This window comes from Plecotus auritus, assembly GCF_963455305.1.
Source record: "Plecotus auritus genome assembly, chromosome: 1".
Classification (NCBI taxonomy): Eukaryota; Metazoa; Chordata; class Mammalia; order Chiroptera; family Vespertilionidae; genus Plecotus; species Plecotus auritus.
Window position 1 is genome coordinate 241174167 of NC_137770.1, and position 72089 is coordinate 241246255.

The following is a 72089-nucleotide window of genomic DNA, read 5'->3' on the forward strand; positions in this document are numbered from 1 at the left end:
CATATCTTTTAATTTTGATTCCTCCAACAAACAAACTCTTATTCAGTGCCGGCTTTATACCTTGCATTTTGCTTGGTTCTGGAGATTCAAGGGTGATCAAAATCATAATGATGCCTGCCTTTACCTAAGTCAGTTTTGGAGCATGAAAGAAATGAAATAGTAGATATAAAAGCTCTTTGTAAAGTGTACAATTCTATCAAAAATTAGACATAACTGCATACCATTTCTAATTGCGAGTATATACGGTATCACACATGGAGCTTTGAAGATAATGAAAACTCCCTGAGCGTAAACAGAAAACACATTTATATTGTGAGATTGTGAAGCCCAGAAATTGAAATTGGACAGAATGCTTAATAAACAATTGCCAAGGGCCAATCACTTGCTTATCATCTATGTGTTCCCCACTCAAATACAAATACATAAAACTTTTCTCTCTTTTACTACTATTATTCCAACTTTTAAAACAGTATAGGCATGTAGCATGCACCAAATATTTATTGAATGTTAAACTTTTAATTAATCTCTTTTTGTGTATATGTGTTATTTTTTAAGGTAAATGGCTAGAAGTGGAATTAGTGAACATAAGGTTATATACATTTAATCTTGATAGATGTATTTTGACCCCTTTTATATCTGGCTAGCATATTTCACTTCTAGGAACAGCATTCCCTTCTTCTAGGAATTATGCCTTCTCTTATCCTCTGGTGGGAGATGCCAAAGAAATGTGTACTCATCTTCTGATGAAGTGAATTGTGTCAGGAATGGGCCCAGATGCAAGGAATTCCATCTCTCTGGTCATCAATTATTGGTCTCAGCATGATCATTGATTCCAATCAGGAACAGTGAGTCCCTTCCTTAGGATTTTTGGACTTGGAGAACTTGATACTTAATCATTAATTTTCTGGTACTTGGAGCTGTAAGACATAGAACTCAGCTCCAACATTGCTGGTTGCCATGTTTTCCACCCAATGGAGCAAGCCAGTCAGCACCAAAAAAGAGAAATCTGAACCCAAATACAGAGAAGAGTAGAAGGGAGGAGTCCAAATGCAATTTGAGTGCCTGGTTCCCAGTCTTTCTGCAGTCAAACTGCATGAGCTTCAGGGAATATCCTAACCTCTTTATTATGAGAATAGTAATTATTCCCCCTCCCCACCTCATGTTAGTTGAAGGTGCTTTCCCCCATATTTGGAACTAAGAGTGATAGTAGTGAAGCCTACTGCACAGCAAGCACCTTGACTCAGTAGTCTGTCATATGTAGTAGCATAGGCAAGTACCATTTCCCATATATTTGCCTATAAGCGATTTATCAATATTTAATTTTTTGGTCAGTATGGTGTGTTAAAACAATGTAATTATCCTATTTTTAAAATCTGTGTTCCTTAAGAACTAGCTAGCCTGAAATGTTTTCAGGTCTTTATTGGCTACTTGTCATTCTTCTGCGAATTGCTCATATAAATACAGTAATTTTTCTGTGGAGTTGCATTTTTTAAATTCCTTTGCAGGGATTCATTAAATACTATGGCTATTAGTCTTTGATATATATATCTTAATATATATATATATATATACTTTTTAAAGAATTTTGTTTATGCTATATGTGACCATATAGAGGTTAATAAAGTCTATGTATTCAAATAATTATGCTTTTTATTTCTGATTTCTGATTTTTTTGCATGTTTAGGAAGACTTGTCCTACATCCAACTTATCTTAAGAAATCTAAATTTCCATTTTTCATGTGTACTAGTATACGTTTATTTTCTACATTTCATTTTACTTTGCTCCAATAGTCTTTGCCTTTCACGTATATGATTTAATACATAACATTGCAAGATGTGTTATCCTTACTTTTTAGATAATGATGAGAAAAATGAGGTTCACATCCAGGTCATACCCGTGGTCAATGCTGAGAATCATGACGCAAGCTCACTCTCTTTCAACCTTGCCATCTGGGCAACATGCAGCTGAGAAAGAAGGTCCTTTGTAATTACTGGAATTCACCTTCTTTATCCTTCCATTTATTCCCAAAGGGATCCGAGTTGGCTAATATTACAAGTTAATATGACAAAATAGATACTTATTATGTAAGGGACCTGGTGTTAGTACACGCCGTGATCTGAGTGCATTCCGTGCTTCCTATGTCCTTCATTAAGGATGGGTGGAGGATGGATGAGTGAATGAATGATGGTATCACTCAGGGGTGGGGTGGCAAGGATCACACTGATCCTGTCTGTACTGGGAGAGCCAAGGTTACGCTGGAAGCCAAGGTTTAGAGCGAGATGAGGAAAGAGCTGACTGTCAAGTGTGTGCAGCAGCCTGTCAAGACAGAGCCGGCTGTCTGGAGGTCGCAGCTAAACACTGACATTCCCAAAACCATTATCTGTGACTCACTCCCCTGAATTCCCAGAGGACTTCTAAACACTCGTTATGGCTGTTTTGTCCTTGTCTGTTCACCCAGCAGTCTGCATCCTCCCCGCCTTGGCACCGAGTCCTTGTGCTCTGTGCCCTTTGTGCCCTTATAATGCCAGGTACAGTAGAGATGCTGTCAATGCATAGGGGAGAGCCAGCCGGGGCTTCCCAGCTTTGGAATCTTATTTGTGATCTCTTTTCAAGAAGAAAACTTAGAAAGTTACCTTATTATTGATGTTTTACAAAGAAGTCTGAATGTTACAAATTTGGTGGCTAAAAAGCAATGCCAACTTTTCTAATGACATTTTTCTATTCAATCAAGTAGGTAATTCAAGTTCCAAGAATAGATGTATTTTATGTGGGACCCAGTAAGGCTATTTTTGTTCTGAATGAAAGAAAAACAGTCTCTAAATACACCTCCCTCATGCATGCACATATATACATACACATATACATACATACATACATACATACGTACATACGTATTCCTGAATTTGCCTTCATGCAAAAAGTGGTTGCTCATCATTGGAGTCCATGCTTAGCAAAAACCTAATCCAGGAAGGGTTCAAAGCATTAGTTCCCAGACACATGCCACCAGCAAGGCACTGACTTTCCGTATGGATGGGTCCCACCAGAGGGCCACTTAGCTTCAGCTGCCTCTTCCTGGCTGGTCCCCAAACAATAATAAGGTGTGTAGTAATACCCAGTGTAGTGCCCACCTCCCAGCGAATCTCTTCCAATGATGGCCCAACAAAGTGTCCAGCAGACATTACATCCTGAGTGCGTTTCACCTGCATAAATGAAATGCCACTGCGGGGAGCTCAGCGGAGGGCAGCTGCTGGACTTCTCACAACCAAACGCACCAAGGCTGTGCTTCCCCTGGGCTCCTCCTAGTCAATATCCGAGGTTGGCAGGTGCACTGGAGCCTGACACGGGCTTCCTCTAACAGGCAGGGTCTTCTTTGGACGCCCGCTGGCCTGGCTGAGACTTTCTAAGAACTGCTCTGTAGTCTGTGGCTCTTCTAAGCCCATCTTCCTTCCTTCTCTCCTCTCACAGGTATCTGACCTGTCTCATGTCCAAATGCTCTCCATGCCCAATCCTGCTCCTACAAGTTGTTCCTCCAGTGAATCTCCTGTACATCTAATCCATTCCTGGTGCCTGTCTGCAGGTCATGAAATGGGGTGAAGCGGGAAAAGAAGATTGACTTAATAGAGTAGGCACAGTTGTTTGCTGTCTATTGAATGGGGACATGCCCAGAGCAGGGATGCAGATCTGCTTTGCTTTTCCCTCAGTCAGGTTCCATTTGTTTCTCTGAGTCCTTTTTTTTTGTAACATAAGTATTTTGTACTAGTAGCACTTATTCCATGTCAGGCATAGCTCTAAGCATTTTGTACACCCTGAACAGTTTAGTCCTCACATCAGCCCTGTGGTGAATCATTACTTCCATTGTGCAAATGAGAACACAGAGGTACACAGAGATTAATGTAAAGTTGTCCAACCTCACGGAGCAATAGGTGGCAGGGCTGGGATTTACCTCATTGCACTGTGTTGTCTCTCATGTTAGGAGTTCTTTGCTGTGCTGAGGTTGCATTATCTAAAGATAAGTATTTTTAAATAAAATATGTCCTCCAAACTTTAGTCAGTTACCTTGCGTGACACCCAGCTAAAAGAATAAGATGTTTTTTCTAACGCTAAAAGAAAAACTGGCTGTACTGAATTTGCTAAGTCTTCAATGTGGTAACTTCCTAAGGGAAAAGAATGTTGAACTCTCTCTCTCTCTCTCTCTCTCTCTCTCTCTCTCTCTCTCTCTCTCTCTCATTTCTCTCTCTCATTTTCTTACATTAGAACATACCCCCTAGCCCCTCTTTCTTGCCCTGCAACTCCACTGAAAAACCTTGTCTGGATGAAACAAGTCTATGAATTTTCACTCTAAACAGCTGACTTCTCCAGACTGCTGAGAGATAATTATCAAGTAGATGCTAAGCTCTGGATAACATACTAGGTGGTGTATATGCATCTGATAATTTAAACCTCACAACCACCTGTGGAATTGCTGCCCATTTGAGAAAGAAGAAACCTGCCTTGTAGGTGTTAAATTGCCCAAAGTCAGAGCCAGTGAGTAGCTGAGTCAAATGAACACCCAGGCTATCATCTATTTTGCTCTCATCTTTTTTTTTTTTTTAATTTTAAAAAATCTTTATTGTTGAGATTATTATAGATGTCCCTCTTTTTTCCCCCCTATTGCCTCCCTTCACTGGGTTCTGTCCCGCCCCAGGCCTTCACCACCCTATTGTCTGTGGTAATGCATATATGCATATAAGATTTTTGGTTAATCTCTCTTCACTCCCCCAACCCTCCTTCTCTTTGAGAATTGTCAGTCTGTTCCATTTCCATGCCTCTGATTCTATTTTATTCACCAGTTTATTCTGTTCATTAGATTTCTTATTCGTTTATTTTGATTTTTAGATTCAATGGTTGATAGGTATGTATTTGTTGCCATTTTGTTGTTCATATTTTTGATGTTTTTCTTTTTCTTCTTCTTCCTCTTAAAGAACACCCTTCAACATTTCATATAATACTGGTTTGGTGGTGATGAACTCCTTTAGCTTTTTCTTATCTGTGAAGCTCTTTATTTACCTTCAATTCTAAATGATAGCTTTGCTGGGTAGAGTAATCTTGGTTGTAAGTCCTTGCTATTCATCACTTTGAATATTTCTTGCCACTCCCTTCTGGCCTGCATAGTTTCTGTTGAGAAATCAGCTGATAGTTGTATGGGCATTCCCTTGTTGGTAACTAACTGCTTTTTTCTTGCTGCTCTCTTTGTCTTTAGCCCTTGGCATTTTAATTATGATATGTCTTAGTGTGGTCCTCTTTGTGTTACTCTTGTTTGAGACTCTATCTGCTTCATGGACTTGTAAGTCTATTTCTTTCACCACATAGGGGAAGTTTTATGTCATTATTTCTTCAAATAGGTTTTCAATATCTTGCTCTCTCTCTTCTTCTGGCACCCCCATAATGTAAATGTTAGTACACTTGAAGTTGTTCCAAATGCTCCTTACACTATCTTCATATTTTTGGATTCTTATTTCTTTATGCTCTTCTGGTTGGGTGTTTTTTGCTTCCTCATATTTCAAATCACTGATTTGATTCTCAGAATCCTCTACTCTACTGTTAAATCCCTGTATATTATTCTTTATTTTAGTGAGTGTATGCTACATTTCTGACTGGTCCTTTTCCATGTGTTTGACATTCTCACTAAGATCCTTGAAAGTCTCACTAAGTCCCTTGGAGGTTTCTAGAATATTGTTGAGTAACCTTATAACTGTAGTTTTGAACTCTATATCCAGTAGTTTGCTTTTTTTCCACTTCTTTCATTTGTGACATGTTTCTTTGTCTCCGCATTTTGGCTGATTCCCTGTGTTTATTTCTATGTATTGGGTAGAGCTGTTATGTTTCCTTGAGTTGGTAGAGTGGCCTTGTATAGTAGGGGTCCTATAGGGCCCAGTGGCTCAGCCTCCCCAGTCACCTGAGCTGGAAACTCTAGGTGCACCCCTTTATAGGCTGTGAGCACAGGCTTGTAGTTGGGACTTGATTGCTATTGGTGTCACTGGGAGGAATTGACCTCCAGGCCAATATGCTGTGAGGATCAGCTTCGACTACAGTGGGAGAGCTGCTGTGTAGGAGACACCTCTATGGAACAGGACATGCTTTAGTGGGGCTTTGGTGCTCACTGAGTCTGCCCCTTGAGTGTGTTGCTTGTGGATGTGTAGAGTTGTAATATGGTATGGTCTGATACTGACCACTGAGTACACTGGAGGGAGGTGCAAAGTCAGCCACTGCCTGGGACCACCCAGCAGGAGCTACAGAGAGATCTGCAAATTCCTCCTTTTTGTATTAGGTTTGGAAGTGCCCAGACGAGGCCCAGCTGTGAAGCAAGGCAGGCTGGTGCTGGTGCAGGGTCTTGGGCCTTTTATTGATAGGTTTGGGCTCCCTGACCCAGCTGTAGCTTTTTTGAGACTTTCAAGGATAGGCCATTCTTATGCAAAAGCCACTGCAGGCAGGTTGGGTAGGGTTGTAAATTGGACGAGTCAGGGCCTTAGGGTATCACAGGGTGGAGCAAAAAGAAATGGCTGCCAGTCAGCCCTGTGACCAACTGGGAGGTCCCAGCACAGGAACAATGATCTCTGTGACTACCTCTGTCTGGGAGAAAGCCACCCCCAAGTTTCTGTCCTGATGCCAGATGAATGTGGCCCCAAGTGCCTCGCCCTGACGCTGGAGCTCAGAGGAAGAAGGACCTTGTAAGTTCATTTCATAGTGCTGGCCTTTTAAGAGGAGCAGCTGGGTCTCCAGCAGCCTCTCGGTCACTGAGCTCCAATTTGCACTGGTTTTTATAGCCCGTAGTTATGGGGACTTCTTTTCCCAGCTCTGGGACTCGAGGCTGTGATCCCTTGTTCCTCCAGGCCAGTGGTTCTCAACCTTTCTAATGCCGCGACCCTTTAATACAGTTCCTCATGTTGTGGTGACCCCCAACCATAAAATTATTTTCGTTGCTACTTCATAACTATAATTTTGCTACTGTTAATGAATCATAATGTAAATACCTGTAATGTAAATATCTGTGTTTTCCGATGGTCTTAGGCTCTACAGAAGCAGTTCTCAACTTGTCACAAGTTGAGAAAAAAGTCACACACGTGGTTTCTGGACCAGCCCATTCTGTGCCTCTGCACCTTCTTCTAGTCTCAGTGTGCTTTCTTCTTTACTTCTCTAGTTGCAGGACTTCCATTCAGCCAGCTTTCTGATGGTTCTGGATGATAGTTGTTCTGTTTTCTAGCTGTAACTTAATGTGGTTGTGGAGGTGCAAGTACAGGCGTTAGCCTATGCCACCATCTTGGTTACCTCCTTTGCTTTCATCTTTTTAAACTTTGTTAGCTAATTAGAATTTAATCTTTCTGAGCCCTAAAATGTAAAGAAAAAATAGTCTTTCTTTAATGGAGCATGACAATTCATATCCACTTTAATAATTTTTTAAAATATAGGTTTTTATTGATTTTTAGGGAGAGAAAGAGAGAGAAACATCGATTGCCTGATTCCTATATGCACCCCAACCAGGGATTGAACCGGCAACCTGTGTATATGCCTTGACTGAACTGCAACTGTCCAGTGCCTGGGGCTTTGCTCAACCAACTTGAGCCACACTGGCCAGGACACACTTTAACCTTTTCATGACATCATAATTACTTCAATGCTAACACTTGTGAGATTATTTATGACGTTAGATGAGCACATTTGTTATTCATTGTTTTTATACAACAAATGCTTGCAGAATACCTTCTGTGGTAGTCACAGTTCTATAACGGGCCAAGATTCCCTCCCTGTGGTGTGCATGTTTTATATAATCCCCAGGACTGTGTATATGATCGATTTAGATGGAGTTATGTTACTTGGCAAGTTGACCTGAAGATATGAAGATTATCCAGGTAGGCCTGACTCTGAATCACATGACTCCTTTGAACACAGAGAGTTTTCCAGCTGGTTATAGAATAGGAGGTCAGCCCAGCTGGAGTGGTTTAGTGATTGAGTGTCAACCTGTGAACCAGGAGGTCATGGTTTGATTCCCGGTCAGGGCATATGTCTGGGCTGTGGGCTCAATCCCCAGTGTGGGGCATGCAGGAGGCAGCCGATCTATGATTCTCATCATTGATGTTTCTATCTCTCTCTCACCCTATCCCTCTCTCTCTGAAATCAATAAAAATATATATTTATTTAAATGAAGAGGAAGTCAGATATTCAAAGCACAAGGGGGATTTGACATGCTCTGCTGGCTTGAAGATGGAGGGGACCTCTTGGTGAGGATGGTGAGTAGCCACTAGGACCTAAGGATGGTTTTTGGCTGACAGTCAGCAGGGAAATAGAGACCTCAATCTTACAGCCTCATGCCAACAAACTGAAGGAGTTCGGAAGCAGATTCTTCTCCAGAGGCTCCAGACAAGAACTCAGCCTGGCTGACACCTTGATTTCAGCTTCTGATGCCCTGGCCAGGTTGTAACACTTACCCAACCTACTCCTGAATGTCTGACCTCCAGACCTGTGAGCTAATAATGAGTATTGGTGTAACTCACCAGAATGATGGTAATTCGTTATGCAGCAATAAAAAACTAATAAGCCCTTTATGTTCCAGGCACAGTTCTTGGTGCTGGAAATATAGTAGCCTCCACAATCATAGAGTTTATATTTGAGGAAGAGGACAGGGGATGAAGAGATGCAATGAAGGGCAAGTCATACAAAAGCACACAGTGAAAGATCAGCTTGTAGTCAGTGCTGTGGAGGGAGTTATAATGGGGCTCAGACCAGAGTGATTGGGGGTTTTCTTCAGATCACTTGGTCAAGGGAAGTCTCTTTTGAGGCAGCTGCATTTGAAAATGCTTGCATGACAAGAAGGTTCTAGCCAAGTTCAGTCTGGGATAAAGCTATCCAGGCAAAGAGCTTCATGTGGAAAAGAACTTGTAATTTTTTTTTTTTTTTTTAAGAACTTGTAATTTTTATAGCATGTTTGTTCCTGTTTTAATAATTGTTTCTACTGGGTCATATTAAGTGAAGCAGAATATTAACCTGGAGTTTTGGGCTTGGAGTAAATAATAGTACTACTGAATTTTCTCTATTCTTCCATGGCAAATGAGCTTGAATAGAAATAAACTCTTTATTGCTAGTTCTGTAAAAGTTCTTTGATTTAAGTTTGGCTTTAACCTCTGGAAAGTCAAAGATCACTGGATTAAGTGACCTCAAACCCATGATTGAAACAGTTCCCTTTTGGTCTTTACTTGGTTTGAGGAGAACTCAGCTATTGAGAAGTAAAGAAAAAAATTAAACAATGGAAATTACATAGAGTAAGGCACAAGAAACAGAAGTACGTTTTCAAGATACGGAGGTTGAGTTTACATGCACGATTTGGTAGTTTGGTAGCGTATAATGAAATTGGAAACATTTATTCTAAGTGTAAACCTCAGCCAAAGTTCCTAAGTAAACTCAGTAGACCGGGATTGCTTTTTAATGAAAAAATTTAAGATACTAATGTGGATGTTTAGTTCACAATAATTAATTCTTTCTAAAATAAAATTTCACTTTATTGTTATCTTATTACTTAGCCATCACATTTTCTGCCTAATGTAGAACGCTGCCAAATTATAATATTAAAGGAAAAAGCATATCTTAAAATTGTCAAGTGTTTAGAGGCCTACTTACTCCTTCTATGGGGAAATGTGTACTCCATTATAAGGAAAGCAAGAGACCAAGGAGATTCACATTTGGACTCCTGTTATAAGGCAGAAACTATATGAGAAGTCTCTATGTGTATTCGTTTGGTTTTTGATTTAGTTATGGCATATCATTGATCAAGATGAAGGAACAGAAAAAAGTTAATCAACTGGGCCCAAATCACACAGCCAGTTACTGTTGGAGCTCATATATAAACTAGGGTGTGTGTGTGACGCTGTCAAATCTGACCTAGGAGGGAGGCATGTGTGGAGAAGGAAGCTCTCATTCCTGGGGGTTAGGACTTGGACATATGAATTTTGTTGGGGCAAACAACTTCAAATACTTTTGAGAGCAAGGCAGAACATAAATAAAACAAGATTAAAAAGTGACAGTCAGCCCTAACCGGTTTGGCTCAGTGGGTAGAGCGTCGGCCTGCGGACTGAAGGGTCCCGGGTTCGATTCCGGTCAAGGGCATGTACCTTGGTTGCGGGCACATCCCCAGTGGGAGGTGTGCAGGAGGCAGCTGATCGATGTTTCTCTCTCATCGATGTTTCTAACTCTCTATCCCTCTCCCTTCCTCTCTGTAAAAAAGCAATAAAATAAAAAAAAAGTGACAGTCAATGTCAACAAGAGGAGTCACTCACAGTTAGTCTCAGCCCACATCTCCAACCTTGTCTCTTTGGTATATACTTCTCTTTCAACTCTGTCTCACCTGCAGAAGGACTGGCTGTTTTCTAGATGTGCCTTCTTGAAAGCATCTGTTGTCACCTATCACCACAGTATTTTGTTCCTGAACATTAACAGGAGTAAGCACTTCTTGAGGAAGGCAGACCTGAGCTTGCCTTTTTAAGAAATACACATATTTTTTATTGATTTCAGAGAGTAAAGGAGAAGGAGAGAGAGCTAGAAACATCAATGATGAAAGAGAATCATCCATTGGCTGCCTCCTACATACCCCACATTGGGGATTGGATTGAGCCCACAACCCGTGCATGTGCCCTGACTGGGAATTGAACAGTGACCTCCTGGTTCATAGGTCAAGGCTCAACCACTGAGCCATGCTGGCTGGGTGTCTTTAAAAAATGCTTCCTGTACACCTTGTACATCATCTATCCATTACTGCAGCCACGACAAGGCTTTGTAGCTGGTTATGTGCCTCCTTTAGGCAGGAAGTTCCTCGAGGGCATTCACTGGCTTCTTCACCTTGCTATCATTACTGTGTAGTATAGTGCCTGGCAATTAGCAGTCACTCAGTCTATTTATAGAGTTTGTTGTTTTTCAAAGTAAGCAACTGAAAATTGAGAAACAAAGATGCATTGGGTTCTTAGGGATAGAAGAAGTTGAATCCCAGAGAATAATCTACCTTGTTCTGACCTGTGGAAAAAAGCTCAGAAAATCCAGGTTGGATTCTATAATTTGAGTGTTAGAACTAGGAGGGTTCTTAGTTTAACCTTCTCAGTTTTCAAATAAGGAAGCTGAGACCCAGAATGATGAGGTGACAGGCCCAGGTTACATAGCTTAGCAGACTCAGGGACAGGAAGAGAATCAGGTCTCCTTTCTAGATTGCTGCTTTCAGCCCCTTCTGCGACCTTGACTTCAGTCACCTAAACCTGGCCTAGTCTTTGTTTTTCCATTGCAAGAACAGAATTATTCTCACTGGATTACTAGGTAGAACCAAATAATATAAATACCTGAAAGCCCTTTGAGAAGTAAAAATGCACCATCAGAGTATGAGATTTCATCATAAGATGCTTTTCAACTCGGGGTACTATGCAGAAAAAGTCAATCACTCCCTTCAGTGACAGAAAAGTTTTTAGAATTCTGCATTTTGGCAAGTCTACAAAGAGTAAAAGTTAAGACATAACAGAGAGTATCTTTTTTTTCCATTTGCTTTAACAAGCATTGTTTCATTTTAATAATCCGCGACACAATGTCTAGCTAATAAGAAAAGTATGATATGTGCATTAGGTGGAAAGAAATACAGTTAGTCCTGTAGGCTTTTCCAGAAACACTTTGCTACCAACCCTTTTGCAAAATGGGGACCAGTGCTGCTGGGGAAGCTCCTGTGGAATTTGCCAACCTGGGAGATTTGTGAAAAGAGTTGGAGCAAATTAAGTTGTTTTGTTCAGTGCTGCTCAATGTACCTAGTTTATGAATAAGAAACTTCGTAAAAAAAAATAACTAAAAGGCTGAACATAAACTATTTGCATGCATGTTAGGCCTTGAACATGAATGAAAGTCATGCCAAACTGGTCTATTTTCTGTTCTTCCCATCACCTCATTTACTTTAAAAAATATTTATTTAGAGAATTTACTATAAAAAAAATGATTGAGTATCAGACACTGTGCTAGGTGCTGGGGATTTAGAGGAGAATTGGACTCCCTGGGTCCCTCCTATTAACAGTGATGGTCTCTCTGTGGGGAAGAGAAGAATAGATAATGAGATGTTTAAGATATGTACAAGGCCCCTACAGGAGGAAATAATGGGGCACCTCTTTTTGTAGGGAATTGGATGGAATAGAAGAGTGTACCTCTTGGCCAGTTTTTAAGCCTTTGGTGCTTAATCTCAACTTTCCATTTCTGAACTTTGAAGGTGCCTTATTTGCCCTACTCTTATCGCATGCAATAACAATGATAACAAAATAGCTACCACATAATGCGTACCTATGTGATTGGTTCTAAAGTAGCACCTTACACAAATACTCATATTTAGTTTAAGTGTTCAAGTAACTCCAGGAAGCAGAATCCAATGTGAAGCTTTCATAACTCTATCGCTGATTCCTTGTTTTTTCCATTTCTACTCATCTAAATTATTGTTCCCATTCTCTTTAGTCAGATTTTTTTCTATTATGGTGTTTTTGCATTGATAATGATAATGTTGATGATGATGATCATTTGTTTATTTGGTGCTTACTGTTTTGCTAGGTAGTGTGCTAAACTCTTCACAAAGCATTGCCTCATTTAAATGGCTCAGTAAGTTTTGAGGTAGATGCAGTTGTCCTCCATATTTGACAGTTGAGGAAATGGAAGTCTAAAGGGCTTAATTTTTCTGATAGATACATAGGTACTAAGTGAGAGACCACAGATGAAGTCTGTATCCTTCCAGATCTTGAGCTTAAACATTAAGTGCTATGCTACTTCAATGTCTCTTCTGGAGCAGGTAGAAGGTCTTCTCCATGGATAGATCATTTTATGTGTCTGCCAGAAGACAACCATGTAGCACTCTGTCTGGACTGCTCTATTTTCCTCCCTCGGCTAAATCCATTGTTCCTTTACAATGGACATTAGGGTTCTGGTTAATCGTAATGCATTGTCTACACAGACTTATCCCTCCCTCCTCCCAACCCTTGAAATTGTGGCAGAAGAGTAAAGAGACTAGTCTGCAGGGACAAGAGGACTAGTAGGAGAGATAATAATGAAGGAAGAGTTCAACTGCTTCTCTGATTATAGGAAACAGAGGTAGGTGTGGCAAATAGCTCAGCACAGTGGAGAAAGTTCTCACTTAAAGGCCTCAGTTGACTTGCCCAGGAGCCTCTGAATGGCTCTGTAGGAGGAGCATGGGGAATAGTGGAAGTTTGAGGGGCACAGGCTAAAACTGGGTGACCGGCAGACCCCCTAGGTGCCTCCATAATCCTTGAAGGTTACTTCCTTGACTTTGGAGAATTAAACTAGTGAAACTCTGGTTTCAGGGACACTAAGATCTTGGGAGAGCAGGGTAGTGTGGCATTGGGCTACAAGAGAGGAAAAAGTATACTATCTAATAAAGAGGGAATATGCTAATTGACTGTCATGCCCTCACAAAGATGGCGGCACTCACAGCCAATAAAGAGGGAATATGCTAATTGACTGCCACACCCTCAAAGTTGGCAGTTCCCACAGCCACAAGATGGTGGTGCCCAATCCCCTCAGCCCCACTGGGGTGGCAGGTGCGCAGCACAGCTGGGCCCACCCCCAGGTGGGTCGGGCCACTCCGCGCTCCTGCCTCCGGAGTCCTCCAGTCCCCTCAGCCCCCCAGCGGCCCTGGGCTGTCCCGAGGCACAGGCAAGCCTTGGATGGCAGCTGCCCAGCCGACGCCCGAGGCACAGGCAAGCCTCATACGGCAGCTGCCCAGCCACTCAGGGCTGGCCCAAGGCACAGGCAAGCCTCAAATAGTGGCTGCCCAGCTGCCCAGGGCCGCCCGAGGCTCAGGTAACCGGGGCCAGCTGAGGCTTGCGCTGCTGGCAGTGGCAGCAGCAGAGGTGTGATGGGGGCGTTGCCTTCCCCTGATCGCTGGGTCGACTCCCGTCACTGAGGGCTCCCAGACTGTAGGAGGGGGCAGGCCGGGCTGAGGGACCCCCTCTCCAGTGCATGAATTTTCATGCACTGGGCCTCTAGTAGAGGAATAAGCATAATCTAGATAACAGGAGACCCTCAGCACACTTCCCCTTTTGCCTTAGTAGACCAGCACCCAAGCATATAGCCTTTTCTAAGACCTTTCCAGCAGCAGATTGGAAGGTCATTTTGCAGAGAAATGAAGTAGGTCCAGAGAAAAAAGTTCCAAAGACAGGCATTTGGAGCTTCCCTTCAACAAGGATGGCATGCCCTTTTATTACCCCAAGTAAAACCTGGCAAATCAGTCTCTGCCCATGCTCACAGAGCTCCAGATAAAACATCTGGTGCTTTACTCTTTAAAAAAACATACAAATGTACAATCCAGGAGAACTAGTTATTTGAGGAGGTGTTCCACATGAAAGAGATGAAAATACACCGAAAACCCAACTACCCACTGAAATAAACCACCAGAAAACAACGATGAAAAGGAACTCAGTGAAAGAGAGACCATGCTGGCAGTAGAGAAAAAAAAATAAATCTGCAACTAATATTTTCAGAAAGATCAGAAAATTTGTTGCATCTATGGAATACCAATAAAATGCTTGGGAAAAGGAGCCATCAGAAAAATCAACAGCTCTTGGGGGAAAATAATGTTTTCATTCCTCCCCCTACCCCAAAGAAGTGTAAAAGCATATAAAAGTTTTGCAAAATAACTTTGTTGCCCGATTAAAGGGAAAATGATAGTCAAATGGAAGAAAAGATAAGAAGAGTAGACACTCAATCCAGGGACTTCCACATCTATACATTAGGAGATTCAGAAAGAGAAGACAGAGAAAATGGAAAGGATGAATTATCAAAGGAATAATGCAGGAATCTCTCCCCTAGGTGACTTATATAAACGTCTTGTCAAGTTCCCTGACTGATCAGCACACTGTATGCTAAAGGAGATTACACCTGGAATAAAGGTATGTGTGTGTGTGTGTGTGTGTGTGTGTGTGTGTGTGAGAGAGAGAGAGAGAGAGAGAGAGAGAGAGAGAGAGAGAGAGAGAGATTCACAATTCACAATGGCTTCAAAATACATCACCGCTGGGTGCTAAAAGAGAAGAGCAACATTTTCAAAATTCAGAGAGATAATTATATTTAACCTAGTATTCTATATTCAGCCAAAGTATTGATTGTAGGTTTAAGGTAGTATATAGATATTTTCTAACATGAAAGGCTCAAACATATTACCACTACACGTCTCTTCTTAGAAAGCTACAAAGGGGTGTAATTTATAAAATGAGGAGTTGGTAAAGAAGAAGGAAGGCATGGAATTAAAAACCAGGGCATTTAATGCCTGGTGTAGAGAAGAGTGGAGAAACAAAAGGCTCAGCAGGAAGGCTGGATAGAAAGCCTAGAGGTCAATGGGTCCAGATAGGAGCCCAGGACTGAGGGCAAAGGGAGAGAGGATGAAGGGTGAAGGGAGGAGGTAGGGAGAGCATGAGGCAGAAATGGACACAGTGATTTGTTTATTTAAAAATGAATACATTTCACTTAGCATAATAATATCTGGGTCAACAGGCCTGTATTCATTTTTTAAATAAACAAATCACTACTTTATCATTATACTTTTTCTCCCAACTACCCCAACAGACATTTCAAAATCTATCAGTAATTTTTACAAATGTTCAACCACAATTTCAAATACTGTGTCCATTTCTGCCTCATGCTCTCCCTACCTCCGCTAACACAATGATAACAGAAATCAAAGATTAAAAAAGAAAAAGACTAACCTAGAATTCTGCCACTCAAAACAAAAATCACATTTCCGTTTCTCTATAACTATCTAGTCTTTGCTCATATGCCGACACTTTTATGCCCTCTCAGTGAAGATGTAATGTTGTGTTGTAATTTATTCACTTAATATTTTATCACATGCAGTTTTTCTTGCTGGTACATGGTTTTCATAATGGTCACTTTAAGCAGCTGTGTATTTAATCACATTGTGTTTATTTAACCATATCCCAATATATGAAAATTGATTTAATTTTTCTTACTCTACAATGAACAGCTTCTTACACATTTATCCATTATTCTTTTTGATTATTTGCATAAAATAATTTCCTAGAAGAGGCTAAAATGGGCATACATTCTTACAGTTTTAGAACTTAAAACTGGGAGAGAAGTTGCTACATCAAATCTCAAATTCAAGGTAGAGATGCCTTCTAAAGAAACATGTCTCTTCCTTACTCCTTCCAATAAACCTCACTTTCTCATGTAGAAGTTTGTCCAATTTGTTTAAAAAAACTTTTTTTTTAAATCCTTACTCCTAGGAGCCCAAAGTGGCACCATTTACTCTACTTATCGGTCATAATCCTGCCCTCAGGTGCTGCCCACAACTGCTGTGTTCTCTCTTTCCACACGGCAGCCTGGCAAATATTTGAGGAAGAGGCTCATGAACAAGTGACCTTTGCACATTCTTTCAACTGAAATATTCCCTGTCCGTGACTGTGAATCTTCCTACTCATTCACCTTTGCCGTTTTCTACCCCAGTTACACAAACCTTTCTCTGCCTGCCAGTCACCTACAGATTCCCCCAGCCTCCTTCATGACTGCCTTTCCAGTTCTGAGCCTCCGCATTCTGTTGGGTCAAAGATGCCATCAATTCTAAGATGCACCGTTACTTTTATGACTCACTAATAAACAAACAAAAACCATTGCCAATTAAACGCTGACATGACATCAATTATAAGGCACACTTCATTTTAAGAAATGTTAAAATGTGACCAAAAAATGTGCGTCTTAGGATCAATGAAATTCAGCAAGGCCATTGTTTCTTTCTAGGTCAGTTTCAGACTGTCAATATGCACCAAGCTGTGTGGCTCCTGGACCTGGATATAGTATTCAGGGTAGTTGGCTTCCCCTGACAGTGGTAGCTGTTCTATCCAGGCCTGTTCACAGTTTGTACCCTAGTAAGTGGGGCAGTGAGGGGTTTTCTAGTTCTGTGTGATGTGGTTAGGTACTCTAGGTGTGTGTGTGTGTGTGTGTGTGTGTGTGTGTGTGTGTGTGTGTGTGTGGTATGTGTGTATGTGCATTCCAAAGGCATGTCCCTCTGCTCTAAATATAACAATGTAATTCGAGTCCAGTAATCACTTACAATGAGAATAATAGAAACCATAATACCAAACCACTTCATTGCAAAGTCAGAGTTCAGGAGTGGAGAAACTGTGGTAGATATTGAATCAGATTCAAAACAGATCAAGTCTGAAACCCTGTTGATTTTATGCTCACAGTTCCAATTACTCATGATATAGCCTCTGATAAAGCCACAATAACCATGTAACACACTCAGGGTGAAAGGTGGAGAAAAGATGTGTGTGCTAGCAAGTATGCGTGTTCCACTGTCCATGTATCAGAGGGCCCATGAATGGTGACAATGAAGCACAGTTTATAGGCTTGATGGCACCAGCCTCTTAATAAGTTCAAAATCATTTTCATCCCTTGAGATTTAATAATGTAAAGGGATCATTTAAAAATTAAGCCCTGACAGTGTGGCTTAGTGGTTGAGTGTTGACCCATGAACCAGGAGGTCACAGTTCCATTCCTGGTCAGGGCACATGCCCAGGTTGTGGGCTCAATCTCCAGTAAGGGATGTGTAGGAGACAGACAATCAATGATTCTCTCTCATCATTGATGTTTCTATCTCAGCATTGATATCGTGTTGGGAAAAGAATTGAATAATTTTCAGCAAATCCTTTAATTCTACATGATTTATGCTTTTACTGTTAATTCAAGTAAAATAAATTTAATATTAATAATAGCACTTATAACATGATCCATTAAAAAAATCTTATTTCTAAGTGTTCTAAAGCACAGCCCATTCTTGATATCCATGGTAGTTATGTTCTATAAAGTCATGGCAAAAACTTAATTAGCAAATACGGAACCATTGCTCTTAGGGGGAAATACAGATTAGATTCCTGTGAGCTTCTGATCACAGCATTTTCATCCACTGATCAGCACATAACCCTGTTTTATGTATGTTTCTGTTTTAAATATACCTTATTCACTATTACATGCTGTTGAATCCTTGACAGTGAACTCATGGCCATTGGCATTGCAACTCACATCCAAACATGCTTATCTAACACATGTATCCTCTCCTTAAGGCACATCACAGCCTTCCTGCACTTAGGAACACTGGACAACACGTTAGCCCTTCAACATCTGGGGGCCAATTTAAATAATGAAATCACTATAAAATGCTCAAAAATGAAGAGAATTTCACACTAAGTAAACTGCACAGAGGCCACTTAATCTGAAGCAGGAAGGCAGAGCATTTCTTTGTGTGACCTCAGTGGGGAACAGTGCAAGTCGAGTGACCCAAATATTTTTCCCCTCTGTGCATGTCAGGGATTGACTATCTAAAGCATCAAGAATATGGATGTGGAGGTTACGAGTAAATTATTATTTTTAATTTGTTTTTTGTTTAAATTTTTAAATCAAGATGTAGTTGACATATAACGTTGTATTAGTTTCAGGTGTACAGCATAAGGATTAGGTATTTGCACATATTATAAAATGCTCACCACAGTGCCATATGCAGGCAAATGTGTGAATATAGAATCCACCAATAATGTGAATTGACTATTCCTAATCAAACCTTATTTCACCCTCTTCCTTTTCTTCCTATCTAACTACCTGTCTGTCCATATGAAAGGTATCTGAAATTGTATTCAGAAAGAATTGACAATCGCTATTATTAGATGGTGAAATTCAGATTTTTACTGAAAACAAAAATATAATAGCACAAATTTTTACAAATATAGTAAACTAATCATTAAACATTTATATTAAATATAGTATTACATATTATAAAAATAAAATAATAAGGTTTTATGTGTGTGTACCACAATGGTATTTGTGCTTTTTTATTTCATACTGCAATTCAATATTTCACGAGAATGTGTGAAAATAAGCAATTATACACTACCAATTTTAGTGTAAATTAGGAAGATTTTTTTTGGGAAGAGAACTAGCAAAATGCATAAAAAGTTCAATTGTTTTAATTACCTTTTATTCAGTAGTTACGTTTGGACATTTCACCCATGGAAATAATGACAAATTTATTAACAATGCTATTATGGCTGTAAACATGTAAATCAACCCCATAGACCATCAATAAGAGCTCAGAAAAAATAAAAACAGCTTTTATAAGCCCTCTTCTTTAAGAATTTGGATGACATTATTAATATAAGAACAGGTTAAAATACCATACATACATGTTAAAAAGATGTGAAAAATATGTAATCAAATTGTCAGCAGTGGTTATCTCTGGGAGGTAGGTAACTTTCATTTAAAAATATTTACTTTATAAGTTATATAAATGTCTAAGTACTAGGTTATACACCTGATACTAATTTGGTATATCAAATGTAATTGAAAAATTAAAAAATATATATTTAAAGATTATTTTAAAAGTTCACAATTTTTATTTAGTATGTATTTATGATTAGGATAAATAAATATTATTTAAAGGATAATAAATATTGTTTGAAACTTGTACTTGACCTCTTAGGAAAGCATAATGATCAATGGCATAATTTACATAAATGCAGATGCCTGCATTTTTTTTTTTTTTTTTTTAGGAACTTGTACTTGATTGACAGGCTCATAAACATGGTATCATTTAAAGCAATTTGCATTATAACCTTGTGAGACTGGTTTAATTATTTTTAATTTATGGATGAGAGTATCTGAGTCAGAGAGATTATAAAAATAACCTAAGGTCCCCCATTTAATAATTGGGGACAGAATCAGGACTTAAACACAAACTTTCTGACTTCCACCTACAAATGCCAATGTCAGAGTTTTTGTGAGGTCATTGTCCTTGCAGAGACAGCAATCTGCCATTTTTGTTACCAAAAAAAAAAAAAAAAAAAAAAAAAAGACAGACATTTTCTATAATGCCTTATTTAAACCTCACAGTGACCCAATAAATAAATGATAGTACTACTAAAGATGATTCTTTATAGTATTAAAAATTATTTTAATCAACAATATATGATGTTCAATATATCATTTGTTCATTGAACCAACATATTCTAGGTGCCAGTAATGCGCCAGGCACTGTTCTAGGCACCAATGATACAGCAATTAACAACACAGAGCCCCTGTTCTCATGGAGCTTTCATTTTTGTTTGGGGAGACAGATAATAAAAATACTAATGTAGGGCCGGCCGGTGTGGCTCAGTGGTTGAGCATATACCTATGAATCAGGAGATCTCAGTTCGATATCCTGTTGGGGTACGTGCCTGGTTGTGGATTTAATCCCCAGTGTGGGGTGTACAGGAGGCAGCCAATCAATGATTCTCATCATTGATGTTTCTATCTCTCTCTCCCTCTCCCTTCCTCTCTGAAATCAATACAAATATTGAAAAACAAACAAACTAATGTATGGCACAGACAATGGTGATAAATGCTGTGAATAAAAGCAAAAATGGAAAAAGGCTTTCACAATTTTATGATCTTTCTCTATTTCTGGGTTTGGGGTTTTGAGGCTACTTTGGTCTGAGGTGGAGAAGCTGGGAGAAGAGTAGTTTTGGAAAATCAAGACTTTAAACTTGGGATGCCTATGAGGCACCTAATGGGGAAGTCAAGCAGGCAGAAACATAAGTCTGAAGATTAGGTGAGAGGTCAGATCTGGAGATGTAAACTTGGGAGGCAGTGACTTATCGGTGGTACTCAAAATCATGGAATTACACGCCATTATGTAGGGATATGGTGCCCTGGAACACGCCAACATTTAAAGGAAAAGAGGAAGATTGGGTGGCACTTAAAGAAGACTGAAAAGGAGCCGAAACCGGTTTGGCTTAGTGGATAGAGCGTCGGCCTGCGGACTGAAGGGTCCTGGGTTCGATTCCGGTCAAGGGCATGTACCTTGGTTGTGGGCACATCCCCAGTGGGAGGTGTGCAGGAGGCAGCTGATCGATGTTTCTCTCTCATCGATGTTTCTAGCTCTCTATCTCTCTCCCTTCCTCTCTGTGAAATATCAATAAAATATATTTAAAAAAAAAAAAAAAAAAAGAAGAAGACTGAAAAGGAAAGGAAGGAAGAAGAAAGCCAGGGATACCTGCTGTTACAGAAATTTACTGGAGAACCTCCCAATAACCCATCAGAATGCAGACATTCTGATTCCCAGTGCTGTGCCATCCCTGCTATTGAAGATTTTTATGACGCCTTTTTTATTTTTATATAGTCTTATCATTTTTTGTCCTTATAAGAGTTATTTAAATAATAATTGCAATGGTAAATTTGCCGGGCGGTAATTGCTGAAATGACTTTCTTTACTCTTTAAGTCTTTTGGGCACCATTCCAGTTTCCTATAACCTTCAAACATATGTGTAAATAGTTCAGTGAGTTCATTATCTAACTCCCTGAACAGCAAAGCATGATATACTCTGAAAGCCAATTCCCACTCCCATAAAACAGAGCAGTGAACCATTTCCCTTAAAGGACCTTCACTAGAAGGTCTGCATACTTACAGAATTTTTCAAAATTCATGCTTCGTTATTTACTTTTATCTTCACATTTTTAACTCTCCATACAGGCCCAACCTTTGTATAATAAATTCATGTTAAGCTCAATGAAAACGTAACATGGAATTTTACACTATTTCCCTCTCTGTGCTTGATTTCTTTTATGTAACACTAGAGGCTCAGCGCACACGAAATCGTGCACGGTTAGGGTCCCTAGGCCTAACCTGGCCTCCATCGCATGGCCTCTGTTGCCCTGTGACGCTACATGAAGCTCCCCGCCTCAGAACGCTTCACAATGCTCGCGGTCCCTCGACTGCTCTGCGAGGCTCCCCCTGCCCCTTGACTGCTCCACAAAGCTTGCTGCTGCACCACGAAGCTTGCTGCTGGACACTCCGAGGAAATCCCCCCCACCCCGCCACTGCTCCGTGAGGCTCCCCAACCCCACAACTGCTCCGCAAAACTCCTCTGCCCCGTGACTGCTTCGTGAAACTCGCTGCCACCTGAGTGACTGCTCTGCTAAGCTCACGGCCACCCCACGAAGCAGCCTGCCACCACCACTCAACAGTCCACAGTCCTGTCCCACTGCCAGCCCCCACTCATGGTGAGTGGCTCAGGGGCTGGGGGAGAGGGGGGACCCAGAGGTGCTCCAGTCGCCCGTTCGGTTGTGATGCCACCTAACTCTTTATATATATTAGGATAATGTCTGTGGGAGGCATTCATGTTGCATGGAGTTTATTCGTTCTCAAATTTCTCTCCAAAGTTGCATTTTATGAAGGTACTCCAGTTGATTTATCTATTCTACTGATGATGGACATTTGAGTTGTTTCCAATGTTTGGATGTTATGAACAAAACAACGATGGTAAACATGTAGTTAGTTCCTTTGAGTATCTTTCTAAGATTGAATTGGTGGGCGTATGTATGCATTTAGGAGTGGAATTACTGGGTCATAGTGTAGGTATATGTATGTTTTTTCATTCCAGCCCCTAAGAAATACAAATTAAAGTAATAAGATATTATACAATGCTTATGAAATTAGTAAATGTTTTAGTACACAGAATATCCACCATATACTGTTTTCACTTTTGCAAATTGGTGGTGGGAGTATAAATTGGTATTCTCCTTTGGAAAGCATTTTGTCAGTGTATAGTAATAATAGCCTTTAACATTTTTATACCAATTAGCCCAGGAATATTTTTTTCTTTTTCTGTTTTGGAAGTAATTCTAAAAAATAACTGTAAATATTGTTAAAAGTTTATGAACTAACATATTTGCTGGAGAACTGTTTGTAGAAGAAAAAACAGTGGAAATGACTTATTTCCAACAATAGGGAATACTTAAGTTATGTAACAACCTCTCAATGAAATATATGATGTTTTGTCTATGAAGAGTTTATAATGGCATAGAAATAGGATTTGTTAAAATGCTAAATTTAAAAAGCAGAACATGTTTCTAAAGTGTTAACATAGCTTTGGGGGGAAATAATATAACAAAACAAGAAAAAAAAACTCAGGAGGAAATATCCACAAAATACTAATGCTGACCAACTGAGTGGTAGATTACTGGGTAATTATTTCCTTTTCTCGATTTTGCAAATTCACATCCTCTTAGTGGCAGGATGGGATACTGGTTAAGAGTTAGATTCCTAAAGCCATATTACCTAGTTTCAAATCCTTTAGTCCTGGTTTCACTGCTTACTGGCTGTGTTACCTTGGGCAAGTCTCAGTTCTATTTAATTCATCAGCTACTTATTGAGTATCTAGTATGTGCCAGGCACTGTTCATCAAACAAATAAATACAATTCCGTGTGCCTATGGAGCCTCCAATACATCTATAAAATGGGCATCAACAGAGTGTCTAACATTTAAGGTGGCGATGAGCCAACATCGGACAAGTGTCTGAAACATATGAGACCTCTAGAAGTGCTAATAATACCTACTATTTTTTTCACTTAGATTGAATACTTCTAAAGCAACATTTTAAAATATGCTGTTTGCAATTATTTTAGCTTAAAAATATTCTATTTTATCCTATTTTACTACTACTAGTTTGCTAAGCATTTTGCCTTGAATAAATTTTGAGTTATGTTGTATAATTTTTCCATATCTGTTGAGATTTTTTTCTTTACATTTTAAAATATGGTGTATTGCATTAATGGGCTTTTGTATTCTCCCTTTTAAATTTAACTTGATTTATTATATATTACTAGAGGCCTGGTGCATGCAATTCATGCACGGGAGGGGGGTCCTTCAGCCTGGCCTGCACCCTCTCCAATCTGGGATCCCGCTTGCAATCCAGAACCACTGGCTCCTAACTGCTCACCTGCCTGCCTGCCTGATGCCCCTAACTGCTCCCCTGCTGGCCTGATGGCCCTAACTGCTCTCCCCTCCTAGCCTGATCCCCCTAACTACTCTCCTCTCCTGGCCTGATCCCCCTAACTGCCTAACTGCTCTCCCCTGCAGCCTGATCCCCCAAACTCCCTATCTGCTCTCCGCTGATGGCCTGATCCCCCTAACTGCCTATCTGCGCTCCCCTCCTGGCCTGATCCCCCTAACTGCTTCTCTGTTCTCCTTTCCTCTCCATGCCTTTTGGACCCCCGGCGCAGGTGTGCTGAGAACTCTCTGCCATGGCCCCGCCCCCGGCCTGGTTGGTCATTACATGATGGCATCCTGGCCAATGTGCATATTCCTCTATTATTAGTATAGATATGTAATATAATATAAATATATACATACAACATTTCTTTTGCTTCCTGCATTTTATCTATTTTTTGTCTGTTTATTATATTAGAAGTGTTCTTCAAAAACTGATGATTCTTTGCTATTTATTCATATTGTAAAACAAGGCATTTAAAAGCTAATTGAAAGCCCAACACATGGTCAGGGCTTGTTGAGTGGTGAGTTTCACTTTGGGGCAATTGAGCAAATAATCAGCTATATCCTTGCAGACTCTTTAATTATCCAGTGATGGTAGGTCTTTTCACTGGGGCTTATAGGGTTCTATGAAATCCCAGTATCCTGCAGTCTCTTAACTGTGGGGATAAGCCTGACTGACAGCCTTCTGGGAGCTGAGGGAAAGAAAGGTTCTGGCTCTCATTTTAGCTCAGCTATCCCTAGTGTTCCTGAGTCCACAGTTCTGAGGTCCAATGGCTTCAATAATAACCTTCTAGTCTTTTGTGGCCATGCCGATGAGTGCAATGGGAAGAATAATTATATCATTTTGGGTACAGGCGGTGTCCTGGGAGCCTAAATGCTTATACATATACTAGAGGCCTGGTGCACAAAGTTTGTGCACAGGTAGGGTCCCTAGGCCTGGCAGGCGATCAGGGCTGATTGGGGCCTTCTGGCTGCCGGCCGGGGCCTTTCTTCGTTCCGAGCCTCCCCCTGGTTGTCAGCGCATGTCATAGTGAGAGATGGAACTCCTGATCTCCCAGTTGAACTTCTGAAGGGACACTTTGCATATTAGCCTTTTATATATATAGATAGTCAAATGCCACATAAAGACATTTCAGTCAATGGCAGACCATGTACACACTGATTGCCCCAAAAGATTATAATGGAGCTGAAAAATTCCTATTGCCTAGTGACATTGTAACCATCCTAACATCACAGCACAATGCATTTATTCTAGTGTTTGTGGTGATGCTGATGTAAGCAAACCTAATATGTTGCCAGTTATATAAAAATATAGCACATACAATTATGTACAGTATGTAACACATTTTCAGTAATGATAATAAATTACTGTTTATGTATTTACTACACTTTTTACAATATACTTTTTATTGTTCTTTTGGACAGCTCTTTCTACTTAAAAATAAAATGTTTGCTGTAAAACAGTATGTTGTATTACACAATTAGCAGCCCTATATATCCCTGTTTATCACATATCTTTTTAAAAAATTTATTATTATTATTATTTTATTGTCTAAAGTTTTACATATGTCTCCTTTTTCCCCAGTTGCACCCCCCAGGCATCCCCACCCTGGACAAGCCTCCACTGCCCCAGTGTCTGTGTCCATTGATTATGCTAATATGCATGCATACAAGTCCTTTGGTTGCTCTCTAACCACCCCACTCCCAACAACCATTTGTCTCTGGATCTATTCTTGTTCATGAAATTATGGTGATCATTACATCCCACATATGAATGAGATCATGTGATATTTTTATTTTTCTATGACTGGCTTATTTCTTTTTTTTTTAATTTAATAAATCTTTATTGTTCAGATTACTACAATTGTTTCTCCTTTTTCCCCCCATAGCTCCCCTCCACCTGGTTCCCACCCCACCCTTTGCCCTTACCTCCCCCTACACTGTCCTCATCCATAGGTGTACGATTTTTGTCCAGTCTCTTCCTGCACCCCCCCATACCTCTTTCTCCCTGAGAATTATCAGTCCACTCCCTTTCTATGCCCCTGATTCTATTATATTCACCAGTTTATTCTGTTCCTCAGATTTTTAATTCACTTGATTTTTAGGTTCACTTGTTGATAGATATGTATTTGCTGTTCATAATTTTTATCTTTCCTTTTTTTTCTTCCTCTTCTTAAAGAATACCTTTCAGCATTTCATATAATACTAGTTTGGTGGTGATGAACTTCTTTAGCTTTCTCTTATCTGTGAAGCTCTTTATCTGACCTTCTATTCTGAATAATAGCTTTGCTGGGTAGAGTAGTCTTGGTTGTAGGTTCTTGCTATTCATCTCTTTGAATATTTCTTGCCACTCCCATCTGGCCTGCATAGTTTCTGTTGAGAAATCAGCTGACAGTCGTATGGGTGCTCCCTTGTAGGTAATTAACTGTTTTTCTCTTGCTGCTTTTAATATTCTCTCTTTGTCTTTTGCTCTTGGCATTTTAATTATGATGTGTCTTGGTGTGGTCCTCTTTGGATTCCTTTTGTTTGGGGTTCTGTGCGCTTCCTGGACTTGTAAGTCTATTTCTTTCACCAGGTGGGGGAAGTTTTCTGTCATTATTTCTTCCAATAGGTTTTCAGTATCTTGCTCTCTCTCTTCTTCTGGCACCCCCATAATTCTGATGTTGGTATGCTTGAAGTTGTCTCAGAGGCTTCTTACACTATCTTCAACTTTTTGGATTCTTTTTTCTTTTTTTTTGCTTTTCCGGTTGAATGTTTCTTGCTTCTTTGTATTTCAAATCTTTGACTTGATTCTTGAGTTCCTCTAGTCTGCTGTTGGGTCTCTGTATAATATTTTTTATTTCAGTCAGTGTATGTTTAATTTCTAGTTGGTCCTTTTTCATATCTTCGAGGGTCTCATTATATTTATCGGCCTTTTCTAGGATTTTCTTGAAAAGCCTTATAACAGTGGTTTTGAATTCTATATCCAGTCGTTTGTTTTCCTCCATTTCTTTCGTTTGTGATCTGTTTCTTCGTCTCCCCATTTTTCACTGCTTCCCTGAGTTGGTAGGGTGGCTTTGTGTGCTAGGTTTCCTATATGGCCCAGTGGGTCGGCCTCCCCAGTTAACCTGAGGTAGACACTCTTGGTGCACCCCTTTGTGGACTGTGTGTACAGCCTTTTACTTAAGTCTTGATTGTTGTTGGTATCACTGGGAGGAATTGACCTCTAGGCCAGTTGGCTGTGAGGATCAGCTGTGTCTACACTGGGAGATTTTCAGTGCTGGAGACAGCCTTATAGGATTAGCCTTGCCAGATTGCAAAAGCCTCTGTGCTCAGCTTGGAAGGGGTGGAGTCTCAGGGTGGAGCAGACAGTCTTGGCTTCCCGTCAGCCTGCCCTTGCGTACGTGCCTCCAGACCTCTGCCTTCCGCGGTTCCTGAGTTTCCGCCTGACAGTCCAGATTTCCCCCGTAAGAGCGTGGGTCCCCAGGGTCTTGCCTGGAACTGGGGTTCAGTGCAGTCAGAACTGGGGTTCAGTGCAGTCAGGAGCTTCTGACTCCCTTCCGCTAGGGATAGCCTGTGGTAACCTCCTCAGTCAGTCTTTGTGCACACTCGCGCCTCCAGACCTCTGCCGCCCGGCTCCCGAGTCTCCGAGTCTCCGAGTCTCCATGTGCCTTTCTCTCTACCTGTCAGTCCAAACTCCCCCTGTATGAGCCTGGGTCCACAGGGTTTTGCCCGGAACTGAGGTTCAGTGCAGTCGGAACTGGGGTTCAGTGCAGTCGGGGGCTTCCTTCTCCCTTCCGCCAGAGGAAGCCAGCCAGGCACTCCACCGCCCTTCCTCTCTGCGCGCACGTGTCTCCGTACCTCAGCCCTTTGCCGCTCCTTCTCCATGAGCTTTCCTCTTTCCTTTTAGTTGTAGAATTTACACTCAGCCAGTTTTCCTGTGGTTCTGGATGGTGTCCGTTCTGTCTTTTAGTTGTAGTTTTGAAATTGTTGTGCGGGGCAGCAGTTTAGGTGCTTACCTATGCCGCCATCTTGGCTTCTCTCTCCTGGCTTATCTTGCTTAGCATAATGCTCTCCAGTTCCATCCATGCTGTTGCAAATGGTAAAAGTTCCTTCTTTTTTATAGCGGTGTAGTATTCCATTGTGTAGATGTACCACAGTTTTTTAATCCACTCATCTACTGATGGGCACATAAGCTGTTTCCAAATCTTAGCTGTTGTAAATGGTACTGCTATGAACATAGGGGTGCATATATCCTTTCTGACTGGTGTTTCTGGTTTCTTGGGATATATTCCTAGAAGTGGGATCACTGGGTCAAATGGGAGTTCCATTTTTAACTTTTTGAGGAAACTCTGTACTGTCCTCCACAGTGGCTGCACCAGTCTGCATTCCCACCAGCAGTGCAGGAGGGTTCCTTTTTCTCCTCATCCTCTCCAGCACTTGTCATTTGTTGATTTCTTGATGATAGCCATTCTGACAGGTGTGAGATGGTATCTCATTGTTGTTTTGATTTGCATCTCTCAGATGATTAGTGACTTTGAGCATGTTTTCATATGTCTCTGGGCCTTCTGTATGTCCTCTTTTGAAAAGTGTCTATTTAGATTCTTTGTCCATTTTTTTATTGGATCATTTATCTTCTTTTTGTTAAGTTGTATGAGTTCTCTGTAAATTTTAGAGATTACACTCTTGTCGGAAATATCATTGGCAAATATGTTCTCCCATGCAATGGGCTTTCTTGTTGTTTTGTTGATGGTTTCTTTTGCTGTGCAAAAGCTTTTTATTTTGATGTAGTTCTATTTGTTTATTTTCTCCTTAGTCTTCATTGCCCTAGGAGCTGTGTTGGTAAAGATATTGCTACGACATATGTCTGTTATTTTGCTGCCTATGGAGTCTCGTAGGATTTTTATGGTCTCCAGTCTTACATTTAAGTCCTTTAGCCATTTTGAGTTTGTTTTTGTGTATGGTGTAAGTTGGTGATCAAGTTTCTTTTCTTTTCTTTTTTTTTTTTTTGCATGTATCTAACCAAATTTTTCAGCACCATTTATTGAAGAAACTGTCTTGATTCCATTGTATGCTCCTGCCTCCTTTGTCAAATATTATCACCTATCTTGATGGTATCATTTTCTCTTGTGCTTGATTTAATCTCATTTTGTTTTGTATAGAAACATGCTGTATAGGCTTGTCACCTAGGAGCAATAGGCTATACCCCATAGCCTAGGCATGTAGTAGGCTATTTATACCATCTAGGCTTGTGTAAGTGCACACTATAATGTTCATACAATGAAATCACCTAACAATACATTTCTCAGAATGTATGCCTGTGGTTAAGTGGTGCATAACTATTAACTTTTAATGATTCCTCTTAGTCTTTGATCCACTATATCACCAACTTCAGAGGTATCAAGTATTTCTGATTCCTGGTTTCTATTCCAGTAGGATTAGACTAGGACAGTGGTCAGCAAACTCATTAGTCAACAGAGCTGCAGTTTGCTGACCACTGGACTAGGAAATAGAAATAGAGTTAGGCATAGAGTTAAAGGAGATAATTTTACTTATTCTCTCCATCTTTGTTAATCCCACCTTTTTAATGACTTGACAATTGCCTTTCCCTTGCTTCCAGGCCCACCTGTAGATCTCTAGGTATCACCCTAACATCTCAGAAATCCTGTCTCACACACAACCGTAAAGGGGATATTGAAGATCCCAGTCTCCAAGTTAGCACGTTCCATTATTTGTTTAGAGATGGTGCCTTTGTCCTCCTGGTTCTCTCATCCACAGCTGAGAGATGAGGGGTAAGGGTGGGGGTAGGTTGGGTCACAGATATTTTCTTTATCTTTTATTGTTGTTGTTAATACTCACTTGAGGACACTTTCCCCCCATTGATGTTTAGAGAGAGTGGAAGGGAGGGGGACAGACACACACACACACAGAGAAACATCAATGTGAGAGAGACACATTGATTGATTACCTCCTGCATGCACCCCTACCTGGGATCGAGCCTGAAAATGAGGTACATGCCCTTGACCAGAATTGAACCCACGACCCTTCGGTCCATGGGACAATGATCCAACCATTGAGCCAAACATGCCCAGGCTTTTTTCCCATTCTCTTAAGTGGGAAAACCCCATATAGCTATCCTCTGGCTCTGAGTGGGGAGCCTAGTTCTGGCTCCCCACTCATACTTGGGGTGACAAGTATTATTTCAGTCACCCTGCAGAAGCTGGCTATAGCTTATTTGTGTCTCTGTTTCATTCCTTATCGAAGGAAGATAACCTTTAATCTTTACTTTGCTCTTTATTCTTTATTCCTGGCAATGTCTCTTTGCATATATATATATATATATATATATATATATATATATATATATACACACACACACACACACACACACACACATATATATATATATATATATATATATATATATATATATATATTTCTGTCACTTCTAATTGTTTGGAAAAGAGGAACAGAGTGTGAGTGCAATACTCCATTTTCACAGAAAGTCCAAATATTGGTTCATTAAAAGTTAACAAAAGAGCAGCAACAACCAAATGAAAACCCACTTCCTTTTGCTTGGTCAAAGCGATTAGATCTGATGTGGGTGGATTAATCAGGATACTGCATATGACTGTGCCTCGTGATATCTGAAGCCCCTCACAAATCTTAATTATTTATTTTATGTTTATGTGTCCCTGTCACCTCACTAGGAAATCTTAAGACCTTCCTCGCACAGCCTCCATTTTTTATTTATGTACCAAACATGGAAGATAAACTTTTAGAGATATTCTCTCTGTCTCAGACGTATTCCCAGAACTTCCAATGCAAAGGGAAATACGTTTTCCTGGTTCGTGAGTCCTTGAGCAATGTTTGGCCTAGAGACGCACAAGAGGACGGTTATAAGGGCGATCTCGACAGGCTGGGGGAGCCGGCATGGCCTCCTTGCTGCCTGGGCTCCACAACCCTGGCTCAGTGTCAAGAACGTAGTTCACCAGAAAGACAAACAGTGAGAAGTTCACCAAACACTTGGACTTTAATTTGCTTCTTGAGATGCCAGGCTATTTTCTTTTTCTGGCGGACATTGTTGCTCCTCCTCTAAACCTCACAGATTCTAAACCCTAGTCCTCCTCTTGTAGCATTTCTCCCGGAACTTAATCAATTCAATCCAACAAATGTTTATGGAAGTGTGCCAGGCAAGGCTAAGTACTGGGAGGGTTAGGATGCACACAGCAGAGTTCCTGTCCCTAATGGCCTCACAGTCTGATGTTAGGGAAGACAAACAGGCCTGTGAGCCAAGAGAATGAGCACAGGTGGCAAACCTTTGCACTTTCAGCTCTGGCTGTGGCATCCAGCAGTCCTGGTTCACATCTGCAGGAGTCATTGTCCACCATGAGACTGTGAACAAGTTATTTACCCTCTTTGTCTTCTTCTGTTTAATGGTATCATATAGTCCATATGATTCTATATGTGTATACATACATACATATATACATGTGTGTATACATTATAAAGCATATACTAAGGTACTTACATACATGTATATATCTAGATGTATGTGCATATGTACACATGCATATATACTCATATATGTATATATGTTGTAGTCTGTATATGTGATAAATATATATACCATATATTTGTATGTATACTGTATATATAAAAGTATATATTGTATGTATATATTGCATATTTTGCATATGTGTGTTTGTGTATTATATATAGGTTAATTAATACAATACATTAACACATGTTAAATATTTGCAATTGAGTTTGGCAAACAGGAACTACTCCATAAATGGCAACATATATTATTATGTACATTTTATTTATGAAACATGAAGGAGAGATTGAGTAGTAATGAATGGTAACATGGGCTTTTGAACCAAACAACACATATTGAATTTTGGCTTTACATTAACTTCCCATGAATGAAAAAAAACAATGTTGAGGCTTTCAACCCAAGTATTAGTTTATCCAACTTATAAAGTGTATTTGCCATAGTTTCCTTGCTGAAGATAGTTGTTTTCATTATTCTGTTCACTTTTGATCTGAGTTTATTTAAACTTTGTTTGAACATCATCTATAGACTATTGGAATTACAGACCAGGAAGAGACCTAGAGAGGATCTTAAAGTCCTGTTTTTCAGGTTGTGTTCTTAGGAACCCCAGAGGTGAAGAGGGGTGCCTTCTAGCTTACCTTGGACATGAGAGTGGTCAGAGTCTGGGTAAGAATAGAAACTTCCATGTCACTCCCACACCTGCTCTTCAAGTAGCTAGAGCCACAATGATTCTATTATACATTAGCCTCTAAGACTTTATTTGAAGAAAGGATTTCACAGATCTATGTCCATATCTATGTGGAAAAACAATGATCTAGGTCAAGGGTTTGTAAACTTTTTCTATGAAGGATATGGCCTTCCTTGTTTCTGCACAGAGTAGGTATGTCCCCACATTAGGGGCTTGTGTCTAGTTGCTTCCCTGTCTGTATTCTTCCCCTCCCTAACTCCATATCCACATGACTGCCACTCCCTCACCTGCTTTCCATCTCTGCTCACATGCCCCATCTCAGTAAAATCTACCTTGACAACCTTATTTAATTCTGCATTCTAAAACCTCTGGTCCCTACTTCCCAGGCCCTTACTTGTTCTATGTTTTCTTTCTCCCATAGCGCTTATCAGCTTCTCATATACTATACTAGAGGCCCGTTGCATGATATTCGTGCAAGAATAGGCCTCGCTTCCCCTGACTTTGCTCCTGGCTGCCCGGGAGCCTGCAAGTCCTTGCTCCTGGCCAGAGCACTGCTCCTGTAGCTCCCTCCGCCGCCCTCCCTCCCCCTCATAGAAGGTGTCCTGCCCCTCCTGGCTGCTCCTCACCTGCATATGCAAATTAACCTTCCATAGGCGGGTTAATTTGCATACTCACTCCTGATTGGCTGTGGTCAATTTATATGTTTGTCTATTATTAGGTAAGATAACTTATTTGTTATGTTTATTATTCATTGTGTCTTCCTCTCCCAGGCTACAACTAATCAATACAGAGGAAATATATTTTGTCTACCTTTGTTCCCTTAGTGCTTTGCTGAGCACTCAGTAGGCACCAAACAAATATTTCTTGAATGAGTCACTAAACCTGTTTCTCTTAGTTCAAGGCTATATTCTTAACTACTATATTATATGGCCAAATGAGTGAGGGATTGAATGAATGAGTGAATAGAAGGAATGACTCCTGTACTAGTTTGGGCATTCATTGAGGGATGGGGTTGTCTCTTAATCATGTGAGTGCACCTGGAACAAAGCAGGTGCTTAGTAAATGCCTGCAGAATTCAATTACATCCTGCAGGCGCCAGTCCTGACATTTGGTAGGCCCTGTTTCCACGTAAAAGACTCCCCTCCTGTTTTGGCCCATCCTGACCACAATTGCTTCTCTTAGCCAGAAAAAGCCCTTTGTCCCTTGGCTGCGGTTCAGACCCTGCTGCTTCCAGCCAGACTGGGCAACAAAAAGGAGCTTCAGAGGGAAGAACAACAGTCACTTTCTTTCTGCAGGATCCCTCCCAGGCTGTTTAAGCCTCTCCCCATGTCCCCTGATTTCAAACCTTTTTGCTTTCTTTGCTCTGTAGGATTCCAGCTGACAGCCCAGGGTGAGTCTGACTGGAAAGTGTGAGGAGAGTAGAGGCTCCTGGGGAATCATTTCTCCAGTAAATCCTGAAATAGCAGGGCTCTTTCCCCTGCGTTTTGTAAAAGATGTTCCGAAGCCCAGATGTTGGGGCAAATCAAAGAAACTAGCAATTTGGTAGATCTTAGAAACCAACAGTTCTGTAGCAACAGATGCATCCATGGCAAGTTTAGGACAAAGACAAAGCCTTGATGAACCCTTTCTAATACTATTGCATCCAACTCTGACCTTAAGGTTTTCCACATTGACACATGCAGGTACCAACCAGCTCTGCCACTTAGGAACCATGTCATCTTAGGCAAGTCACTTAGCTTTTCTGAGCTTCATTGTACTGTCTGTTAAATGGAAATATTAAACCCACAGCATCAGAACAGCAAACAAGATATTATGCTGCCCCTGTGAATCCTTTCTTATTTTCTTAAACAATTATTCTCTATATCAGTGTCATAGTTATGTGCACACACACACACACACAATGCATATAAAAACCGGGGAAGTATGAATAAGATCAGTAGTTAAAACTGACCAATGTCAATTTCTTGGTTTTGATGATGGACTGTGGTTATGTAATTGGTTACCAGGGGCAAGGGTACACAGGAACTGTCTGCATTATTTGGCAATTTCTTGTAACTAAAGTTATTTCAAAACAAGACTTTTTTTTAGAGTTCATTTCTGCTGCCTTTTCTTTCCTGTAACACCTTCCAAATGCTTCTAATAGAACATTTCACACTTAGAACTGTGGGCTCTGCTTCTCTCCAGGACTTCTCCCTGAGGACACTTTCTTTCTTATCTGTTCTTACTGGCCTAGCACTGGGCCTGGCACTGAGTTGGTGGTCACACATATTTATTGATTATTTTAGTCCACAATATCAAATTAAGCAGCCCCTCTTTTTAGATACTCTTAGTGCTATCTCTAAAAGCATTTAAAGGAAATTAATGTTTATTGAAAGCCTCTTTTATGCCAGGAACTTTCTCTGAGTTAATCCCCATAGCAAGCTTATGAGGTATATATGATGATTTCCATCATACAGATGAGGAAACTGAGCCTTAGAAAGCTTAATATGCCTGCTCAAAAGGGGCAGCGTGGAGGTAGAGTCAAACCCCAAGTCTGATTGGCTCCAAAGTCCATTTTCATTCATTCACTCATTTATTCCTTCAGCAAATGTTTATAGAGCACCCACTGTTTGTCAGGGTCTAATCTTAGACTTTAGAATGTTGTTATGAACAAAACAAAGATGGCTGCCTTTATGAGGCTGCTATTCTAGTGATGTAATACAGGTGATAAAGAGAAAACAATTAAAAAAGAACATGTAGACACAAACAAGAAAGAAGAGCTGAGAAAGGAAATTGAGACTGTGGAGATTCGGAGTAATTTGCAGCAGGAACTAGGACATGCAGGGTGGGCCTCATTGAGAATATGAGATTTAAAATTTTTTTTAAATATTTTTTTTATTGACTTCAGAGAGGGGGCGGGAGAGGGAGTGAGAAATAGAAACATCAATGATGAGAGAGAATCATTGATTGACTGCCTCCTGCACGGCCCCTACTGGGGATCGAGCCTGCAACCTCAGGCATGTGCCCTGACTGGGAATCGAACTGTGACCTCCTGCTTTATGGATTGATGCTCAACCACTGAGCCACACCAGCCAGGTGAGAATACAAGATTTGAGTAAGATTGAATATGAGATGTGAGCAATGGCGTTAACCAAAGATTTTTGAAGAACATTCCAGATGGAGGAACAGCCAATACAAAGGCTTTCAGACCTGCTGTGTGTGGATGGGCAAGGCAGCTGGTTTGGCTGCAGCAGAGTAAGATGTGGTGAGAAGAGGGGATGTTAGGGATGGAGAGAAGATTATAGCAAACCACAGAAGTCACTGCAGGATGCTGTGAGGACTTCAGTTTTGCTTAGAGATGAGCGCCAGGGCAGGGTTTTTGTTTTTTTTAAAATATATATTTTATTGATTTTTTACAGAGAAGAAGGGAGAGGGATAGAGAGTTAGAAACATCTATGAGAGAGGAACATCGATCAGCTGCCTCCTGCACACCCCCTACTGGGGATGTGCCCACAACCAAGGTACATGCCCTTGACTGGAATTGAACCTGGGACCCTTCATTCTGCAGGCCAACGCTCTATCCACTGAGCTAAACTGGTCAGGACCAGGGCAAGGTTTTGAGCAAAGGAGTGACATAAGCTGACTAGGTCCTGCATGGGCTCTCTCTGGCTGCTGTGTGGAGGCTAAGCTGAAGGGGTCGAGGTTGGAAGAGGGAACCAGCTGAGAGGCTATTGCACTTTCCAGGCTAGAGATGACAGTGGCTTCTACCAAGCATGGTGGGGGGGGGGGTGGGGGTGGGGGTGGGGAGGATCTGCCTTTCTCACAGCTTGGCTTCTCCTACCTGGTGAAGGCCTATCTCCCAGGAGCAGTGACAGACCCAGATGGATTGCTAATCATCTTCTGCTCTTCCTGTGTGGCTCAGATACTCAATCCTCTCCCCACAGCTCCCTGAACACCCACAGGAGCCGGCACATCCCACCTTCTTCCTCTTCTGTGGCCCTCTATGCCTGGCTTTGCTCCAGTGGCTCCAGGGCTAGCTTGGCTAGCCTGTTCTGCTTGGTTGTAATTAACTTCTCAGACATGGATCCTGTCCTGATCTGTCATCTATTGTCAGGCAAAAACCTGAGTCTGTCATGCTAATGGATACATTTGGGAACAAAGTGGGTCTTCCTCCCATTCAGCCCAAAGCAGGGAGGATGGCACGTTGTCTCTCAATTTCCTCTTCTGCCTTTTGGGGATGCCTGTCTCAAGGGGATGCCACGTGGTTCAGTGGGACAACACATGGGGATTTGGTTGCAACAAGAAGGTCACATAGATAATAAGAAAGAGGAAAGGCATGTTGTTCAGTGCACACTGGTGTTAAGCACCCAGAGTCAGTATCTTATGTACTCTTCAAAGGATTCTGTGGGTAGGTGCTGTCCTTCCTGCTTTCCAGACCAGGGCCCTGAGAATAAAGTAGCCTGCACTGAGTCTGCTGCCAACTCTATTATAGGGGTACAGTCAACCTCTAAAGCAGAAAGATGCTTTATCACTGGAGAAGGCAACAGATTTCTTGTTAAAAGTAAATAAATAAAAATCTATTTTTAAAAAATATTTTTATATTGATTTCAGAGAGGAAGGGCGAGGGAGATAGAGAAACATCAATGATGAGAATCATCAATCGGCTGCCTCCTGCACACCCCTACTGAGGACTGAGCCTGCCACCTAGGCATGTGCCCTGACTGGGAATTGAACCCTGACCTCCTGGTTCATGGGTCGATGACCAACCACTGAGCCACATCGGCCAGGCAATAAATGAAATCTTAAGAAGGAAAGCCTTGATATCTCGGGCCTGGGCAGGAAGGAGCCAATGAGTCAAACCAACCAAGTCTGTAGTGTCTCAGTCAGTGGCAGGCTGCAGAGACGGGACACCCAACCCCAGGGTTCCCACAGCCTGTTTGGGCACTTCCCCTTGGCTCACAGAGGGCAGGGGTGTGTGAATGCTTTCCCATGATACCAAAATGCAGCTAAGCAGAAAGGACATGTGGCTGGGGCTGGGAAGACATTTATGAGAACCTGGCAATACAATGAATGCTCTGGTGCAGGCCAGCAAGATAGAGCAAGTTGGGGCAAGAGTCGCATCTAATGATAAAGGAACTCCTTTTCATTGTGTGGGTTAGGTCTTTCCCACTCCCCACAACATGCAGGGCACATGGGCCAATGGATTGTGCCCAGAGTGCAGGAAGGCACTGAGAAGGCGGTGCCCAGGTAGCCCTGCCCTGCATGTGGTAATCACCCAGTTGGAAGGCCATTTGTGGCTGTTTTGCACCTTGTCAGCACTTTAAAAACTTGTAATTCTCTCACCCAGAATGTATAATTTCACTCTTGCCAGAATCTGGAAAGGAAGTCAAAGAAAGAAGTTTGCATGTTCAAAGCCAAGAGCTTTTTTTTTCTTCTTCTGCTGCAAGAGCTTTCTGGATGCTGATGGAAGTGTGGCTGTGATGGTTAATTGTGTGAATCAACTTGGCTAGACTGTGGTGATCATGTTGCCTTAAGAGCAAAGGCTGCATTTTCCCAAAGGAGGAATTCTGTGTCCAGACTGCAACATGGACACCCTGCTTGAGTTTCCAGCAGATGACCTGATATTAATATTGCTATATCTGCTTGCCTTTTGTCAACTTGTACCTGTCATATAATTTTCTAAACTCTTATTCTTTTCTTTTGAACTTTTTTATTTTTTTATTTTTTAATAAATCTTTATTCAGATTATTACAATTGTTTCTCCTTTTTCCCCCCATAGCTCCCCTCCACCCGGTTCTCACCCCACCTTCTGCCCTTACCTCCCCCCCACTGTCCTCATCTATAGGTGTATGATTTTTGTCCAGTCTCTTCCTGAACCCCCCCTACCCCTTTCCCCCTGAGAATTATCATTCCACTCCCTTTCTATGCCCCTGATTCTATTATATTCACCAGATTATTCTGTTCCTCAGATTTTTAATTCACTTGATTTTTAGGTTCACTTGTTGACAGATATGTATTTGTTGTTCATAATTTTTATCTTTACTTTTTTCTTCTTCCTCTTCTTTAAGAATACCTTTCAGCATTTCATATAATACTGGTTTGGTGGTGATGAACTCCTTTAGCTTTTTCTTATCTGTGAAGCTCTTTATCTGCCCTTCAATTCTGAATGATAGCTTTGCTGGGTAGAGTAATCTTGGTTGTAGGTTCTTGCTATTCATCACTTTGAAAATTTCTTGCCACTCCTGTCTGGCCTGCATAGTTTCTGTTGAGAAATCAGCTGACAGTCGTATGGGTGCTCCCTTGTAGGTAATTAACTGTTTTTCTCTTGCTGCTTTTAATATTCTCTCTTTGTCTTTTGCTCTTGGCATTTTAATTATGATGTGTCTTGGTGTGGTCCTCTTTGGATTCCTTTTGTTTGGGGTTCTGTGCGCTTCCTGGACTTGTAAGTCTATTTCTTTCACCAGGTGGGGGAAGTTTTCAGTCATTATTTCTTCCAATAGGTTTTCAGTATCTTGCTCTCTCTCTTCTTCTGGCACCCCCATAATTCTGATGTTGGTACACTTGAAGTTGTCCCAGAGGCTTCTTACACTATCTTCAACTTTTTGGATTTTTTTCTTTTCTTTTAGCTTTTTCGGTTGAGAGTTTTTTGCTTCTTTGTATTTCAATTCTTTGACTTGATTCTTGTGTTCCTCTAGTCTGTTTTTGGGTCTCTGTATAATATTTTTTATTTCAGTGTATGTTTAATTTCTAGTTGGTCCTTTTTCATATCTTCAAGGGTCTCGTTATATTTATCGGCCTTTTCTAGGATATTCTTGAAAAGCCTTATAACCGTGGTTTTGAATTCTATATCCAGTCGTTTGTTTTCCTCCATTTCTTTCATTTGTGATCTGTTTCTTTGATGCCACATTTTCACTGCTTCCCTGAGTTTGTAGGGTAGATTTGTGTGCTAGGTTTCCTATATGGCCCAGTGGGTCGGCCTCCCCAGTTAACCTGAGGTGAACACTCTTGGTGCACCCCTTTGTGGACTGTGTGTACAGCCTTGTTGTAATTAAGTCTTGATTGTTGTTGGTATCACTGGGAGGAATTGATCTCCAGGCCAGTTGGCTGTAAGGATCAGCTGTGTCTATGCTGGGAGAAGTTCGGTGCTGGAGACAGCCTTATAGGATTAGACTTGCCAAAGTGCAATAGCCTCTGTGCTCAGTTTGGATGGGGTGGAGTCTCAGGGTGGAGCAGACAGTCTTAGCTTCCCGTCAGCCTTGCCCTTGCGCGCACGCGCGCGCCTTCAGTCCTTTGCCTTCCCCGGCTCTCGAGTCTCCGCCTGAGAGTCCAGACTCCCCCAACTAAAGCGTGGGTCCCCAGGGGCTAGCTTGGAACTGGGGTTCAGTGCAGTCAGAACTGGGGCTCAGTGCAGTCAGGAGCCTCTGACTCCCTTCCACTAGGGAAAGCCTGTGGCAACCTCCATAGCCTTTGTGCGCACTGGCACGTGCGTGCCTTCAGACCTCTGCCTTTCCCGGCTCCCGAGTCTCCGCCCGAGAGTCCAGATTCCCCCCACAAGAGCGTGGGTCCCCAGGGGCTCGCCTGGAACCAGGGTTCAGTGCAGTCAGAACTAGGGCCCAGTGCAGTCAGGAGCCTCCGACTCCCTTCCACTAGGGAAAGCCTGTGGCAACCTCCGCAGCCTTTGTGCGCACTGGCACGCGCACGCCTTCAGACCTCTGCCTTCCCCAGCTCCCGAGTCTCCACCCAAGAGTCCAGACTCCCCCCGTAAGAGCGTGGGTCCCCAGGGGCTCGCCTGGAACTGGGGTTCAGTGAATTCAGAACTGGGGTTCAGTGCGGTCGGGGGCTTCCTTCCCCCTTCCACCAGAGAAAGTCAGCCAGGCTCTCAGCCGCCTTTCCTCTCTGCGCGCACAAAGATCATTTGCCGTACCTCCAATTCTCTGTGAGCTTTTCTCTTTCCTTCTAGTTGTAGAATTTTCACTTAGCCAGCTTTCCTGTGGTTCTGGATGGTGTCCGTTTTGTCTTTTAGTTGTAGTTTTGAAATTGTTGTGCGAGGCAGCAGTTTAGGTGCTTGCCTATGCCGCCATCTTGGTTTCTCCCCTAAACTCTCATTCTTTATTTTATGTTTTGATGATTTTGTTTTAGGAGTGTGTATTGCGATACACTAATCTGTATTTTAAAATCAAACAAACAACCCTCAGATTCTGTCCTTGGGACTCACAGGGCACTTGAGGAGCGTCTGCTGTTTCACTGCAGACTGGGGAAGGGAGACTCTGTGCCATCACCTGCTGGGTGCCATGCTGGGGTGGGGGCTAAGCACCCAGGCTGCAGGGTCCTTAGTCACCCAGCCTTTTGCAGCAGCCTTTCATTTTGTTGGACAGAACTGACTGGATACAAAAGAGCATGAGTGTTAGAGTCAAAGCGCCCAGTGGTATGTCTGTGGGCAGATTCCAGAAATTCTGCTGGCCTCATTGCAGTCCTTTGAGAACTTTGGACAATGTTGGGGTTCTCATGCTTGCCTCTAGAGGACCTCCCTTGTATTTACTGTTGCCACAAGGAATCTATATCTTGAACATTGTTATTCACCAAACACATTGAGTATATTTACTTTTTATTAGTTTATATGTATTTTGTTAATTTATTTTTACTTTGTGATAGTATTATATGTATTAATTTACTTAACTTTTATTTAGGTAAATAAAATGCTGATATGCCAGTGGAATAGCTGCTGGTCAGCAGGTGATGACCTACATTAACATCTCATTGTATTGATAAAATCCCAATCATTAGCAAAGAGGCAATTTTATAGTTAAACTAGGTGACCTGATATTAATAATGCTATATCTGCTTGCCATTTGTCAACTTGTGCCTATCATATCATTTTCTAATCTTTCATTTTTTATTTTATTTTTTGGTGGTTTTGTTTTAGGAGTGTGTATTATGATACATTAACCCGTATTTAAAAACAAACAACCCCCAGACTCTGTCCTTTAAGAGAGGAATTTAACCCATTTGCATTTTTTTTGTGATCTCCATCATGCTTAGCCCATGTGAACTTAATTTGATAAAGGTAAATTTCTTGTAAGGATATCTGAACTATTGAAATAGTTTGGGGACTGCTAAAGCTCCTTCAGAACTCCTGAAATCCTTTAAGGTTCTAAATTCCAGAGCATTCTTCATTTGCACCTAAGGATGCTAGAACTCTGCCCTGAGTATTCCCTAGCATGACACCTAGTCAAGAAGAGGGTACAGCTGAAGGACAGAACCACGGCCAGTGAGTCTTCCCTTTGTGCTCTTGCTAACTGCTTCTCTCTTTGCTTCTGGATCTGTCCTTCCAGGCTCCTGGTTGACACAGAACTGCCTGAGTAATACTGTGTTTTGTATTACTTGCTAATGCACAATTATCTCTAAGTAATCCTATAGTAGCAATTCACTCATTCATCCATCCATCCATCCATCCATCCACCCATCCATCCATCCATCCACCCATCCAACAAATATGTATCCAGCATGCTCCATCTACCAGTTCTTGTTTTGGGTGCTGTTAGAGGAGGTCACAGGTGTACAGATAAACTATTTTGGAAGTCTGTGGTCTAGAGAAATCCTAGCCTTGAGCACAGCAGTGGGCAGTTCTAATCTCTTTTACCCTGGACAGCCTCAGCCCTGCAGACCATAGTTCTGAGTTCATTCTGGCCCCTTTCTCTGAACACAGGGGTGTGATCTGCAGCTGAGGCTGAATGCTCTTCTTGTCCATGGCTTCATGTCTTCCTCTTAATTCCTGACAGTTCAGAGTCTTGGAGTTTCTCAGAGAGCACCCACCCCAGGCTTTAGTCACCTCCAGCTGTCACTCTATCCCAGAATCATGTCTCACAGTGAACTAATGTTGGCCCATCTCCTCTCTGAGCCTCAGGCTGTTTGATCATGACTATATTCCTCCAAGTTGTTGAAGATTCCTGTTTTCCTGGTGTGATCCTCCTAAGGACTGACCCAGACTGGAAGCCCATGAGGAACTCCGGGAAAGGAGCATTCAGAGGGACACACCGGTGGTCTCCAGGGTGGGCCATCACTGGACGTCACTGCTCACACTTCATTCTTGCAGCTCACACACCATTATAGCTCTCTGCACACTATGTGTGGTGGCACAGGCCAGGTTCCTGATCTTCCCTTCCCTTCTGGGTGTGACTTCATGTCTTCCCTTTAGGAGAGAGACTGATGTGGAAACCAAAATTAGGTTAGTGTAATGAGTGCCATGATGAGACAGCTGCAATGGTCTGAATCAGCTCCAGAGTCCCAGGTGGTGGGTCAGGTCAGGAAAGGCTTCCTAGCAGAGGAGCATGGAAGATGAAACTTGACTGGTCCAAAGGAGTCACCCATAATCTGGAGGGGAGTTTCAGGGAAAATGAATACCTTGAGAGGTGGTCAAAACCTGGAATCGGTTCACTGTGCCAGGAACACTGGGTATGAGGGAGACAGTGATATGAGAAGGCAAGAAAGGTAAGCTGGCATTATGACAAAGGAGCTGTTTTTTATTTTTTTAAATGTTTTTATTAACTTTTTAGAGAGAGGAAGGGAGAGGGAGAGAAGGATAGTAACATCAATCATGAGTGAGATTTATGTATCATTTAAGGATGTTTACTTTGATCAACTCCCTCCTGCATGCGCCCTACTGGGGATCAAGCCCAAACTCTGGGACCTGACAGGAAGTGAACCTGTGACCTCTTGGTACATGGATTGATGCTCAACCACTGAGCCTCACCAGCTGGGTTGTTTTTTAATTTTATTCCTGAAATATTCCTACTCATTCGGAGGGAAGCACCTGAATTCATAATCCTTTCTTTAAAGAAATGAGTCTCCTCTACAGGGGACTCTCTGGTATCCAGGCAGGTGGGTGGGGCAGAATGGATACAACTTCAAATCACCTTCCACTGTTTACTGCACCTCTCAGCCTGCCAGCCCAGTGCCTGAAACTCCACATTGCAAAATCCTATGGCTACTCTGACATCTGCTCATCAAAAGCAACCATGCGAGAAGCAAAAGCCCTTGCGCACAAGGCAGTAATTGTGTTAGGTGATGTGTTTGGTGGTAGGTTTTATTCTCGCCTCTAGTGTGTGCTTTCTTTGGTTTTGTTTTACTAACTTGGAAATTCGATTTAAAAAGAACTACGTTTGAATTATACTCAGAAAGATCTCCCAAGGACATCCTGGGTCTCATTTCTAGGACACAGCACGAGAAACTCATCTCCAAGGTGGAACTGGCCTTGGTCCGTGCTCTATTAGCCGAGGCTGTGTTAGGAAATGAGAAGGCCACATACTGAGGTCTCTGGAAATAGAGGTGATTTCGCTGCCCACGGCAAAGAGTGTTTTTCTATATCAGCCTAATGAATTTGCTCTTTTTGCATTTAGGGTGCCCATTAGGGTGTCTCGTCTCATTTATGGCGGTTGCTGTTTCAGAAAACGCAAGGAAATTCAGCAACACTGTTTGTGATGTGGCCACAGACTCCCCTGCTGGCCGAGGGTCCCGGAGAGCTGTGTGTCCAGCATACACAACCTCCTTTGTTTAAGCATCTGCATCTTCCCCCTCAGCAGGCTGTCTGCGTGGGGAAGCAATCACGCTTCCTAGCTCTCACGCAGCCCAGAAATTCAAGCGCAATTGGGCCTCTTTGCCATTTTCAAACATCAAATCTGCCTGGGGACCGAGTTCCAGCAGCAGCTGTTTCTGCTTTATGTTTTATTTAAGGGCGTTTACTTTGAGCCCTGTGTGTTCCCATTCTGTGTGTGGCAGAGCGGACTGTGCGCATGTCTAAAATACCGCCCACCTATGTGCAGTGGGGGCTCATTAGCGGTCAGTGTTTTTCAGAACAAAGTTAGATTAACTACAGTTATTAGAGTTAGTCATTGCTTTTTGTTATTTGACTTAAAATGGTAGCAATTGTTCATCACATATATCAAATGTTTACTCTGTGGCAAGCTCTGTGCCAAATAGTTACATACATTTTCTCTTTAAGTCTTACCAGAATCTTATAAAGCAGATGGATAAATTAATGTGCATTTTATGGATGAAGTCTCAGAATATATGTCTTGCTCATATTCTAACAAGCAACAAATAGGAAGCTTAGATTTGAACCCAGGTATATTTGACGCTACATAATATATATGAAATATAATCTATGTGGTATTACATTTACAGATATGTGTAAGCATGTATGTGTGCCTATATACTATATTATCTGTATATATGACATCCAAACTTTCAAATCACATTTCCCCTTTCTCCCTCTCTCTCCATTTTCCCACATTCCCTACCTCTGTCCTGTGTTCCTGATGATGGTTAACTAACCCTTTTGTTGTTTATGGAATGTGCTTGGGTGGGCAGAGTGTCAGACCCGGGCCCAAAGCGAGCAAGGATCCTGATGCTGATGCCAGGCACCTGGGCTTGTGTCTCATTCTGCTCTTTGCTAGCTGCCTGTCTTCGGCAAGTCCCTCAGATCCTCTGAGCCTCTGCCTCCTTGCCCCGTGTGCTGGTTGGTGCCAACGAGAGCTGGCAGCCTGTGTGTCTTGTTGTGAGAGTTAAATGTGAGGATGGATGTGACAGCCCCTATGCGCTGCAAAGTGTCACGGTCACTCAGTCATGCTCTTGGCTGCCAGTCCCCTGTGATGAGAGTTTTTATTTCAAGAGAGACAGGGAAGTAAGGAAAGCAGGAGTCGCCGCAGAGCCAGCTTCTCAGAAGAGCAGGGTTTAGGAAAGGTCACATGGGATCCAGCAGAGCTCCAGGAAACGGGATTAGTCACCATCCAAGAAGGAGGCGTCTGTGTTTTCCTACTCCAGGAGCTTGTCATCATAACAGCTTTATCACTCCCTGCCTCTGCTTACACTCAACCTGCCATCACTAACGAAGGTATTTCTATTCTGTCTCTGCCATGTGCTCCTGGTCCCCCATAGCTTCTGCTGTCTCATGTCTTCTTCTCACAGCCTTCTCGTCTGAGGAGCTCCTCTGCTTTTGTTTCTGTTAGGGACCACTGGCTCATTCTGTAGGCCTCACACTCAAATTGCTAAGGGAGAAGATTCAGCTTGTCAGCTCAGTGGGGTGCTGGTAAATGTTTAATAACTGGCTGTCTGTGGAGGCTTGGGTGGAGGAGAAGCCCTGGTTTGTAATGTTTGCCAGTTTTCTTGGTGTAAATACTCCCACTATAGTTTATTTCCATCTACCAACATGATGTCACCTGGCTCCTCAGAGTGTGAACATTGAACCATTAAATCCTAACAGTCAGTATGAGCCAACTCTAAGACATCACTTCCATTTATGTCTGCCACTGCACAGTGACTGGTCAGTCCAGAGACTGGTTGGCCTTAGACTGGGTTCCCATCCTGGCCCATTCAGTGGTGGCCACGATATCGAGCTCACATGGTGACACTATCACAAAGTCCTGTGGACATGGGGTTCCCAGTTTGTAACAAACTAACAGAAATATTATTTAACTCTCATTTTATTGATATCTATGAGCGTTTAGCATATTAAGAGAAAATATATAAAAATATAAATTAAGAAATTACCAATGCTACAAGAGAGATGTAAAAAACACTGAAACAGCATCCAAAGACAAAAAATATGTCACTTCCAGGTGGCAGTAAGCAAGGGAGGCTCTTTGGATCATATAGTATTTGAACTGAGCCTTCAAGGACGGCAGGACTTGGAGATGTAGAAGTAAAGGAGAAGGTCTTCAACATACAAAGAACAAGAGCTAGAATAAAAATGTGGACTGGCTGAAAGCATGAAATAGGTATGGAGTTAGTGGACACTTTGTTTAATTGAAGCAAAAGGTATGTGAAGGGGAGGAGAAAGTAGTCATAGTATCAAGGAAAGTTGTAGAGGAACATGAGAGTCAAAATAAGGTGACTCAAATATACTACACTACTTTTCTTTGTTGCTATTACCAAATAAAAATGAAATATAAGTTTGTGTGGCTATTACCTATATTATTATATGGGTCCAATGGAACAGAATATTGAAATGACAATAAGACTGTGCTGAGTTGCATAAATTGGTTCTTGACCTTCTCTATCATTTTAAGTAGCTGATGTTAACATTTGCATTAATTTCTTGTACTGAATAGTGGCAACGGGATGAACTAGATCACTGATGAGAATCAGAGTGGGATAAATATGAAGACCTGGGTACTAGCCTTAGCTTTGTCACCAACTCAAGAAGTGATCTGGGGAAAATAATTTGTTTGCCAACCTTGATACACCCTCATATATATAATCTTGCTGAGTGGTTATTTGATGGTTGCGATCCTAGCCCTTCCAGGTCTATAATCACATACCCATGACCTCTCCAACTTTATTTCAAATAAAGTCATTCATTATTCTGGGACTGGCAAAGAGCAAAGAACTCCCTGCCCTTGGCACGGATAATCTCCCTTGGGGAAACAGCTACTACGGACAACACTGCCAAGGTTCATGTGTGCTGGGGGAAGAGAACCTCTGGTTAATTGACCTTTATTATTAAAGTGAAGACTAACTAGCAAAACCTAGTTAAACCCTTGCTGTTAGCAATATGTCTCAAGTGTTCTAATTTATTTATTTTTTTACTTAAAAAACACTTTTTAAATTAGGAAACCAAGTATTAAGGGACTATATATGTGCCAACCTCTAATACAATCACTATGGAAAATAATACTAATGCTAATACTAATCCTAGGTATCATTTACTGAATATTTATTCTCTGCCAGGTACTGTTCTGAGAGCTTTACATACATCATCTCATTCAATATTCCCAAGAAATATAAGAGTGAGGCTAACTATTATAGCATCTTGTAGTGGGTTGAATGGTGCATCCCCCCACCCCCAAAATGTTATATCTGTGTCCTTGGAACCTATGAATGTGACCTTATTTGAGAAAAGGTCTTTGCAAAAATAATTAAGGACCTTAAGATGAGGACAATATCTGGTTTATTAGGATGAACCATAAACACAATGGCAAAGATATTTATAAGAAACACACACAGGAGAGACATTTAGGGAAGGGGGGAAGGCCATGTAACAATGGAGGCAGAGAATACAGGACATGGTCATGAGTTAAGAGACACCCTGAGTCACCAGAAGCTGGAGAAGGCCAGGAACAGGTCATCTCCTACAACCTTCTGAGGGAGTACCACCTACCCTGCTGACACCTTGATGTCAGTCTGTGGATATCAAGGACTGGGAAAGAATGCATTTCTGTCATGTGAAGCCACCAAGCTTGTGGGGGCATGTAAAAAGGAGACATGAGAGGGTCAATTAAAAGTATCTAAGATCCCATAGTTAGTAAAATTGAGGAGTGCAGTGGTTAAGCAAATTTCCAAAATTCAGACAGCAAGTAAATGGAGACGTGTGATTCAAAGCACCCTTCGCCTCTTTGTCCAGAAGTCAATGTGAAAGAAGATGGGCTGTAAAGTCAGGATCCCCAGACTTGGACGAACCCTGTGACCCTGGTCTAGTTACTAAATCATTTTTACATTTTAATTGGTATTCTCATTTGTGAAATGTGGATACGATTTACCTGAAAGTCTTATTTTGGGATTTGAATGATATTTTTAAAAATGTTAGACACTCTATAGATAGTATGTAGCCTTCCTTCTCTTGGAGTACATTGCACATTCAATTTGTACTATAATTCTGTAGGGAGTGGTTATAGGGTTAAGCCTCGGACTGACCTGTTGGCAAAGCCAAAAACAAGTCCCAGCTTAGAGGGCACAGCCCTCTTAGCATAATTAAGCTTGACCTTATGACACTCCCTAGATCCTTCCTGGGTAGCTAAATGGGCTGTGGGAGGTGCAGCAAGTGCTACCAAAACAAGTGAAACTCACAAGAACATTGTAACTATGGTGACCACTACCTTGTTTACCTCTGACTATAAAATAAAGACTTAGCTTGCAGTCTGGATCTGTTCTGTGGTCTCAGCCAGACACTGAAGATCCACCTAGACCCAGCTTATTCTCTTTGTCTGTCTTTTCTTCATCCTTCGCCGGCCCCCCTCAGGCTTGCCAAACACTTGGCTGTGCTGGCGCAGTACATAATTCTAATTCGAAAGCCATGGTCAATAGGTAGATTTTCACATATTCAGAATAAAACCCATTTGAGATCCTCAGACATCAGTGAAATATTCACTTATGTCCACTATCACCAACCACACCTCTGCCACTACTTCAGTTGTGCACTACTTAGGTCAGCAGATGGCATCATCATTGACCCAGTTCCACCAACCTGAAACCAACCTAAAACCTTCAAGGCAGCCAGTGCTCTTCCTTCTCTTGCCCTTGACATCCCATTAGTCATTAAATCCTACTCATGTTACCTCCTAAAAATGTCTGCTAAATGTGCATTCCCCGCTCCATCACCACCTCCAGTTTTCTAATGCACATCCCAGTCATTGCTGTGGGATAGTCTGCCTCTGATCTCAACTTATTCTATTCTGTCCTCCCAGAAGTTTTCCAGTAAGTCTGTAAGAGACAGATCTGATCACGGAATCTCTCTTGCACCAAGTGATTCAATCTCTCCAACTCCCTGAGGAGTCCACAATCTCTAAACTGGGATATAGACCCACCATCAGCTGGTCTCCACCTTGATCTTCCACCTCATTGCTCATACTTCTTCCAGAACCTCCCTGTACCATGTCGAATGATTATAATCCCTAATGATGCTTTGTTCTTTCTCATTCTCTGTAGTTGATCTCTCTGCTTGGAAAACTTTCTCCATTTAATTTCCTGAAAAGTACCTTCATCATTAAAACTCAGCCCAATATCATCATTCCCTCCAGGATACCTTCCCTGACCTCACCCCCAAAGGCTGAGTTATCTGGGTTATATGCCCCCTCATGTACTGCTACAGCACCTTATGCTTGTCCCATGTTTTCAAAGCATTTGTCAGTGTATACTGTAATAGGTAGTTTGTAGATTTCTATGAAGATAAAGAGTTACAAAGAGAGATTCAATATTCTATTAAGGTTGAGGCAAGCTCTAAAGCTATGTAGGTTAGTCTCTTGCAGCACTAGAATAGTCTTGGTTCATCACTAACCTCTATTCGATTCTAAGGCTATTTTTTTTTTCTTCAGAAAGCCCAGCATAGGAAAAGAAAGAGAACTGCAAATGCAACCAAACAGCAACAGATGTAAGTTAGTGGCCCTGCCTTTCTGAAGGCATGGTTATGTGGGGGCGTAAATGCCAAGTAACATCACCTTCTATCATATTAAAAAAAAGCGTGTGAAGAGTTAACAGAGCAGCAATATCAAGAGGACAGTTGTGTAATTAGCAGAATAAATTTCTTTTCTCAGGAGGGATAAACTGTCTTCATTACACAACTTTGCTGAAGTCTCTACAGGGTGATAAAGATAGTAGGGGATAGTGGAAGAAAAATTAGCCTGGGAACCAGAATAATTTTTTATTTTTTTGGTCTTAAGCTCTTAATCTAGTTGGCAGTGGATTTTTATTTTTATTACATGTAACCAATAGATCATTGGGACTGCAACAGTAGGTGTGTGGGGTAGAGAAAAGGTAAAAATACATTAGAGTCCATTCAAATCTAGCTAAAATAAGAAATTTTACCTTGGAATAAGTGATCTCAATCTTTTAAGTAATTATAATTGGATCTTTTGGGGCCAATTGTCCAAAATTGAGTCAATAACTAAGGTCAGAGTGATAGAATCCTCACATTCGCTGCGTCTAGGTGATTTGTTCACTCTGGGAGCCCAGGTGAAAGAATAGACTCATAAACTTTTGGTGTCCACAGGAAAGATTGTCTTTCTTTCCAGAAGAAGGGGAAGTGAATGTTGGACAGACAGGAACAACAAACATCCATTAAACCTTTCTCATTTATGTGTCCTCATGTGAAGGCCACTACATTATTCAAGATCACTTCTGTGGTTTCCACCAGGTTTTCCCCATTCACTGTCTCCCACCTGGAATCTGATCTACTTACCACCATGCCTTTGTCTTCAAGGACTTGGCTCCTGTTTCATCATCTCTATGGCATCTTCTCAGGCCGCTCTTTTCTCTGACACAGCACATGCTTACAGATCACCTGTTCACCATTGTCTATGGAGCCCGACTCTCATCCACTCACTTTCCAAGGCCATTTGCCTCCCTAATGTATCGCATTTCTTCTTTTCCTCCCCCTACCTTAGTTTGGACATTTATTTCTTCTCACTTGGATGACTGAATATTTTCTTAACTTCCTGCCTTCAGTCTAATTTCCCTTTAATTTCTCATTTTCTGCAGTAATCTTCCCCAAAGAACACAGCCTTGACCATGTCCAATACATCCCTTAAACACAGAGTAGAGCAGAAAAGCAGAGCTGAGAGACTGACACCTAGTATATGCTGGGGGTGCCTTCCTAAAAAACTGAAAGCTCACCTCACACCCAGTCTAAAGGTCTGATATGAAATATTGCAGCAATGTCAGAATCAGAGGACAGGTGTTTCAATAGCTGTGCTGATAGCATGCAACAGGTATAAGGTGCCAGAACTGGAGTGAGGAATTGGGAGGGATTTATAGAAACTACAAAGATGAAGGAAGTAAGAGGAATTCCTAAATGAGGATGTTTCAAAGGAAGGAAACACATACTAATGGTCATGGTTTGTCTGTTTTGAGTTATTTTCAAAGAAAGAGGCATGGCCCTGCCCACTAGTACTATGGGGTGTCTTGATTGTGTTTGGGTAGACCTATTTATTTATTCACTAAACAAATATTTATTGAGCGGCACCTACTATAGGACAAGCACATAGGAACTTTGGAGGGTAACTATGGTTGAATAAAGTGGACCTGAGCAGAAAGAAAAGAGACATATTTTGAGCTTCATATTTTTCAACACATCCAGCCATGTGTCTTATGTCCAGTAGGTATTAAAAATAAATTTACTGAATTAAAAACAAACTCATTCCACTAAGAGTTTTCTTTGGACTCATAGGAACCAGGGAAGGCGTAATAAGCTTCTTTAGTGAGTTAACAGTATGTTCATGACCAAAAATTACAATTTTGGTTTTGTATGACTTTGATCTGTTGCTTATTAACTAGAACCTAAACTCCCTTGATGTGTCTTTTCCCCCCCTTTCCTCCTCATTTTCCTCATTTTTCCTCTCTGCAAAGTTCTCATTAACACATTTTAATGAGTATAAATGAGGATTCCATATCCCAAGAAAGAGAAAAGTCATGCAGCGTGAGCAGAGAGAAAGAGAGAGAGAGGGATAGAAAATAAGCAATTATCACTGTGGATTTTTATATTTTAGGGCCATCCTGAATATCATGTTGCTTGCCAAGTCTGAATAAGACGACTCCTAATTGCACAGGAAAGATGAGATTAGTGATAAAAGCACAGATATAAATACAGATATGGTACAGCTGTGGATTTCAATATAGATATAAGTATAATCTCCCTGGTATATCTTCAAGTCTGTGCCATTCATTTGGCCTCCCTTTGTTCTTCTCTTGTATGTTACTTTGATATATATCTTTTTAAAACTCAGAAACCATAAAAGATTCCTGAAAGCCATTCTCCTATCACCCACTGTGAGATCCTGTGCTTAGGAAATGATGACTTCGTATGTTTTAACCTTTCCCAACAGTTTTAGAACTTCAATATGTAGGCAGGTCTGGTCTATCAAACCCTTGATCAGGGACTTAGGAGGATATCTGGCACAGCCTTGCACCAATCTCTGTCACACAAGCTGCTCTTGCTCCAGAGCCCATCCTCCCTGGTCCTGCTGGCCTTGATCTCCATGAAAGGTGAGTGTGACCTTCCTGGACCTAGGATAACCCAGTTCCATTTTCTCCTAATTCTCACAATAGTCCTCTGAAGTAGGCATAGGCCAGTAGTTTATAATCTTTTTAAATCTGTGCCCCCCCCCCCGCCTGTTTTCTGTGTCAACTTTGTCATACTAACTATACGTTTAGTATTCATTCAATAGAAAAGTCACGATGAGCAAAATCTATTCTTTTATGTTGATGTCCACAATAATATCACACCATGAAGAATGTCTAACATGTATTTGGCACTTAGAATGAAACATTTCATGGTGATTCTCTTCTCTGATGTTCATGACAACCCTATGGGACATATCACCTTATCAGCTCCATCTTACAGATAGGAACACTAAGCCTATGAGACAGGTGAAGTCATTTGCTCAAAGGCACACATCTAGTAAGCAGCAGAACAAGAATTTAAACCAAGTGAGTCTCCATAGCCAGCATTCTTAACCACAGTTTAAATACTCATTTGAAAAATGTAGGAGACACCTTAATTTGGTTGGCAAATCCTGGCTGGAGACATTAGGATTGTCATGGGATGGATGGGAGAATGTGTGCAGAGAAAACACACAGTGCTGGGTACTCTCAGGAAATGTTACAAGGATAATGAATGTCATTGATCTTGACTTCTACTGATGAAATAAAAAAGTAATCTTTTTATGATTACTGAGGAGATTGGGGACCTAGATGCCAATAGCTTTGGAATGATGCACTGTGTCACAAGGGTAAACTGGCTGGCTGAGGATGAGACCCTTGGCATTGGCATTCTTGGTCATGAAGTCAGTGTCCTGGACCTTGGGCAGCACTGGGCAGCAGCAGAAAGCAGGATGGCGGGTCCTTTGGTGGACAAGGGGAACAGAGTGGTCAGTTTGGTGTTATTGATGACCAGTAATAGTAGCACCATGATCCAGAGAGGACAAGGGCAAAAGGTAAAATTCAGGTAATTCTCACTCATGAGTACCTTCCTAGGGCCTGGCAGGACTCTTTTAGGGGCTTGAGAGGGGTGGGAGCAAGAAAGTTTCTGTTCTCTCTCTCTCTTTTTAAAAAATATTTTTATTGATTTCAGAGAGAGGAAGGGAGAGGGAGAAATAGAAACATCAATGATGAGAGAGAATAATTTATCAGCTGCCTCCTGCATGCCCCACACTTGGGATCCAGCCCGCAACCTGGGCATGTGCCCTGACTGGGAATCGAACCATGCTCTCCAGGTTCATAGATGGATGCTCAACCACTGAGCCACACTGACTGGGGCTCTGTAGTGTTCTCTTTCTTTCAAGCTAATTTGGCCTGGAGCCCAGTCATTATAATTGCAGTCATTTCTTTAGTTTGTATGAATTTCCTCTTCCAGACATGTGGTAGACAAGATGGCCCAGGGAATGTTCCTGCTATGAAATACCTATGTGTCAAGTAAATTATAATAACAACACCCCCTTGCTCCTTCCCCCTACCACCCCTTCCCCCCACATACACTTGCCAGTGCATTGCTGAGCCCACAAGTAAGGGATTTCTGAAATAAAAAACACAACTGCAAATTAACAAGCCATGAGCTGAAACAAGAGAGGTGAGTCATCATGAAAGCAGAGCAATCATGGGTAAAATGACACAACCAAGTGCCTGAAGCTCTGAAGATTATTGATCCAATCACACAGATGATGAGAAAATGGATCTGGAGCTTATGCAACTGCTTGAGATCCCTTCATAAATCTCAATTCCTGAAGCCTCTACACAATCCTTGAAAAGCTGCACTAAAAACAAAAATACAAACAAATGACTGCAACTGACAAGAAAGTGACTCTTGATGAAATTTAATTGACAATAATACTTATCTTCCCTGGAGTGTGATAGCTGCAATCCAGGTCTTTCCGCATGTAAACCTAGTGTGTTTTATACCATTCATGGCTTCAGTAAAAGTAAAGCCAACAAATTAAAGTGGCCCTATTTTGAGAACTGTCCCTGGTGTCTAGAAACACCACATGCACATTCTCTAAGGGGTCAGCATCTTAAACTCAGAGCCTTCAGGATGCTCACATGTTAACTTCAGCCAAATATAAAATAATGAAAAATAACCAAATCCATGTGCAAGCAGGCCATTGTGAGGGTTGATCATCAGAAACAATTAACAAAAGGTTTTGACCCCGGAGGTCTTCAGATGTTGGGATTATAAGATGCAGAAGATATACTACCTAAGAATTTCATGCTTAAAGAAGGAAAAAATGTAATAAAAAATAGCAAGGAGAAAGAGACTATCAATCATGACTTAACAGATTTGATAAAAGAATGAAAGGGAATTTCTGGAGGTAAAATATAATTATTGAAATTAAAATCCAATAGATGGGTTCAAGAAAGGATGAATCATAATGATGAGCTGACAGCTGGCAGGTATACATTACTATATGCTCCACACACTTTTAAGCTCTTTGCAAACACATCCAAAGAAAGAGAAGGTGAGTTAGAAGTCAGATCTAGACAAGTTAAATTACCTTTAGAGAGACAAAGAGGTAGAAGATATGAGTGTGAGTGAGCACTGTGTCTCAGATTTACTGGTGTAGTATCTTAGACATAAGTTATGGAACCCATCTGAGCCTCAGTTTTCTCAATTGTCAAATAGAAACAGAAGAGGCAATTTATTCAGAATGTCTGGGATTTGGTGTATATCATTGTAGGACTATTTCTGTAGCTTAGGTTTATCAACAGTAAAAGAGTAAAATAATAAGAGAGAGACTGACTTGATCCAGCCTTAATATTTTCTGGGTACATTCTTTTGGGATATTTTCTTGGCTTTTAAAAAAGTCTATTATTATGGAGTTTTAGAAATTAGATGTATATTTACACAATTGTAATTCATTTCTTCACAATAGTTTTTATATTAAACTAGTGGCCCAGTGCACAAAATTCATGCATGGGGGAGGGGTTCCCTCAGCCCAGCCTGAACCTTCTCCAATCGGGGACCACAGGGATCGGGCCTAAACCGGCAGTTGGACATCTCTCTCGCAATCTGGGACCGCTGGCTCCTAAGCGCTCACCTGCCTGCCTGCCTGCCTGCCTGATCACCCCTGACTGCCTCTGCCTGCCTGCCTGATTGCCCCTAATCTCTCTGCCTGCCTCATCACCCCTAACTGTCTCTGCCTGCTTGCCTGATCACCCCTAACTTCCCTCCCCTGCTGGCCTGATCTTGCCCCCAATTGCTCTCCCCTGCTTCCCTGGTTGCCCCCAACTGCCCTCCCCTGCTGGCCTGATCTCACCCCCAACTGCCCTCTTTGCCTCAGCCCCCACCACCATGGCTTTGTCTGGAAGGAAGTTGGACGTCTGGAAGATGGCCGGTTGACCCGGTCTAATTAGCATATTACCCTTTTATTAGTATAGATAGATTATATAGGATAAGATTGCTTAAATGGGGGGGGGGAGCCTTTTTCAGCAGGAGGAGATGCTCTTGGCAGACAAAAATACATAATCCCTATATCTGGACTGATAGCCAGCCATATGCACTATACTGCTAAACTAGTCATTAAAAAATTGAACTGCTTTCTTTACACCAAACAGCTGTTGCCCTTAAAACCCCTCCTCAGCCCCCACATTAGGTTCTGCCTTCGCAGTTCACTCAGATTTGGTTCTGATTGGTTGGTTTCTATGCCAGTCAGCTTCTCTGGGCCTATCTCTGGGCCTGATCAGAAAGGTGGGGCTGATCAGCAGCCCCCTCGGGGGACTGGAGAGAAAGAGAGGCACAGAGAGAAAGAGAGAGGCAAGGGCTGATCAACAGCTGCCATGGAGGTTATGGATCAGACCCTGCTTCTCTCTCCATGCCTCTGTCTGGGCCTGATCCGCAGCCCCTCAGTATTCAGTGCTGGGTATTCACTGACTGCAGGACTGACTTCTGGTCGGTTGAGCCTTCAGTCATTACAGACCTTGGGTTTTTATATATTAGGATTATGTAAATGGCCAAGAACTCTCATGGCATGCACAGAGATATCACTGAGGCATTACACAGCAGGTATCTTTAGCCCATCAGATCACATCATTCCCATGCACAGTAGGCCACAGCAAACCCATGCATTACTAATAGGTGATTTAATAAATGGTTGACCATTATAAATTATATTAGTTAGAAGAACTTTTTGTTGTTTATACCCTTTTAACATGTGGAATCCTAGAAAAAATAGTTCCATACTGGAATACTGCCCATTTAGTAGGATTGTTCCGACAATTGACGAGATAATGGAAAAGGAGTTAATTGTATATAATATATTTGTTCCTCTCAGTTTGTTTGCAAACAAACAAACAAACAAAAAGAAACTCTGGCTTATTTAAATAGAAAATGAATTCAATAAGAAGCTCAGAATTGATGCGAAGCCTTGGAAAGTGGGCAGGAACCAAAGTGGGCAGACTCATGTAGTCCCGGTGGTGACTTGGGTGGGGTGGTGGCTCTGGAGATGTGCAAAGATTCCAGATATATTTTGGAGATAAAATCCACAAGATATGGTGACTGATTGGACCTGAGACTAAACGTGATGGGTTTGCCTGAGATGATTCCCAAATTTCACAGCTCTCTGGAGGAAGACTCAGCAAACTTTTTAGGCAAAATGCCAGATAAATATTGTAGGCTCTGGGGCCCATGTGGTCTCTGTCTGTGGTCATAGACAACGGTAAACAAAGGGCATGGCTCTGTCAATTAAGCCGTATTGAAGCACAGCAAGCAGGCCAGATTTAGCCTTTAGGCCATAGTTTGCCAACTCCTGGTCCAAAGGGTGTGAAGGTCATTGACATATGACCCTGGAGGAGGGTGGGCTGGGAAAGACATTTTCTTTTCTTTTCATGAGAGCATCCTACAGCAGCAGTTATTATTCTCCTTATTAGAGATAATAATGTACACCCTGTCACTGTTAATGTACTTATCCCATGTTACATGGCTGGTAAGTGGCAAAGTCAGTATTTGAACTGATATCTTTTACTTCCAAGCCCATGAAAGACCTTCCTGCTGCCCGATGCGTTCTCCTATTCTTTTTATCCTGCAACTATTCCTTGGAGGTGGCAAAACTTTCTTTTGCAAGCTTTTCTCACTTTCCCCCATGGGCACTTTTCTTCTTTGAATGATTTTTTTAAAGAGCCAAATAAAAAGGGGCAGTGAGTTTCTCAATGTACCATCGTTGCTTTTGTTCAGTACAATAGACTTTATATTGCTTTGTCCAGTCCCTAAGAAGTGGAACATAGGAGGTTTGTTTTCAAGAAGTTTGCATCACATTTCTCTCTCTCCTCTTTTTTTTTTTTTTTGATCCTGACACAATTTTATCTTGGGGCTAAACAGTGTTATTTTCTTTCCCTCCATTTGAACCCACATTGAACATTTTCTATTAAAATTTAAATAAGCCACTTTAGAGACAGATGAAGATATGAGGCTAAAATGAGCTGATTCACTGGAATTTGTTCCTGAGAATATAACTTATTTTCTCTTACGGCTTATGCAACTCAGTTTCATAACAGACATTTTAGGTGGGCCAGCATCATGCCATTATATCCTTTCCCCCAACTTTTCCACCCAAAATGGCCAACTGCAAAAGGGGAAAATGAGGGACACTAACTCCTACTTCCTCTACCCCTTGGGAACCTAATTATTATTCCAGGAAAATGCTGGAATGTGAAAAAATGTGAAGATACATTGAATTCTCTTTGTGTGATCCTCAGTCAGAACACATAGCAACACAAGCTTGTTTGCTGGCTGATTTTCCAAATTTCTCTCTTTTTCTTTGACTGAAGTTGGAGACAGGGTGAGTGTATATGTCCGGTTGCATGGGAGGTGCTGCAAGGAGAGGGCAGTGGGGCCAGAGGGCAGGGTGAGTGCTGAGGCGGAGCAGAGGCAAGATGAGGGCTGATGGGTGGCCAAAGACCCAAAGTGATAAGAGGAGAGATGAGATGGCTTCTCAATCACAGGTCTAAATCAGGGCACAGAGCAGAGAATTCAACACCAACAGGTGACTACTAACAGGTGATTATATCATTCAAGCATGAATAAAGCATTGGAGGGATGGAGCAGCATGGGAATTATTCTGAGTGAGCACTTTCCAAGCTGTGTTCCTTATCAATGGGTCTTCTAAGAGAAACTGGTTCCTTTGATGAATAATTTTGAAAATATTGATTCTTAGAAAGTCATATTGATAGCGATAATAACAAAAACAATGATAGTGATAGAAAATAGATATACAGACGATTGTTGACATAAACACTCACCAATACCTCATCTCCCTCTCCATTTCTGCGTGTGCTGAGAGAATGAATTTCTCCTGCTGTTGAAGTTAGGTGAGGACACATGTCTTGCTTGAGCCACTGAAATGTGAGTAGAAGTGGAGTGCCATTACTAGAGCTCACCTCTTCGGTTTGATTATGGAAATGAAGATGAGTCCCCACTCCAACACCAACATGTGATGGAAATGTAGGGTGAATAAGAAGTAACTTTTTGTTGTTCTCAGCCACTGAGATCTTAGAGTTGTTTGCTATAGAAGCATAACCAGACCTATCTTACTGATAAAATAGCTAACACTTAATGAACATTTAATATATGCTTGTATCATTCACAGTATTTAACATGTGTTAACACATTAGTTGATTATTACTGGCTCAGGTATGTCTAGATGTAAATAAATATGGAGTTAAAGAAATCTGTGCAAAGTAAAGAAATCTGTATAAGTGTATAGAACAATAGAAGCTCCTTATTTCTACTTTCCTTATTTTTGCTGTATAAATATTGGTGTCTGTGGGACATAACCAGATAACACATGTTGGAAAACTGTGGCCTGAAACATGCTCTACTGTCCATAGCTTGAGACAGGGCATCATGAACCACAGGGAGACTAGAATCCTTACACAATGGAGAGAATAACTTAAAAATGCTGAGAGCTTCTTCTTTTCTTATTTCCAAAGCAGAGCCTGAGATGATTGGTTATTTTTCATTAAAGCATGACTCTGACTCTTGGCTAACATTCAGTACTCAAGAGGTTGGAAGTGCAGCAATGAGGAAGATGAGGGCTTGTTAGTTTGGTGGATCCATCTTCCTAGAGGAAAGCTATCAGAATAAAATTCCTCATCTATTGAATATTTAGGGGAACAACTAACATTAAGAACAAGAGTTATGTCAGTATGATCTTGGAAAGGTGATGGTCTTGTGGCTAATGCAGCCTGGCAGGTCTTGCTATATCAGTTATGGGAAGATGGCTAAATGGTCATGTGGTGGAGAATATATTTCAAAGAAGCCAGGTGGCTAATTCTATGTGTCAATTTAATTGGGCTAATCCTATGTGTCAATTTAATTGGGCCAACCTGTGCCCAGGTTAAACATTGTTTCTGGAGTTGTCTGTGAGGGTGTTTCTTTTTACCTACCTCTTCTCTCTCTCTCTCTCTCTCTCTCTCTCTCTCTCTCTCTCTCTCTCTCTCAAAACAAGAGAGAGAGAGAGAGAGAGAGAGAGAGAGAGAGAGAGAGAGAGAGAGAGAACATCAATCATTGATCAGCTGCCTCCTGCATGCCCCCTACTGGGGATCAAGCCCACAACCCAAGCTTGTGCCCTTGACCGGAACCCTTGACCGAATCCGGGACCCTTCAGTCTGAAGGCCAATGCTCTATCTACTGAGCCAAACCATCTAAGGCCCTATCTCTCTTTTTTAAAAAAATATATATATATATTTTTATTGATTTCAGAAAGGAAGGGAGAGGGAAAGAAAGATAGAAACATCAATGATGAAAGAGAATTATTGATGAACTGCATCCTGCATGCCCCCTATTGGGGATTGAGCCCACAACTCAGGCATATGCCCTTGACTGAAATCAAACCTGGGACCCTTCAGTTTGCAGGCTGACACTCTCCGCTAAACCAAACCGGCTAGGGTTACCTATTTCTTTTTATCAGGGAGGAAAATATTTTATAGATGCCCCAACTTCCCTTTGTGCCTCACTGCCTAGGGTTGCATCACATAGCCATGCCTAATGGAGCCCTGTCAAAAGGAATAGAATCACCTCTATTGGTTTGGACTGACCAGTATCATTCCTTGGGCCTAGCCTTGCACCATCTTCTTTGAGCACATGGGAAGATTAACATGCCCCAAATTGGGGATTTTTCCTTAAGGAGGAAAGAACAGAATATCTGCTGTAATTCACATTTGTTTCTCAAACTCCAGCAGACTGTCATCCACTTAGTAGGTCCTTTGAAGTAGCTGTGGCAAGAAATCGCCATTCTTGCCCTAGCTGGTTTGGTTCAGTGGATAGAGCATTGGCCTTCAGGCTGAAGGGTCCGGGGTTTGATTCCAGTCAAGAGCACATGCCCGGGTTGCAGGCTTGATCCCCAGTAGGGGGTGTGCAGTTGGCAGCTGATCAATGATTCTCTCCAATCATTGATGTTTCTATCTCTCTCTCCCTTTCCTTTCCTCTCTGAAATCAATAAAAATATGTTTTAAAAAATAAATCCCTATTCTTTCTTACACTTTTAACTGCCTACCTACATCTCCGTTTAGATTGTCATCAAACCGTCAGAAGCCAGGAGAGAGGTGTGGCACAGATTCTTCCTCACCGCCTTCAGAAGAAACCAACCCTACAGATACTTGGATATCAGACTTCCAGCCTCCAGAACTGTGAGATAATACATTTCTGTCATTTAAGCTACCCCACTCTCAGTTTGTGCTGCATTGTTACAGTAGCCCTATCAAACTAGTGCACTTCCCATTGGTACTAGGTAAAAGTACCTGACCACTATCACGATGTACAAGGTCATCCAGGATCTGTTCTTGCCTGTTTTCTAGCATCTCTCACTATTCCGTTCTCCAGAGAGGATCTAGAGGATCTAGGCCCTGCTCAGGGTTCTCAGAATAGGACTTTGAACACTGCACATATTCCTTCGTTGTCTTGTTGCATCACATTTTCCCTTTGAGAGTCAGATCAGCTGTCATCTCCTTGGAGAGGCCTCTCCAACCCTGTCTGTCCAGAGGGACTTCCATCTTCTGCTCTTCCCTGGCACCTTGCATAGGCCTCCACTGAAGCACTCCTTCCATTGGATTACTTTGGTCTTTGTTTTATGACTGTGCTTCTCTGTATAGACTGAGTGAACATTCAGAGTGAAAATGACTTCCCACTCACTTCTTTCCTTCCAGTGTCAAGCCCAGGGAACTGGCTTATGAGACCCAAGAATCCTTGCTGGGATATTCCTAAACAGCTGAGAAGCTGAATATGACCCAGTAGAAAGTGGGCTGGACAAGGGGTGGTGAGAACCTGGTGTTTGTGTTTTGTTGGCTGCTAACTTGCTGGGTGACCTGGGGCTAGTTCCTTAATCATTCTTGTTTCTGCATTCCTACCTAAAAAGTGAAGCAGTTGATCAGATGCCCTCTAAGGATGCCTTAACAATGTTGCAAGGGGATCTTCTCCCAAGGATAGTCTTTCATGGGATTATCAAAAGAAGCATACTGAAGTTTTAAGTTTTAATGAAAGAATTACAGACAGACTTAAGTCAAAGGGCAATGTTTCCTAACCAAACAGTCTGCTCATGTCTCCCCATATTCCCACAGAAGTAGCCACTTTTTTGGCTTCCTAGCAAGACTGACTGTAACCCAAAGCTGAAAGGCCAGTGTCTGGGAGTGTAGTTGTAATTTAAGTTGTAAAATGAATGCCCATTAAATAGGATGACTGGACTACTTAGGACCACCCCCTCCTTTGCTGGAAAGGATTTCCAGTGCAGTTTGGAGGAAGGCTGCCTGAGGAAATGAAGCAGCTTCCAAAGAGAGACCTGCAAAACCTGAATGGGAAAGTGCCCTAGGGCAGAAGGCAGAACTTCCTTGTACCCAGGACCTCCTCCTCTTTTCTCAGCACTTGTAGTCTCTCCCCAGAGCAATGAAAGGCTCATGGATCTTTCTAGTTTAGAGACAACTGAGCTCTGGATCTCCAATGCAGGCACAGGTTCAGACTGCTAGTGAACTTGGTTTTGTGATAGAAAAAAACAAAAAAAATGTTCACTTCTGCAATAGTGCCAAATTGTGTTGGTTACTAAGTTTTCACACGGGACATTCTTGGCTGGGTTTGATTAGTGAAAGCTCTCTTCACTTCAACACTATTCTTTGAGATATCCATATCTGGACAGCCTGGGACAGTCACAGAAAGTGTTCCCATGATCTGAGCAACTAAACACGGCGGTGTGTGTGTATAATATAGATGCGTTTTTCTTCTTTCCTGAGATATTTTGTGTAATACTTGACTCATAACTTGTTAGCTTGTGCAAATCACTTGGCCTTCATGGTCCGTAGAGGTCTTGCTGTAAAATTAGTATAACGATGCCTTATTACCTCTTACATTTTACTTTTCACAGAGCCATTTACTTATCTTACCTGATGTCTTTGACTCTATTTTAATTTAAAGTCTTTGACTCAATGATGTTACCTCTAGTTTTAAGATTCACAATTTGTTAAAATAAAATGTGTCTTTAGTTTTGCAAAACAAAATTAACTTAATTGACTTTGGTGGAAAGAAACCCCTGTTAAACTTTGCACTGTCACAGGTCTGGTGGTGACAGCCTTGGACTCCTCAAAGGCTCTGGTTTAAATAATAATTCCAGTGATATCTCTTTTAGGTTGTCCTGCATCTTTTTCCTTTCTATTTGCACTTTTATTCCCCTTACAATAACCAGGGAAATTGATATAATCATTTTATCTACAAGACAAGAATATTGACACTTGGCAAGAATACATAATAGTTCCAAGTTCACCCAGAAGCAAGAAGCTGAGTTAATAATTAGAACTAGGTCTTCTGACTCCCATCCAGTACACTTTTCACCTCAGAGATGATCACATTAGCCACATCTTGGCATTGTTTGATACTTTATCTCATCAACAAGTCAAAAACATCTGAAGCACCTGCTACTAGAGCCCAGATCCTCTGATAAATGTTGGATAACCCCAATCCTGTCCTGAAGAAGATCTCCAGAATAGTCAAGATAAGATTTCTACAGAAACAACTCCAATGCAAAGCAGAACGTAGACAGCTTAGGAGTTAGAAAGTGCTCAGATCATAGAGGGCCTTTGAGTGCCTAGTATGGAGCTTGGCATTTATGAGTAGGCTATAGGGAACCATTGAAAAATTAAGTCACGTGTCCTGTGTTCAATAAGTTCTTGAATAAAAGCAAACCAAACTAAACTAAACTAAGCATGGGAAGGACTTAGAACAGGTATTGGCATTGCTACCTCTCCCCACTGGAGGAAAATGGAGGAGGACAGGCAAGGTGCAGGGGCCTGTCCAAGTCATAGTGAGCAAGAAAACAGAGCTGGGACTCCCGACCAGGTCACAGGAACCCTCCCCAACCCCTTTCCTTAATTTCTGCTGTGCAGATAGGATAGAAGTTGGCCAGGCAGGAATACAGGAGCTGGTGGGGAACATGGGCTGCCCTATGTGTTGGTTACTAAGTTTTCACACGGGACACTCTTGGCTGGGTTTCCTCCTTCTCTGGGCCATTGCATGCAAGTCTGCTGGCTTGTAGAGGCTATTTCAATCCTGCCACTGTTCTGTCTGACCCTTTGAGAGTAGGCTTCCTCACATGACTTGCTTTAGCCAATGGCAAAACATGACACAAGCAGTGTCTTAAAACAGCCTTGCATTCTGGGCATTGCAATCGCATGCCTCTATCATTGCTAGGCCAGCATGTCTAGGCTAGTTCAGAGTGAGACAGTGCTGCAAAGCTGTGTGTCACAGAAAGTGGGGATGGGGCGGGACAAGAACTGGGCCCTCATTGAAATTTAACAGCACCATCTCTCCTCATACCCACCCTACACATAACACCATGCTGCTTCTCCCCAGTATCTGTGCTGAATCCCTTTGATGTCATCTAGGGCTCAATGTGTGAGTGGACCAAGCCCTCAACCCTAGTTGTACCCCCTCCTTTCTTTTATTGCAGCCCAAATATCATCTCTTTCAGGAGATACTGAACACCTCTAATTCCTACCAATGGTTCTCTTCTCTGGGCACCTAGCATAAGTAAAAATGGAGACTCTACTTAATCTACTGCCTTTTGATATACTGTCTTATTTGAATGTCTCATCCAAGAAAACACATAGCAGACAGGGAGTCTAGGGAAGAGGCATGGAGATTGCGTTGGAACCCCCAAGTAGCTGTGAACCCCTGGAGTGGAGAGATGCCCACTGTAGATAGCCAGAGCCTCTCCAAAGGTGGTTCCTTAAGAATTCCAGAAAAAATCTTATTACTATTACTTATTTCTTACTCCAGACAGCATGTAGTTTAGTCCCAGAGCCTCATCCACAGGGCAGAAGATGAGAGATGTGATAGTGGGTAGATATTTGGTATGACAGTGAAGTTACATTTGTGGGCAACCAGGGCACTGTGTCATTGTCAAAACCATTAATAATACAGAAAAGACCAGTCGGTGTGGTCCAGTGGTTGAGCATCGACCTATGAATCAGGAGGTTTCAGTTCAATTCCCAGTCAGAGCATATGTCTGGGTTGTGGGATCAATACTCAGTATTGATTAATGGGTGTACAGGAGGCAGCCAACCAATGAATCTCTCTCATCATTGTTGTTTCTCTCTCTCTCTTCCTTCCTCTCTGAAATCAATAAAAATATATTAAAAACAATAATACAGAACAGCCTTCCTTTACTGGTCATCTACATTGTTCCTTCCAGGTAGGTGCTATAACTCCCATTTAGCAGAGGAGAAAACAACTCAGGAAAGAAAAAAATGATTTACCCCATATTACACAGCTGGTAAGAAATGCAATTCAATCCCAGGCCTGCTTACCCCAGAGCTCAGCACTTCTCTGCTATGACACTTCAGGCTGTACAACTACCTCATCTAAGTAGGACAGGCCCTGCCCCAGGGGACCACACTGCCAGGTAGAGTGCCTGGTAGGGAAGGCAGTTGTCCAGAAGGGTCCTCATGGACAGATATGTGTTCCTGGTTCCTCCTGTCCCACTATCTACATGTCACACCTGTCCAAGCTGCCCATAGCATTGACTGGAGGAGCACAGTGGTACATGCTGGGGAGGAAGGAGCAGAGATTCTGGCTCCGCTGTGTGACTCCAGGCATATAACAAACCTGCCTTGGTTTGAGTTACTTTATGAAAAAAGGGAGTTGAGCAACATTTAATCCAACAGATAATGATTTGGCTTCCACTAACTGAATGAATCAGAGTGAAGAGAGATGTGGAGAGGGGTTCATCTCTTTCTCCAAGGAGCACATGGTCCATTGGGGTCAAGAACACTTGCCCAGGTTCCTCAGACACACACTGTGTGCAACACAAGGGAGATACCTTTAGAGGGGGCTGGAGAGGAAGGGTGCACCAGGATATTGACAGGTGGGGAAGCTTAGGGAGAGGTGGGTGTTTTTTTTTTTTAAAGAGGGATAAGGGTCTCATTTTATCTAAGCATCTTCAGAGTCTGTCTGAATTCCCAGGACATTGCAGGTCTTGACAACTGTAAATGAGGGCAAATAACTGAATGGCCTTTATAACTACAGAAATGCTAGTTTCCATTATTTATAGGCTCATCAGGACAGCCAGAAAAATAGTTTTATATTTTATGTATTTTCTATTTTCTTGACAAGAAGTCTGACATACATGGGAGCACATTGTATTATTTGCTTCTTTTGAGTTTAAGAGTAATTCTTTAGAATTTGGGGAAATTACAAAGGTGTGACTAATATTATCACCTAAAGATGATGTCTTAACATATTGGTATATATTCTTCCAATCCTTTCCCTGTGCTCAGACACACACACACACACACACACACACACACACACACACACACACACACAGTCTAATGCTTTCTTTTTAACCATATATAGACACACACACACACACACACACACACACACAGTCTAATGCTTTCTTTTTAACCATATATAGAATAGAAATATGTTCAGATAGGAAACTAATTGAGAGAATGTAGATCGCATAGTCTCATGTGACTTTTTATATGAAAATGGCACCCATAGTTAGATAAGAAGGAATAGTATTTTAAGCTATAGATGTTTAAAATATGAAAATCATTTGTTTTTTCCAAATATAGCCCTTCTTTTTCTCTGCAAAAACAATAATGATATTAATGGCAATGATAATAAATAAAATTCATTAACCCCCCACCTTTTACAAGGCACTTCACACATATTAACTTCTTAAAAATCTCACCACAACTTCATAAATTGTACAATGTTGTCTTCATTTTAAAGAGGGGGCTTATGAAGTTGTAAAATCTGCTCAGCTGGGAACCTAGGCTTGTCAGACTCAAAGCCAGTGCTCAAAGAACCTTCAAGGATGTTGGAGTGGTGTTCCAGAGGTCTCTCTCCACACAGGACTGAGACCCAGATCACTAAGCGGCATAGAATTTTTTTTTCATGAGTTTCTAGAGCTTTCCATGATGTGTATTTATACTGTAGAGGATATAAGGGAGCTGGCAGTGGGTTGCTCCAGCCAGTCATTGGCTGCTGTGCCTGTTAAAGTTCCTGGTCTTACTTCTCTGACATTGTTGACTATCTGAATTGCAAAGAGTGTCCTGGTCAACAAGCCCCACGGATCTTCCTGGCAGTAACCTGCATCATTTGCTAGTCATGTGAGCGAGCCATTTTAGACCTGCAATCCAGGCAAGGATCAGTATAGGTCAACTGTCAACCAACTGCAACCACATGAGAAACCCAACAGGAGAACCAACCAGCTGAGCTCAGTCAACGCATGGGACCACGGAAGACAATAATACATTTTTTTTTGTTTTATTTGAGTGATATTGTGTTACACAGCCATAGATGATGACAGTAGTGACATTCAGTTAGGTTGATTTCAGACCTAAAGAAAATATTCCAGGAAATTTTTCTCCAGTAATTGGATTTGAGGCTTTAAATTCAAATTCAGATGTGAGAAAGGTTGTTTTTGACTATTATGTAACTGCTCACCTCCATTAAATATTGGCAGTGAGCGTTTTTTTCGGCATTAATATTGGTAAGAGGCTCTAGTAGAAGACATTTCAATAGATTAAAGGTTTTCAAAACTATTAGTGCATTAAAAAATGGGAAAAGCATGATGTCCAGAGCCAAGAAACTTAAAAAGTTTCCTGAAAAAAAACAAGAAAAAAAACATATATATTGAAAGTATATTAGGCTACTAAGTAACAAGGAATGCAGGATTTTCACAGGCAAATCATACTGGGTTGTATAATAACATCCTATATCAGTAGTTGGCAAACTCATTAGTCAACAGAGAGGCAAACCGCGGCTCGCGAGCCGCATGTGGCTCACAAGCCGCGGTTTGCCGACCACTGTCCTATATAATAAAAGGCTAATATGCCAACGACCAAATGGCGGAACAACTGGTCGCTATGATGTGCACTGACCACCAGGGGCAGACACTCAACACAGGAGTTGCCCCTGGTGGTCAGTGCACTCCCACAGGGGGAGTGCCGCTCAGCCAGAAGCCGGACTCACTACTGGTGAGCACAGTGGCGGTGGCAGGAATCTCTCCTGCCTCCAAAGCAGTGCTAATTACCTCTCGGGTGATGTCCGGACTGTGAGAGGGTACAGGCTGGGCTGAGGGACCGCCCCCCTCCCCAAGTGCACGAATTTTGTGCACTGAGCATCTAGTGCTTATATAACAACATTCTGGGCCAGTAAATTGAGAGGCAGCTGACTAGCATTCCTGAGCTAATTTATATTTGGTCATGACATATTATTCTTTTTAAACAGCCATGGATTAAGTAGCTGAATATCTTAATCAGGGTTTATATAGATATTCAATACTGAGATTCTGTGACTTTCTTTTATTTATTTATTTATTTTAAGGTTCTGATAATAATTTGCTGACTTCATGAAGAAATTTGCAAGTTTAAGTTTTAATGATCTGGAATATTTTTAAACAGTACTGACACTGTCTTGAAAGGCATGTTAGAATCCTCTTGTGAAACTCTTATCCTAGAGCTGTGTGTATCTATTCATGTGTGTGTATGGGTGGGTGTGGTTGGGTGGGGCACGAAGGAGAAGAGGAGTCAATGATGACTTCTGGAATTCTTGCTGGGATGTTTGTTTGGTTAGCAGTGCCAGTGCCTAAACTAGGGATCTTTGGAAGATCAGGATTGGGTAAAAATATTATGGATATGATTTTAGAGAAATGGCAATTTTTAGATGTTGATGGGGAGTAGATTTAAGGGTAACAACGTACTTGCCAGGGAGAGAAAATGTGTCGAAACTGTGTTTAAATATTGTATTAGTTTACTAGGGCTGCTACAACAAAATAGCACAGACTGGGTGTTTAAACAACAGAATTTATTATCTCACAGTTCTAGAGGCTAGAAGTCTGACCTCTAGCAGTTGGCAGGGTTGGTCCCTTCTGAGAGGCGAATATTTCCCAGGCCCTTCTTCGAGCTTCCAGTAGTTCCTTGGCTGGTGTATTCTAACTCCAGTGTTCCCATGTCATTCTCCTGGTGGTCATGTCTGTTTTCAACTTTCCCTTTATTATAAGGGCACAAGTTATGTTGGATTAGAGCCTGCTCTAATAATTTTGTTAGCTCTGTAATGACCCCATCTCTAAGTAAACTCACTTTCTAAAGTGCTGGGTTTTAGGAATACAACATATGAATTTTGGGAGAAGAAGCACAATTCAACCCATAACTTAGATTTCATGTTTATTTGGTACTTTATAGGGTGGAGCTAATGAAGGTTGCATGAGGAAACATGCTCACCTCCACCATTCCTTGTGGCTGCCACTAATTTGCTGCCTTTAAGATATTCAGAAACAGATACTAAGCTAAGTGAAAGAAGCTAATCACCTAGCCCACATATTATATAACTCCATTTTTATTAAATGTTCCCAATAGGCAAATCCATAGAGACAAATTAGTGTTTGCCTATGGCTGGGGTTGGAGGTCTGATGTGGATTCACTGATATTGGGTACAGGGTGTGTGTGGTTTTTTTTGGGGGGGGTGATAGAAATGTTCTAAAAATTGATTATAGATTGGCACACAACTTTGATTATAGATTTACATTGGAGCATACTTCATGTCTGGTGAATTTTCTAAAAACAATTAAATTGTATATTTAAATTAGTGAAATTGTGGGTCATATTTCAATAAGGCTATTAAAATATGTTAAGTCATAAACTGGGTATAAATGTGTTTGGGTGAATTTTAAAGTGTATTTCAATCCTGAGGTTCTAAGACCCTGTATTCTTTCTTTTCTCTGGATCTCAGTTTTATTTTTATAAAACAGAGCATCACCTGATATCCTTATTATACCTTACAGAGCAGACTAGCTTAGAGCATGGGCTTGGGGAACAACAGCTAAATTTGAACCCAGCTCTTCAGCCTACTGACTATAACTTTAGGAAAATTATTGTACCTGTCTGAAGCTTAACATCCATAAAGGGATAAGGAATGGCAATAATAATAATAATTCTTTCCTCATTTGACTAGCAAGAGAATTTAATATGATATGATTCTACCAAAGGGCTGAGCAAGTATCTGGCACATGATACATCACTAAAAAGCAATAGCTATTATTATCAGCATTAATTTTGTAGGGTCAAGACCAGTGACTCCACTTTACCTACATGGGCCAGATGAAGGATTATTTTTCACGAGGAGCTGAGTTGTCCTTTCATGTTTGTTGCTCTATCAGTTATACATCCTATGCCATTTTTAGTTTTTCAATAATTCAATACAGCATCATCTGTGTTAGTCCAGATTAGTTACATTGATCACTTATTTTTCCTCACACTCCTCCTGTAGTCTGGTAAGATCTCTGTGTTATTAAATAATCAGTTTGCCTCTGTTTTCAAGAGGCACCAAATGTCATGTAGAATGTGACACATTTGTGTTCATTAAATGGCAATCCTGATAGATGCAAATACATCTATTTGATATTTACTGAGCACCTACTTTGTTCAAAACACTATGCCAAGGACAGTGAGAGATGCAAAGATGAGCAGTCTGAGGATACTACTCTCACCTATTTCATGGTTTAGTGGGAAAGATACTCCCATGTACCAATATTTTCTGAGCTTTCAAGGGGTATGGCAAGATTTGTAATGCACTGTAGCATGCTGAGCCCTGTCATAGATGCATGAAGTAAGTGCTGACCACACTCAGAGAAGGAAGGGATTCACTCAGTGTGGAGATGGCATGCAGGCCAGATGGTGAGGTGGAAAGGGGAATTCTGGACTGAAATTCTGGAACACAGGAACTTCTCATTCTGCAAACAGGTCCTGCCCTTGTATGGCATGCATTTCTTAGGTAGGGATCGGATATGCTTACTGTCGAGGTGAAGCTGCTTTTGAAGTGACTGGTAGGATTTGGATTGTTAGTGAAAGAACCTTGGTGGGTGATCACGGCGGGGAACCTGGGGTTGGGCTATGAAAAGACCTTAATGCTAAGACAATAAACTCTGAGAGGGCACACGCATGCAAACATGACTGCACTGGAAATAGAACATAGAGTCTGCTTTTTTTCTACCTTTTATTTATTTATTATTATTTTTAAAAATATATATATTTTATTGATTTTTTTTTTTACAGAGAGGAAGGGAGAGGGATAGAGAGTTAGAAACATAGATGGGAGAGAAACATCGATCAGCTGCCTCCTGCACACCTCCTACTGGGGATGTGCCCGCAACCAAGGTACATGCCCTTGACCGGAATCGAACCTGGGACCCTTCAGTCCGCAGGCCAACACTCTGTCCACTGAGCCAAACCGGTTAGGGCTTTCCTACCTTTTAAATGATGTTTTCAACTCGAAAGTTTGTGTGTATTGAGCAAGAAACTGCTTCTCTTTGTTAGGTATTTGAGCAACAGCAGACAGCGCGTAGTTTCACATCAAGCTCACCACTAACTCTTTTGTCTTTCAGCAACTGAGGTTTTCATTGTCGGTCACATTAGTTACATTGATCACTCATTCTAAAATGACTGTTGGTATGTCCCCCCTTATAAGATTCTCTCCACAGGGGCTCACATTTGGTGGGTGGGGATTAGTGATGTCATCCCGAGTTTCCACCATCCACCAACAAGGCCCTGGAAGCACAGGTCAGACTCCCAGGCTCCCTGAGGCTCTGCCTCTCACCTTCTGTGCCAAAGTGAGTTGGTGAACCATTCTCCGTCATCATAACTCAAAAAAGCACATTTCCTGTCTGCCACACAAGTCTTCATTTCAAAGAGTTGGAGCAAGATTTTCAGACAAGCAGAGAGTTGGAAGATAGCAAACATTTATTAAGACATCAAAAGAGCGAGGCCCTTGGGGTCCAAAGACCCGTATTTGAGTCCCAGATTTGCCATTTATTTGCTAGGTAACTTGAGCAAATTGCTCCCCTGTGCTGAGTCTCCCCTTCCTCCCTCTCTAGGAAACAGGGTGGTAGTATTTACCTAACAGGGTTGCCTGAGGGTTGAATGAGGTTCTGTAGGTAAAGAAGGTAGTTTATACTCTGACTCAAGGTGGGCCCCTTGCCTTAAAGTCCCTGGAGAAACAACAGCTACAGACTAACATTCTGCAAGCTTCTGAAAGCCAGTGTGGAAAGGGAAAAGCAGAGTAAAATCCACCCTTGAAAATCCCTTAACTTGAAGGACAGCCTGTATGGTTTTATGTAGACAGAAAGATTGCTTCTGCTTAGTGACCACTGGAAACAAAACACAGGTAAACAGACATGTATTTTTACACTGGCATCAGATTCATTGCAGGACAACATGTTCAGCACATTAGAAGTATGCAGGAGCCAAGAGTCACTGAGCAGATAGGAATGGAAGAGTCCTATCCTGGGCCTGCTTCATGGGTGTGTGCATCCTGGGGCCTTGTTTTCAGAAGGTCCCCGTATTCAGCTCAATGCTGTGCTGCTATCACCTTAAGTATCTTAATAATTTTTGAACAAATCATCCCCTCTAGTTCATTTTTCTCTGAGCCCTCCACATTATGCAGTCAGTTCGGGTCAAAACTTTAAGTTATTTCCCTCTCCTCCTCATCATCTTCCTTTGGTTTTGTTGAATTCAGGTAAGGTAAATGTTTATGTGACACGTCCCTGTAGTGGAATAAATATAGCACACACTGCCTGAGTGCATCTTCAAGTGCACCGTGGGCTGCTGGTATAATCGTCCACATTGACTAGATGTGCAACTTGCTCAAGGTCACACCATTGGGAAGGGTTCAGATAAAGATCGGTATATTTATCTGCTCTTGCAGATAGAGGAAAGAACCATGAACAATAATTCCAGTTCAAAATACACAGCTGCAGATGCCTAATAGGAGGGATTTGAACTAAA